The sequence below is a fragment of the Magnolia sinica genome, chromosome 14, assembly GCF_029962835.1.
Source record: "Magnolia sinica isolate HGM2019 chromosome 14, MsV1, whole genome shotgun sequence".
Lineage (NCBI taxonomy): Eukaryota > Viridiplantae > Streptophyta > Magnoliopsida > Magnoliales > Magnoliaceae > Magnolia > Magnolia sinica.
Window position 1 is genome coordinate 13,148,147 of NC_080586.1, and position 72,089 is coordinate 13,220,235.

A 72,089-nucleotide genomic window follows, 5' to 3' on the forward strand; every position below is an offset into this window, starting at 1 on the left:
CCACGTCAGCGTAGAGTATTGTGTACGGCCATGTGTACAAGAGAGATATACTCCCGCGTGCATCAGCTAAAGTTCTCATATCATAAACTCCTACATTAGAAAATTGTTGTAGTTCTTACGTCACTTGGATTTGGCATCCATAAAGAGTTGTTTTTATCAGGATTCTAATTTTTAATGCTAGACAGAGATATACATTAATAGAATTTTGACATTTAATGTTAAGAGAGAGACTTTCTTTAATAAGACTTATTTTCATAGAGAGTACTTTTAATAGAACTTTAACATTTAATGCTCTCTTACGTGCATATGTCTAACTCCTCTTTTTGAAGTCATCTATACCACATAGTTAAAATTTATTAGTAACATAATAAAGAAAAGCAAGTCACATCCATTATAATTTATTATTAATCACATAATTCTAAAACTTTGTGACCCTGGTTCGACTTCAGACTTGGCCAAGTCAACGCAACTAAACAAGATTTTCGAGCTAGGTTCTTTATCATAATAAAACAAAGGTAGCAGAGCATGGGAATTGAACCTCTAACTAGCATTAGAGATTCAAATACTTTACCAACAGGCTATGCACTTGGTTCATGGCCATTTTTAAAGTCAATTTTTATATTCGTATTTTATTAAATGACTATTGGATTTTACTAACATCCCCACCTTCATGTTGTCCACATAAATATTCCCAAACCTTTTTAAATGGCACATGGGGTGATCTCTTGTTGATTGGAACCATTTATAAATTTATAAAACTAGAAGCAAGCCATGGTGGAAAAATCATGCCAATCAGGGAATCCTAAGTTTCCAATCAATCGTATGAAAATGAACCATCAAGATCAACCAAAAAAACAAAATAGGTTCAATTCATCAACTTGGAACATCTAGTAAATAGATCCCACTTTGTATTTCGCATCATGCTAAAAGTAGCATTGATTCTAACGGTGGATTTATAGCTCATAAATAACTTTATGGGCGATTATAACAAAATGGCCCCATTCAAAAAGGGTAGGATCATCCAATCAGCGTCGTTCTTGCACCATAACTTGCTCTTAATTGTATGAATAAATGAATTGTTCAAATCATCGAGAAATCATCTTTTGTGACATTTAAAAGGATTGGGGACAATGCTAATGTCCCGTGAAAATGAAAATGTTATCAAAATCTATTATTATGACTTAAATATTCTTATTAATTTAATAATTGAATATTGAGTCTAGTGGAGTCTTTGAGTCGACGTGACCTAAATGGACTTCAAACTGCATTTTTGGGTTTGTAAGGGTTAAGAGTTCTGGTTTGGGATTTGGGAAGAGGATAATATTATCATTTTTAAAAAAGATTTTACTAACCTAATCATGGTTAGTTTTTCTGTTCACAAAAATTAACGGCAGGTGGTTGTTTATCATGTTTAGAAAATAGGAGGTGTTGTTTAAGAAAAAAAAATAGAAAATAGGGGGTGTTGTTTACGGAAAAAAAAAAAAAAAGCATAAAGGAGGGTATTATTCATCTTGGGTCTTGCTCTCCTGAGCGCGCACACGCGTTATGGGCCTAAAATCCGAACGGTCCGTGTGATGCAGCACCCAATAAAACCCCTAAGGCCCAACTTTCAACCTTATCCAAAACTCTAGTCGTCAATAACAAAGAGAGAGGCAAATCAAAGGTATGAAACTGTTTCTTTTCGCTATGGCCCACCAAAGTTTTAGATCATAGGAAAAGTTGGGCACTGGGGGTGTTGTTGGGTGTTGCATCACGTGGACCGTTCAGATTTTGGGTTCATATCAGGTGAGATGAGTTCTCAAGGAGTTCTCATGAGAACTGTTCCGCAGGTGAGCCTTTTTCTATTTATCTTTACCTTTTCACTTTGGGCCCATTATGCCAGGCCCAGGCCTCAATCCATCCTTTCACCAGGTGCAAAACTTCGGTTTTGGCATTGATCCTCAAGATCAGGAAGATCCAAGACTCGGGTGTGCCCCGCCACTTGGAATAGTGTAAAATAATGACTTAAAACCGTAAACTCACGTTCTATGGCCCACCTGATTCTTTAGTTAGCACGAATTTTAATGGATTCCTTCCTCTTGACGAGATTCATCGGATGAATGGTTTGGATTTCATATAAAGACCCCGGTGAGCCCACACATAGCTAACAGTGATTGTCTCCATCCCAACTTTTTCCCGATGGTTTGGCCTACCTGAAATGTGGAACTACCTGATGTTCTGGATCTACGGTGAGTATGAGGCAGCAGACATGATGGACAGTGAGGATCTAATGTTTTTCCCACCTGGCGCTATGTAAGCAGTAGGTAAGCACTATGTGGGCCACAAAGATGCCCTCGAGAAATTCACACCGTCTGTTAGTTTCTCAACCTCACAGGAGGACATGACTCCAAACCTCAGGCAGATTCAAAACTTATGTGGGCCACACGGAGAAAGAGCGTGGATTGAACGCCTACCGTTGGAAACTTTGTGGGGCCACAGAAGTTTTGAATCAGGATATATTTGTGGATATGGTTTATCCCAGTACTAGTAACACTATGAATGGTTTGGATGGCATACAAGCATCATGATGAGCTCCAAAAAGTTTTGGACAGTTGGCATTTCCATTTTCCGATCACGTGGTCCACATGAATCTTGAATCTGCTTTATTTTTTTATTCCTGTAATAATTGTGAGGCGGAGAAACTAATAGATGGAGTGGATCTCTCACACATCCCTGTGGGCTCCACATAGCTTCTGACCACGCGAACTTCTTATCCCCGGGCCACAGGCAACCCGACTTCGCAGCGACACTGAAACCCACTGTATTGGCGGTACCCTGAGTAGAGGTGTACACGAACCGAGCTAGCTCGGTTAGCTCGCTGGACTCGACTCAAAAAAGCTCGATTCAACTCAGTTTGAAGTTGAGTACGAGTCAAGTCGAGCTGATTTTTTGAGCTTGAAAATGAGTTCAAGTTGAGTTCGAGCTAGCCCCGGTTTGACTCGACTCAGATCGAACCCAGCTCGAATCAAACTCGGATCGAACCAGTTCGGTGACTTAGTTACTTTGATATTGATGTTGGTCACTAAATGTTTGATAAAATGACTCAAAGAAGTGTAGCTAGTGGCAAGGAAGGTATGTATATGAAACTAACACCCTCTTTTTTCTTGATTTTTATGTTGCTTAGAAAGTGTTTGATTAAATACCTGTAAAACCATTGCTATTGTCTCAAATACAATGAGATTTTAAAGGTGCGGTCCAGGTGTTTGTGAAAACGCTGCAATGGCGAACTCAGCTTGATCTTGGCTCGAACTCGGCTCGAACTGGCCCAAGCTGCTGACTGAACTAAGTCGAGCTGGCCAGTTAGGCTCGAGGACCGAGCCGAGTCGAGTTCGAGCTGAAGTCAGATAGTGGCCGAGGTTCAACTCGATGTACATCCCTAACCTTGACCATAAGGCCCACCTCGATGTAGTCATTGTATAACAAGGCCATCTATTTTTTTTCCAAGCTTATTTTAGTGAATGATCCAAAAAAAAAAAAAAGTAAATACAAATTTCAAAAAGACCACACTGCATGAAACAATGGTTATTAAAAGGTTTATAATGGTCGATAATCATTGTTTCTCATGGTGTGATCTACTTGAAATTTTTATCTACTTCATTTTTAGAACTATGTTGTTGATTGATTGCCTTTAATCTGATGTTAAAACAAGGGTTTTTTTATGGGATTGAATAGATTGTTGATCGATCAAGAAAATTTAAAAATATAAATTTACTCTTTGGACATTTTTTAGCACGTTCAATTAATCGAACATGGGATGTCAATCGATCAAAGATCATCGATCGGAATCAATTTATCAATGGTTCACATAACTTATGTATAAGTACATAGTTTTGTTTCTAATTCTTTGTGGGTTATATAAACCAGGTTTGTATAGGATTATAGTTATCTTAGAGAATGCTATACGTGAGAAGTTAAGATCAAAATGGTTTGGAAAAGAGAAAATTAGGGTTTTTGAATATATAAGTTGATTATATTTCTTTTAACTTTCTGTTTATAGTGAATTGTTTGTTGCTGGATGTTGTGATTTTTTCTTATAAGGGTTTTTCACATAAATGCTTAATATTCTCTGTGATTGCTCAAATTTCTCGTTTTTCTATTGTGGGTTTGATTTGTTTCAATATTGCTTTTGCACCTAACATGTGGTGACCATGCACAACACAAGTTCTAAAATAAATTGAAAAAATAAGTAAACGAACAACATGAACATATAATGCATTCATCGAAGTGGGTCCCACCCATATCATTGGAGCCAAGTCACACTGGGCACGGGGACATGGATTTCCAGCGAAAGCCTTCCGCAGGAGCTACTGTGACTAGAATTTAGGTAGGGCACTTCATAATATTAGTGAGAAATCCACCTCGTCTATTCATTTTCCTATGTTATATTAAGATATAAGAGCATCCATTGGTGGCATCCATTGGTGGTGAAATCCCACTGTAGCATGAATGTGTGGGGGTGTGTGTGCGTGTGTTAATTATATATATATATATATATATATATATATATATATATATATATATATATATATAATTTAAAATAATAATAATAATAATAACCATCCAAAACTCAAGTTTACCACACTATAGAAAAAAGTGGGCAGAAAAATTCCTAAGGTTGAAACATCCCTCGATGATGCTTATATTCCATCCATACATTTTATAACTTCATTCCTATTGGGTTGAACCAAAACACAAATATTAGCCGATCAAAAACTTCCTAGGCCCACAAATATTTCAACTGTGGACGTTCAATTCTTACTTTTTGCGGCTTACTTGAGCTTTGGATCTACCTCATTTTCTGTCTCATGTCTTAATATGACCGGGAAAAATGAATGAACCGTGTGGATCTCTCAATAACATCATGTGGCCCCACCTAAATTCCTAAACTGATATTGCAAAATGAACGGAAACCCATGCATCACGGTGGGCCCTCAGATCCCCCCTGTTCCGAGCAGGGACAGTCAGGATGGTATCCGCGTCCTCGATCGTATTCCTCGCCTTTGGAGATTTCCCACTTGTCGCTCGCTCATTGGTAGAGTAGAAAAGCGGAGCACCATATTCTGGGGAACGGATTGGCTATTCCCCCTAACACCAGCCAATGGCTGGTGGTCGGTGCTCTGTGGGCCCCACCATGATGTATATTTTTCATCCATGTTGTTCATATATTTTTAAAGATCATTTTACAATATGAGACGAAAAATGAGGTATATCCCAATCTTAAGTGGACCACATTACAGGAAACAGTGTTGAACGAGCGTCAACCATTAAAAACATTTTGCGGACCATAAAAGCTTTGGATCAAGCTGATTTTTGTTGTTTCCAATCATCTGGGCCTGTATGACCTAATAAACAGATTGGATATCAAATAAACAGTACAGTGGGCCTTAGGTGGATTTTAATGGTGGATATCCAATCACTATTGTTTTCATGTGGTGTGGACCACCTGAGATTTATATACCACTAATTTTTGGGATCGAGTTCTAAAATGATCTTTAAAATTGGATGAACGGAATGGATGAAACACATACATCATGGTAGGGCCTACAGAGTACCGACCACCAGCCACGGGGCTGGTGGCAGGGGGAGTAGCCAATCCGTTTACCATATTCTGTGGGAATCCCATCCCAATCGAACGTGACTTAACTGCGGCCCTTGAACCACCGATTTGGGTGGTACTCTGACCTTGGGGCCTGCCTCGATGTATGCATTGCATATCCACGCTGTCCATCCGTTTTTCCAACTCATTTTATATAATAAGTGAAAAAAGAAGTATAGAAAAGTCTCAGCTGGGCCACACTAAAGGAAATATTAGTCATTGAATGCTCACCATTAAAATATCTCTAGGGCATTCTGTAATGTTTATTTTCCATCCAACCCGTTGATAAGGTCACACAGATCTGGAAAATGAGAAATACAAAAATATCAGCTTGATCCAAAACTTTCGTGGCCCACAAAAGTCTTTTAATAGTCATTCACTATAGTTTACATTTACCTATGGTGTGGCCTAGCTGAAAATTTCGTCTAATTTTATTTTGGGCTAATGCCATAAAATGAGTTGGAAAAACGGATGGACGGTGTAGATATACAACATATACAACGAGGTGGGCGCCACGGTCAGGGTACCACCCATGTCGATGGTTCTGGGGTGGGAGCTAAGCCGCACCCGTCGCAATCACATCGTCGAGGCTTTTAGGCTCTACGCGTGTCCAAGATTCCGAAAAACCAACCGCACAAATCTTTTACAGAGGATCATGAGAGAGTATCCATCTCTTTTACCGACTCTGCGAAACGGTGTCCAATCCGCGAGACACCCGAAATTATACTCATGTAAGGTCCTGGTGATGTTCCATGCCTTCATGCGCACTACCAACCTCGTCCCCTCCTTTTGAAAAGAGAAAGATGAGAACCGTTAAATTGAGCTAGCTAATTCCACTCGCGCGTAGAGCCGTACATATCCACACGCCGGTATAGCTTGCAAATATGAAAAACGGTTTGAGATCTGTTCTTTCCATATGGTTGTAAATAATTCTTAAATCTCCTACCTAAAAAAATAAGAAATTCCACTTCTCAGTGGGCCACAACGAGGAAAATAAATTGACAGTTAAAAATACTTTTCCTAGCCATTCATATGTTTTGATAAGGTATGAAATTTCCTGATTTTTACACACAAAGATCTAAATAACTTATCTCATCCGATTGAAAGTCCAGATTTCGCATGTATATCACATTGGGACACATACACCAGCACGTGATTGTGTACGGCTCCCACACGCCTGCTGTATTAGCAAAGCTCCGAAAATGATGAAAATGGGCCATTCATGCTATATAAAGGGCTTGAGCAGCAAAGGAGCTCGTGTGCCCCAAAACAATACATTTTGAGCAGCTTTTGTTTAGAGCATCACCGTTTCAAATGGCATCTCACGCAAGGCTCGAGGAAATAGGAAGAGAAGCATTTGAAACCGTAGATGAATGCATGTCACACCAGGCGAAAGTGGGAAAACAAGCGTTTGAAATCTTGGAGCATCTAGGCCACAAGGAAGCATGGCCCACTCAAGCCCATCAAGAAGTCCCACGAGTGGCCCCACATGCATACTCCCAAAATGAAGCGATGCACTTCCAGCAGCTAGGCGAGATGCCTGGAGTAGCCTCTCATATACATCCTGGGAATGCTACTCAACACGCCTTTTGAGCCTCCATATCCATCTCATATGAAATAAAAGCTCATATAAATATTGTATTAGCATGGAAGAAGATGTGGCTTCTCTAAATATAAATAAATCTCATATCCCATCTTACTACTGATTTATCTCATATCCCATATTACTACTGATTTAAGCTAAGCTGCTAAGTTGCTTACATTGGTTATTATCATCCTTGTGTTTTCTTTTTAGTTTTGATTTAAAATAAAAAATAAAAAATTGAACATCACAGGGCCCACCCAAGCGGACCCCTGCACACTGGACAAGTCTGTCATGCATATTTTATAGAGCATGCAAAACACTCATCTAATTTTTAAATAGGTTAAAATACAAAAAGTTGGGATGAGTCGCTCACGGTTGAAACAATCGTGGTGGTCTTCCTTTCTTGCATGCACCATGTGTAGCTGTACTCTTCTTCTCTACATCTCCTTTTGGATTTGTCTATAATAATCATTCTATGGAGTATTTAAAACACCTAAGTTCGTTAGAGCCCACCATATTTATATGTGAAACGCAATCCCAATGGATGGGCCACTCCAGCTTGAGTGATTTAAAATTGCTCATAAATCTTTTTTAAGTGCATATGTCGGGGCCCTCAATCTTAGATCAGGCTGCATGTCTTTTGTACATTCCTTTCAACTTGGTGTGTCACTTGATTAATAGAATTGATGAAAGATATGTACAATGGTCTTGCCTCTTGCAAACCTGTGGTCAGCATCCCATCCCCATTGTTCACTGCAGTGTGGCCCACTTGAACTATATATCTGGCTGATTTTTGTCTATGGCATCGAGGAGCCTACTTAATGGACCCAATGGCTTTCACATATAAATGTGTGCCCAAAAGGCCTGGGTGGTTCACAAAGAACTCAAACTAGAAGAGCTTCATGACCCCACCATGATGGTGTGAGCTTGTCTTTAATGTATGAGATAAAAAATGAGGCAAATCCAAAGCTCAAGTAGACAACACCACATGGGATAATGATGCCCACTGTTATGGAAAAATTTAGAGCACATTTTGACTTGGAGCGGTCTCCGATTAGCGAGGCTTGGAGTGGTCTCCGAGTAGCAAGACCTGAGAGGAATGTCCAAGAGACGAGGGTTGACGAGATAATACACTGTTCGGCATCAATTTCGAGGTGTGACCAATTCCGAGGTGTGACGTCGTCATCGTCTCTTGAGTTTAGCTGGAAGAGTAGAGGCAACTAACACCACGTCCCAATATCACATGATCTCTGTGATAACTGCACAACCGCCAACATCCGCACGTTCACCAGACGTGGTTAGTGGCTAAGATTGCGCTAAGAAATATGGACACACGTCTATCCCGGTTAAAAGGTATAAATAGCTATCTAATGAAGAGAGACGGGTACGTTAGATCTAGTACTCTCACCCTACTTTACACTACTTAAACCCAGTTTTATAGCCTGACTTTGACATCGGAGGGTCCCCTGCTCTAGTCAGGGTCTCCTTTGTCCTTCTCGTGTGCAGGCACACAGGACTCGGCTCAAGTGTTCGGAGCTTGACGAAGGGTAGACCAAATTTTTACATCAATATTTTGACACCGTATGTGGGAACACAAAAGAAAAAGTCGAGGAAGCTTTACTAGAAATGACGAGAGGAAAGAAGAAAGCGCTCCCAGCAACGACTATAGAGCCTGAGCCGAGCAGGCAACCCCACTCATCTTCGCTACTACATATCGAGTTGGCTCCGACAGGGCTGTCTCAGCGGACCCGAAGCCGATGAGGTAAATACAGGGCCTTGCAGAGTGAAGTGCAGATGTTAAGGGTCAAGATCAACCAGATGAAAGGACAGCAGGGACAACAACCGCCTCTCAATCCAGAAGAAATGGCCTCGGTGGCTAAGGAAGAGCCGCCGCATGTGAGTTCCCGTGCCAGGGCATCCCAGAACTTGTCTGCTCGAGCCCTTAATCCTACGCGACATGTAGAGCCGACCTACATATCTGCAACCTCGGCGCTAGCCCCGACTGACCTCCGCTATGAGCTGGAGAGGAGAAGAAGGGGGCAAAACACCTGAGGTTGTTCCTCAGGAGTCCATGGCGAAAAATCGGAACCCATGGGAAGCTCAGCTTGATGAGCTCCGAAATCATATCAAAACCCTACAGCAGAATTAACAGACCTCGGCTTCGACTGCAGTGGAAGCAATGATTGAAGAAACTAAACCTCCATTCACCAATAACATTATGAGCACAGAAATGCCTCCGAGGTTCAGGATGCCCCTCATTGCACAGTACTCAGGGTCTGGTGACCCCACAGAGCACGTGGAATCCTACCACTCGTGGATGCAGATCCAATCCGCCTCTGAGGCGATGATGTGTCGAGCATTCTCGATAACTCTTACGGGGCCACAAGGAATTGGTATCGGCGGCTCAAGCCGAGGTCGATCAGCACCTTTGCCGAGCTCAGTAGGTCGTTCCTGACTCAGTTCATCGTCAGCAAGAAGAGTCGGAAGCCATCAACTCACTTTTTTACCCTCAAGTAAAAGAGCGAGGAGTCATTAAAAGACTACATCTCCCGTTTTACTGAGGAGGTCCTGCAAGTAGACGACTACTCTGACAAGATGGCACTATCCACAATGATCAACGGACTTAAGGAAGGGAGATTCCTGTTTTTGATAAGGAAGAACCCACCTTCAACCCTTAGTGAACTTATCAGCCGCACACAAAAATATACGAATGCTAAGGAATTCTTCAGCTCATGCAAGAGCAACCAAACCTCTGAGCCCTCATCTAAAGGGAAAAGAGGGAGGGACGAAGTGCCATAACACGCGGACAAAAGGAGGTCGGATGACAATGCCTCCCGGGACAGGAGGCCCGAGAGCAAGTTCAGCTGTACACTCCTCTCAACATGTCTTAGGAGTAGATCTTGCTGGACATCCGAGATCAGAGGCTACTGTATTGGCCGAGTTGCATGAAGACAGAGGCAAGCCAGCTGCACAAACGCAAGTACTGCCGTTTCCATTGCGACCACGGTCGCAACACTAGCGACTGCGTCGACTTGAAGGAAGATATCGAGAACCTCATTCACAAGGGTCATCTACACCAGTACGTGAAGGAAGAGAGGCCGACCCTGAAGGATGACTAGCCTCGCAAAGCTGCAAATGAGGCCACAGAGATCCGAACGATCTATGGTGGCCCATCCGGTGGTGGAGATTCGAATCGGGCTCATAAAGCCCACTCCAGGAGCACCAACCCAAAGCACTATGTCTACTTGGCCGAAAGGCCTAGGAAAGAGCTCTAAGTAAGTCCTTACAGCCTCACGTTTACAGAGGATGACGCACGGGGAATTCAGCATCCCCATGATGATGCTTTAGTGGTGGGGATGACAATAGTCAACCATAAGGTCTACCACATCCTGGTTGACATCGGGAGCTCAGCGGACATTCTTTACTCAGAAGCGTTTGATAAGATGGAGATAGACAGATCACGTCTACGACCAGTGAAGACACCGCTACATGGCTTCGCGGGTGATGAAGTGATCTCCGAGGGCACGATTTCCCTCCCAATCACGGTAGGGGAAGGACAATCAAGTCACCCTGCTAGTCGATTTCTTGGTAGTAAATGTACCATCCTCCCACAATGCCATCATCGAACGGTCGTCCCTTAACGTCATGAGGGTGGTCGTGTCCACATATCACCTGATGATGAAGTTTCCCGCCGAGGGAGGAGTCAGATACGTCCAAGGGGACCAGAGAGAAGCCCAAAGGTGCTATTCAGTAGCGGTCAGGAAGGGCTCGACAAAGCAAGCCCTCACGATAAATGTACTCGACCCCTGGGAAGAAACGTCTGCCAATAGTTCACCCACCGAAGACCTGGTAATAGCTTCGCTCGATGACTCCGACACGAGTAAAACAGTTCAACTCGGATCATCATTGAATTTCAAGCAACGAAGTCAGATGATGTCCTTCATGTAGCAGCAAGGGACGTCTTCGCATGGTCTCACCAAGACATGCCAGGTATCTCTTCAGAAGTTATGGCCATAAGCTGAATGTGTACCCAGAATACAAGCTGGTGAAGCAAAAAAGAAGGGCTTTTAAGCCCGAGAGATACGTAGCGATAGTCGAGGAGGTCTCCAACCTCCTAAACACCGATTTCATCGAGAAAGTCCATTATCCAGACTGGATCGTAAATGTGGTCCTTATGAAGAAGGCCAATGGGAAATGACGAGTTTATGTAGACTACTCGGACCTTAACAGGGCGTGCCCCAAGGATAGCTTCCCTCTGCCTCGGATTGACCAATGGTCGACAGCATAGCCGGGCACGAGCTCCTTATGTTCATAGACGCATACACTGGTTACAACTAGATAGCGATGTATCCTCCAGACAGGCAGAAGATGACCTTTGTCACCGACAAATGGCTCTACTATTACCGTGTCATGCCCTTCGGCCTGAAGAACACTGGAGCAACGTATTAGAGGTTGGTCAACCAAATGTTTACGTGGCAGATCGGTCAGACCATGGAGGTCTACGTCGATGACATGCTTGTCAAGAGCGTCAGGGCATCCGACCACATTGCAGACCTCGGAGACGCTTTCTCGATTCTGCAGGAGTACCAAATGAAGTTGAATCCAGTCAAGTGTGCCTTTAGTGTGGGGTCAGGTAAATTTCTTGGTTTCTAAGTTAGTCTGAGGGAAATCAAAGAAAATCCTGACAAGATCAGAGCTCTGCTCGACATGAGCTCGCCTCGAATGATGAAGGAGATCCAGTGCCTCACTGGAAGAGTTGCCACACTCAGCCGGTTCATATCCAAAGCCATAGATAGATGTCTTCCCTTCTTCCAGCAGTTGAAGGGCCATAAAAAAACAGAGTGGACCTTGGACTGCGAGCTGAATTTTCAGTAGCTGAAGCGATACCTGGGGTCACCGTCGTTGTTGTCCAAGCCCGAAGAGGGGGAGCCCTTATTTTTCTATTTGGCGGTTTTTGATTCAACTGTTAGCTCTGCCCTTACCCGAGAAGTTGAGGGCAGACATCGCCCCGTTTACTACACCAGCAAGGCTATGGTCCCAGCCGAAAACAAATACCCGAGCATGGAGAAGCTGGCCCTGAGCCTAGTCATCTCTGCTCGGAGGTTGCGTTCGTACTTTCAAGCACATTCCACATTGTCCTCAAAGATTCACCCCTCCGACAAGTACTCCAGAAACTTGAGGTGTCCAGATGATTAACCAAATGGGTGGTGGAACTCGGAGAGTTCAATATTCAATGTCGACCAAGGACTGCGATTAAAGTTTAAGCTGTGGCCGACTTCATAGCTGAGTTCAATGCTCCGAGTCATGGGATTGGAGACACCAGCCTAGAGGCATCGACAAGTTTGACAGCAGCCTTTGTCATTCCCCCACCCATTCCTCTCCTCAAGGACATCAGAGCAGAAGCAGCGAATGATAGATGAATCCTGTTCGTGGACGGTTCATCTAATTCTAAATAAGGAGTAGCAGGGATCGTACTGGTCGCGCCCGACACGACCACCATTCAGTACGCGATCAAGCTCGACTTCAAACCATCTGACAACGAAGTAGAGTATGAAGCTCTATTGGCCAGACTCAGAGTAGCAACTAGTCTGGGAGTCCAACTCCTTAACGTGTGGTGCAATTTACAGCTCGTTGTGAACCAAGTATCAGCCGAGTATAAGGCCAAGGAAGCAAGGTTGATAGCTTACTTGGTAAAAGTTCTCAAGTTAGCTGAGAAATTTAAGGAGTGTGTCATCAGCCAAATACCGAGAGCTAAGAACTCTTGGGCTGATGCCCTCGCAAAGCTAGCCTCGGCAACTGAGAAGAAGATCTCGAGGGTCGTTGCGGTAGAGTTCCTCAAAAACCCGAGCATCGACCAGACCAAACTAGAGATGATCAACCCCGTGCAGACAACCGCAAATTGGATGGATACAATCATTAAATACCTCACCATAAGAGAAGTCTCTCATGACGGTCTGGAAGCTCAGCGTTTGAGGATTAGAGTGGCATAATACATGATCTTGGGTGACATGCTTTACGAGAAAGGGTACTCTCAAGCCTACCTGAGGTGTCTGCAACTGGATAAGGCCGAGTATGTGATTAGAGAAATCCATGAAGGAATCTGCGGAAATCACTCTGGGAGCAGTGCATTGGCTCAGAAGATACTTTTTCAGAGGTACTTCTGGCCAACAATCCGAGAAGATTACAAGAGCTTTGTCCAGAGGTGTGACAAATGCCAAAGATTTGCCACTATTCCGAGGCAGCTAGCGGAAGAGTTGACCCCCATGAGTGGACCATGGCCATTTGCCCAGTGGGGAATTAACATTATAGGGCCTCTGCCATGTGGGAATGGACAGACCAAGTTTGCAATTATAGTTGTAAACTACTTCACGAAATGGGCAGACGTTAAGCCTGTGGTGAGTATTACCGAGCAAAAGGTTATAGACTTCGTATGAAAAAACATCATATGTTGGTTCGAAGTCCCACACACCATCGTGTCTGACAATGGAAAGCAGTTCGACAGCGATAGATTCAGAGGCATGTGTTGGAGGCTCGGCATTTTTAGTGCATACTCATCGCCTCATCAGGACCACGACTCAGACTTCTACAGGGGAAACCCCCTTCTCTCTGTCCTATGGCTTGGAGGCAATTGTCCCAGTCAAAATAGGGCTCCCCACGGCTCAAGTGGGGAGCTACCAAGAAGAGCAGAATGAGGAGCAGGTTGCGGCGAACCTTGATCTACTCGAAGAAGCGCGAGACAGCACCAAACTCTGAGTTGCAGCTCGACATCAACAAGTCGCCCGCTTTTATAATTCCATAGTTTGAATAAGGCGGTTCCGACAAGGAGACCTAGTTCTTTGTCGTGTATTCCCGAACACTACAGAACTTGGCATAGGGTCCCTGGGCCCGAACTCGGAGAGACCTTATCGAGTAGTCGTCTCAGCAAAACCAGGATCATACCGCTTGGAAGACTTGGAGGGACGTCAGTTACCTCACCCTTGGAATGCCGAGCACTTGAAAATCTACTACCTCGAAAGGGAAAGCCATGTATGGGTTGGATCGACATTCCATTTCAACTGTTTTAATAAAAGAAGCATTTTTCTATAAAAAGTTGTCCAACTCTAAGCAATCTACATGGACCCCCATGAGGAAAAAGGTCCCCGGGAGGGTCAGCCATCTGATCAGATTGTCGGCTCATCTCCCGAGTATACTATGAGGGACCGCCTCTCATGTGTGAAGGCGAAGTCCTTTGGCAAGTAGACTCTTATAGAAGAGGTCAACTCGCCACTCAACAAGTATTCGACAGATCAACAATCATCAGTCATCATTCAACCATTGACATATAAAAGGACATCATCGTCTAAAAATATCCAATGAAGTTGACCATAAAAAGAAAAAGATTAAAGGCTACTCACAGGAGGGTTAGGGTCGAGAGGCTGAGGAGGAGGAACCTCAGAGTTGGGAGCCCAGCCAGGGGGACCTCCTTCAGCTAGCATCTCCTCAGTGTCTTCAGCGGTGAGGGCATCAAGACTGAGTTCCGGGTATAACTCAAGGACGGCGCCAATGCATGCATTGTAGCCACAGTAGTAAAACCTATTGGCCTCGGTGTTCCTTTCCGCTGAAGACTTAAACTCTTCGACGGCGGCGGCAATCATCGAGGCAACTATAACTCGAATTCAGCGTGTTAAGCCGCCTTTGCTTTCTTGACTGTAAGCCTCAATTCTTCCACAACATTGACTTTAACCTGCTTTAGCTCGGCCACCAGCCGAGCATTATCCTCCTCAACTGAACCAAGACGAGCTTTGGTCTCCATAAGCTCGGACGCAACATCATCGCAACGAGCTTGAAGCTCATTGATGTCCCCCTGGTACAACAACCCCCTCACCTTCTCCTTGCCTAGCAAGCCACGAAGCTCTTCTCGCTCCTCTCGGAGCGATCCGACCTCACCTTGGAGAGCTGCTATCTCCATGTCTTTTCTAGTTATCTCCCTCAATCTCTCTCGAGTTGATAGGAACATCGGCATTGCCTGAATCGAGATGAGAGTATGAGTCAGGAATAGTTCAAAAGTAAATGAGAAGAAAATCATCATGCGAGAGTTACCTTGTAGCAAACGGAGGCAATGCCATTTATAAAAGACTCATGTCACTTGGTGAGGAGGTCATTGATTTCTTCTTTGGGGGCATGTTTTGCCGCCCAGTTGACTAGACCAGAAATATGATAGCCTGGAGGAAATCTTGATCTCCCAGCCTCAGGAAGAGGAGCGGATCCTGTCGCCTCTCCAATACCACTTGTTGCCGAGGCCTGAGCCTTAGCCATTCTGGCGCCTCCATCCCCAGGAGGGGAGAGCATTCCGACAGCAGGTCGGATGGCCTCCTCGCGCTCAGAAGAAGATGAGATCAAGATGCAGGGTTGTTAGGAGGTTGGTGGGGGCATTTTAGAGGCTTGAGGGGTGGTGACAGGTCGTAGGGTCGGAGTTTAAGCAATCTCGGCCCCATACACGGCTGCAGTGCCGACTCTCGTGACATCGGCCGAAGCTATGGGAACAGAAATTGGAGTTGTAGCAATGGAAGCCCCGCCTCAAGGAGTCTCTTGCCTCCTCCGAGGAGTTATCTTCACTCAGGGTTCAGTTAGCAACATGTCTTTGAGGGGGGGGGGCTTCCTCTTCCTAGATCCAGAAGCTTCAGTCATACCTATACAAGCAGCAGAAGATTAGAAAGTTTCTGAGTTCAGGGGGCTTTAGTATAATAGGGATGTACTGACTTAGAGCAGAGGGGAGCGGCTTGAGTTTGCAAAGTCCGGATTGATGTAGATTGTCCAGAGTGATCACGTAGTGCCAGACGCGCTGCTCTTCCGTGCGCGGTCTTGCTTTGACAATCTGATTCTTGAGAAGAGAGGAGATTTTGGGGGCACCCTTTAGGTATTCTACAAAAAGGAGTAGAGATTGATCAGAATGGGTCAAGCTGAAAAGAAATGGTGGAAGAAATAAGCATCACTCGGGATCCGACCTGAAGTGACAAATCGAGTGGGAACTCGGATTCCTAGATTCCTGAGCTAAGTCGCGGGTGCTTCCCATTCACTTAGGCCCAAAACCACTTGTGCTCCCAATCTTTATTGGAAGAAGGAAGTCGGAGGATGAGGCCTGAACCTTGATTGGCCCAGGCTGTAAAGTAGTACCAACACGGTTCGTTACAATTGTGCTTGGCTTGATAAAGTGTCAGGAACTCATCGCGCGTCAACTCTTGCTTCCTAGCTTGGTGCCATATCATGTATGACGACATCAAAATTCTCCAAGCGTTGGGGATGAGCTGGCCCGGGGCTAATCTCAGGCGTGCATTCAAGGCACGGATAAAGGGATGCAACAGAAGCTGAAGCCTGCATTGCAGAGCACGAATGAAGATGACGACGTCACCCTCGGCAGGGTCCCCATGGGCGTTGTGGGGGGCAAGCGTGCGTATTTGGACAGAGTCGGGGATCTAGAATTCCTCTCGGACCCAGTCCATTTGGGACTCAATGAGCACTGAGCCCCCATAACGAGCTCCAAGCTCGGCCGCCTGAGGGTCTAGCAGTAGCCCTCCCCATCGGATCTCAAGGTATCCTTTTTGTGCCCTTTAGACAAGCATGAGACTTTGATTCTTTGCCCCTTCTGGGCGGAGGGTAGAGAGATACCACTTCTAAGGGACCCTCAGAAGCTTCTTGCCTGGAGTCCGAGCTCTCTCGCCTAGAGTCGCCCTCGTATGCATATCCTTTTTGGATCTCATCCGAGCTGTTTGACATTGCGGAGGATTGGAAATGAAAAGGAGAAAACCAAAGGCCGGGAGGAGGAGGAACTCACTGAAAATCACCTACTCAATTCACCGAAAATCACCTACTCAGGTGAACTTCTATAGCAAGTGCCTTCACAGAAAATGAAGAGTAAAGTTTGCCCTAGGGAAGGGTATGAGGGCTTATGTAGCCTAAAGATGTCTTCGGTAATCATGACGAACCGACACGCCCGCTGTCGAACCATCACAAGCCGACCCTACAAGACACGTGGTGGTGGGCTATTAGCTAAGGAATGTCGAGCCACGCGCTATAGGTATCAAGTAACTGTAGCAACGCGGTTCCATCCCTTGTAGTCCGCACTGCAGCTCTGCAATTATTCCAACGATTCAAATTGACAACCGTCGCCACGTATTTGTCCCATATAGGTTCGCAGCTGAAGAGTCTCGACGATACGCCTTCTCGACGATAGGGAGTTATAATTGCAGCCGTACACTTTAAATGAAATGACTCGTCATAGCTCAAGGGGTTGTGAATGTGATTGATTTTCCCCATGTTTTTACTCTCTGAGTCCGTATTTGCACTCGGAGAGTAGGAGGCTTCTATTATGGGAAAATCTGGAGCACGTTTTGACTGGAGTGGTCTCCGAGTAGCAAGGCTTGGAGTGGTCTCCGAGTAGCAAGACCTAAGAGGAATGTCCAAGAGACGAGTTGACGAAGTAATACACTGCTCGACATCAATTCCGAGGTGTGACCAATTCTGAGGTGTGACGTCGTCGTCATCCCTCGGGTTTAGTTGGAAGAGTAGATGCGACTAACACCACGTCCCAATATCACATGATATCTAGGATAATTGCACAACCGTCAACATCTGCACGTTCACTAAACGTGGTTAGTGGCTAAGATTGCACCGAGAAATATGGACATGTCTATCCTAGTTAAAAGGTATAAATAGGCATCTAATGAAGAGCGACAGGTACGCAAGATCTAGTACTATTACCCTACTCTACACTACTTAGACCCAGTTTCCTAGCCTGACTTTGGCATCGGAGGGTCCCCTGCTCTAGCCAGGGTCTCCTTTGTCCTTCTTGTGTGCAGGCACACAGGACTCGGCTCAAGTGCTCGGAGCTCGACGAAGGGTCGACTAGATTTTTGCATCAACACCTACCATTGAAACCTTCCCAAGGCCCGTCGAAATGTTTATTTGCCATCCAACCTATTCACAAAGTCACGTAAACCTATACGAAGGAAAAACATAAAAAAACAGCTTGATCCAAAACTTTTGTGGCCTATAAGAAGTTTTCAACAATAGGTATTCAATCCCCATTGTTTTCTGTGGTGCGGTCCACTTGAGCTTATGATCTCCTTAAAATTTGGGATAAAGTCCTAAAATTAGCTATTAAAATGGATGGATGGATGGCGTGGATAAAACACATGTATTATGATGGGGCCTCAGAGCTTCAACCAGTGTACAACTTGATACTGGATGGGTCACTATGCAATCCCAGTCTGTTCAGTATGTCATTTTAATAGGTATTGGAAAGGATCTAGGTATTACCTAACACTAACCCTTATTGTTACGCACCTATGGCTAACGCTAACCTGATGTTCATTGCTAGAACTTTCGTGAGATCCACCCCATCCATTAGGTACACTCCTCATTCATGTGATGTTTATATAAAATCCAATCCATTCATTTGATGTGCCTCATCAAGAGGACAGGAGTAGATTAGGTGAGGCCCACCTTGATGTATGTATTTTGTATCCACATTGTCTATTAATTTTTCTTGATCATTTTAGGGTATGATCCCAAAAATGAATAAGATCTAAATCTCAAGTGGACTATGCTCGAGGAAACAGTGGTAATTGACCATTAATGGGCCACAAAAGTTTTGGGCCAAGATGATATTTGTCTTCTTCTTTTTTTTCCCTTTCAACTAAGGCTTATATATGTGACCTTATCAATGGATTGGATGGCAAATAAGTACTAGGGAAACATCAAGTTGCACCCTAAGAAGTTTTTAATAGTGTGGTGTTCAATTATCATTGTTTACTAGCGATGATCACTTTGATTAGTCTTCATTTTTAGGATCATGCCCTAAAATGATATGAAAAACCTGAGGGATGATGTTGATACAAAATACATACATCAAGGTGGCCCCCCACAATTTGGGTCCTTACTCTTGCTCGGGTGGTAGACTCTCAGGAGTTTCAACTCCCGGTCAAGGGTTCGAGTACCCATAGGTGGTGAAATTCCACCAGCGTGAGTGTGTGTGCATGTGTAAAAAAAAAGGTGGGCCCCCACAATAAGGGCCACACCGTCTTGGGTGAGGGCATGTCTCACCTAATCCGCTCCCCAAGAGGACAGAATGGGAGTGGATTAGGTGAGGCCCCAACTCACTCGACATGGTGAGCCCTTGATCATAGGGCTCAAACTTGATGTATGCATTGTATATTCACGCCATCCGTCTACTTTTCTAGCTCATCTTGGGACATAAGCCCAAAAATAAAGTGGATCCAAATATTAGATGGACCACCTAGAAGAAATAGTGGTGATTGAACGCCTACCATTAAAAACTTCTTAGGACTCACCTTAATGTTTATTTTCCATCCAACTTGTTTATAAGTCCACGAAGACCTATATGAAAGGGAAACAAATAAATATCAGCTTGATCCAAAACTTTTGGGCCCATAAGAAGCATTTAATGGCCAATGGCTATTGTATCTTGTGGTGCGGTCCACCTGAGAATCGAACCTACTTCATTTGTTGGATCACACACTAAAAGTTGAAAATAATAAATATATCAAGGTGGGCCATATGGTCAGGGCCACGCCAAGTCGGGTGAGGCTAGGCTGCACCAAATCCGCTTTGAGAAAGAATTACCCAAAAAATCGGATGCGTGTAGCAAGGTGGCTACCAAAGACACAAGAGTGCTCTGTGACCCACCATGATATAACCATTATCCAAAAAATGAGACATCCAAATCTTAAGTGGACCACACCAGTGGTAATTGAATGCTTACTATTTAAAACTTCTTGGCCATAAAGTTTCGGATGAAGCTGATATTTGTGCTTTCCTTCATTTAGGTTGTGTGACTAGAGTTGTACACAAAATGAGTTAACTTGATTAACTCGCTCGACTCAACTCAAAATTGGGTTTGGGCAATGTTGAGCTAATTTTTGAGAGCTTAAAAAAATTCGAGCCGAGTCTAAACTGGACCGAGCTTGACTCGACTCGACTCGACTCAGTCCTTAGCTCGAACCCATCTCGGTTCAACTCGTTTGACCATGTATAAATACCCGATCGGTCATCCAAAATCCTAAATTTAAAAAATAACCCTTTCCTTCTGGCCATTTCTCCTCTTTGTTCATCACCCGTCTAAAACCCACCCCCTTTCTCTTCTCACTCTTTAGCGCCCAACCGACAGTCAAACCTAACCCTAAAACCCTAACCCACCGCCCCACTCATTTCTCTCTCCCTCTCTTTGTCCGAAGTTCTGGCCAATCCCTTCGATCCAGCAAGAACCGAGCCTGAGCCCTCCTCCGGTACTCTCTCTCTCTCTCTAATTGCTCCCTCCCCTTGCTCGACTAGCCACTATCCATGGTAGCACCGTCGGCCACTGTCCATGGCCATTTAGCTTACACAAACTTGAACTCGATTGGCTCAAAAGCTCGAGCTCAAACTTGTCTTGAGCTACCCCAAGCTGCTAACCAAACATGATTGAGATGGATAGTTAGGCTCGAGGACCGAGCCAAGCCGAGTTCGAGTTGAGGTTGGCCATTGGTTTAACTTGCGTACAACTCTATGTGACAAAATCAACATGTTAGATGGAAAATAAACAATACCGGGCCTTAGGGAATTTTGAATGGTGGGCATTCAATCACCACTGTTTTCTTGGGTGTGGTCTACTTTAGATTTGGATCAGCATCATTTTTGGGCTCATTCCCTAAAATGATATAGAAAAATTAATGGATGGCTAGTGTGGGTAAAACACTTACATCATGATGGGCCTACGGGATCATCGCACTTGTACCTAGCTGCCACTACTGACAACGGTAGTAGGCAATCTGCCTCATGCAATTCCAAACCCATTTTAAACCGGGGGCAAGCAAGGATGGACACAGATTGCGTCCTACCCGTCTCCGGCCACGAATGAACATATCTGAGTGGGGGCACCGCTGATTATCCATGTTGTTTATCCTTTTCTCAAATCATCTTAGAGTATGAGCCGCCTAAAAGTATGAGCTCAAAAATGGGTAGATCCAATGCTCAAGCGGACCACACCAAATAGTAAGCTTGAGTTGCATTAAATGCACACAATATTAAATTAAGGAGTTATATGTGGGGTGATTCACTTGAGCATTGGATATGCCCTTAATTTGGGCACATTCCTTAAATTGATCTAAGAAAAGGAATTGATGGCATGGATAAATCCATATATCACGAGAGGAATGACCAACCACCATTGAAACATTCTAATGACTACTAAAGATTTGTATCAGGATGACCTTATAAACATTCCAGTGGGAATGACCTTATAAGCAGTTTGGATGACACATAGCCTAAAAAGATGGGCGGAGTGGTTCAAAATCTAGGCAGAGATCAACCTTGGGCTTGGCACGTTGACAACACTACTCGTGTGGCTTCTTTGGGTTTTGGATCTACCTGACTTTTTCGTCCAATGTCTTAAAATGAGCTCACAAAATGGATGGACGGAGTGGATTTCTCAAAACCATCATGGCGCCCCTAACTTTCCAGTTCTGTAATTTCTAGGAAGAGGATTGCGTACGAGTAACTCCGTACCTAGCGTACTGAGTTAGCTCTAGGGGCTCAACTATCATTCACTAATTTTATCCACTCCGTCCATCTCTTTTAAAGGATAATTTTAAGGCTTTATCCGAAAAATTGAGTGTATCCAATCCTCAAGTATAGCACACCACCGGAAACAGTGTAAATTGAACATCCACGGTTGAAAATTTATTGGGGCCCAGAGAAGTTTTAGATCAAGCTAATATTTGTGTTTTCCCTTCATCCATATTTGTTTGATCTTATGAACAGGTTGGATGATAAATAAACATCAAGGGATGCCTTAGAAAGTTCTTAACGGTGGAAATCAATACTTCTACTTTTTTTCCAGTGGTATGATCTACTTGAGATTAGGATATGCATCAATTTTAGGTTCAACCCCTAAAATGATCTAGAAAAATGAATGGACAGTGTGGATAAACCACATGCATTCACGGTGGGCCCAACGGTAACAGTGTACTAAGTAACTCAGTAAGCAATCCAATTTGCGTCCACTTGAAGCGGATTGGCTGGTGTACCACACACCACCAACCTAGCTATTGTGGGTACGTGTTGAGCGAAGATAGGCTTTACCCTTGCCCGGAGGAAACAGATTAGCTACTCCCTGCCACCAGCCCAGTGGCTAGTGGTCGGTGCTTTGTCAGTCCCACCATGATGTATGTGTTCCATCCATGCCGTTCATCCATTTTTACAGATCATTTTATGGCTTCATCTCAAAAATTATAGGGATATAAATCTCAGGTGGATCACACCACAGGAAAACAATAATGATTGGATATCTACCATTAAAATCCTCCTAAGGCACACTGTACTGTTTATTTGACATCCAATCTATTGATTAGGTCACACTGACATAGATGATGGGAATAAACAAAGATCAACTTGATCCAAAACTTTTATGGCCCCTAAAAAGTTTTTAATGGTCAATGCTCACTCAAGAAACCCACTTGATATTAGGATATACCTCGTTTTTTGTCTCATAGCGTAAAATGATCTAGAAAAATAAATAGACGGCATGGATGAAACACATACATCTGGTGGGGCCCACAGATCACCGACCACCAGCCAAGTAGCCAATCCGTTTCCCCGCTCAGAATGTAATCCGTCCAGGGCTCCATGGGGACTAGCTTGATGTTAGTGTTTTATCCATGCTGTTCATCGTTTTTCTAAGATCATTTTAATGGATGAGCCAAAAAGTAGGTAAGTTCAGGTCTTAAGTGGACCACAAAGTGGAGATTGAATGTAACGCCCTAGAAATTAAGGGTCGTGCATACACTTGACTCCCAAGTTTCCGGGTATTACTTATGCTGATTTTTACTAATTTGTGTTTAATCAGACTTAAATGCGTAACATGGAATTTCTTGGAACATGAAACACAATCACAACTAATCTACTGAAATGAAAGATGTCAAATATATATATATATATATATATATATATATATATATATATATATATATATATATATATATATATACAAGTCAAAAAAAATGTAAATGGGTCGCTCAAGGCGCTGCCCAACAAAATCACAAAAGAATGACAAGTCCAAAAGAATAGCTGAGTCCACTACTCAGCGACTCAAGTCCACCTGCGAAATGTACGACGAACCGCCCATCAACTGGAAATAGGACAGCTCGTCCTCCTCATCCAGGCTCGCGCCGAAAGGCTCCTCGTACTCAGCGTCACCTGCAACTACTGAAGAGTCTGGTTGGTGTTTTAAAACACCGTCCCAGAGTGGGAGTGAGTGATCAACTCAGTGGGTGCTATTAGTCTTAAGTTGTAACAAACATCAATTATATTATGAATTTAATGAAAGACAATACATTCATAAATTCCTAACTAGTCTTGTTAATGCATGTGCATGTATTATGATATGATGCATGACCTCGCTATAATACTCTCTCGAGCGACTCCGTCTAACAATCGCACATGACTAGCACTCCCTCATTGTGACCTCAACTACCGAGTCGCCAAATCCTAACTAATGTAATGCATGAATAATGTTAACCAAGTATTTAGTTAATTCCGTTCATCAAACAGATTGGAGAATCTGGTACACCCCACGATATTAATGCCCTTAATTAGTTGCGAGACCAAGGTCCCTCAATGCGCGAGGCTAAGATCTCGCGATCCTTGATCCCATCGGGTTCCCCATCCCCGATTTCAAGCACATGGGGAGTGTTGGGAAAGGGATCGCTCGCGGTCACTACGGGGAGGCTCGTCACCCCAGCGTAGGCCGACAGCTCGGACACAGTGTCTCATTCCACCATGCCCGGCTCTCGAGACAGTGGATCAGTTTCCAACGGTTATCAATGGGCTTCAGTGGGCGAAGGGTGTCCCAGGTTCCATTCAGGCGTGAGCAGACATGGTTAACAAACATGGTTGGTCAGTAAGTAGACTAGACCACACGAGTTTAGGTGAGTACATGATAGACTGCATCAGATACAAGCAACCCATGTAGTCTAACTACTGTCGCCCATACACACCTGACCAAATTCACAGGTTTAGCCTCAGGGTAGTTCTACCAATGGGATCACCATCTCTCTCCTCAGATTCCTGACCAACCAAAGGATTTTGATGGTAATCCATGACACTTCAACAATCAGGGTTATCAACTAACATAAGTAATATCATGCATTCATATTTTCCAACATAAAATTCAGATTTTTCTACGACGCAAATGCTAACATTTTTGTGAAATAAAAGTGCATATGTGATGTGTGGGTTAGTGAGGAAACCAAGCATTTCATATATTTTCTAATACCAAAAATATACACAAGGGTTAATATATCAAACATGTTATAGGGAATCATCATATAAGAATGGATCAAGGATTATACAAGCAATCATCAATTTCATACCCAATCATATTGAGAAACATCAAACATTCCATCATCATTTTATATTGATTTGGGGGAGATCTAAAGTGTAATGGCTTGTTTAGGTTTTTCTATATTTTCCAAATACATCACCTAACAAGCAAAATCATTAGATTCATATTAAAATTGGTGCTAGGCCACCTAAGAACAATAGTCCGCACCTATGAATTGTTGAAAGCGCTAAGAAACGATTTAGGGTTGCCAAACTTGCGGTGGATTTGTAGAGATCGAGAGTCAAAGAAACTTTGCATGTTAGGATTACATGCAACATCTAGCTCAACACAAAGGATCTCAAGAAGATGAGTGTTTACCTCTCCAATCGGTTGGAATTCGAATTTAGAGTGGTGGGTGTGGGATCTCTTAAGAATGAAGGAAGGGGTTGCAAAGATCGACTTCTCTTGGGCCCCACCTTCAACTATAACCCACTTTCTCTCCCTTCTTCTCTTCTTCCTTTCTTCTTTCTCCCTTTTCTCTCCTCTCTTTCCTTTCTCTAAGGTAAATTCGTATGGAGAGAGGGGTGCCCAAAAGAAGCCCTTTTATAATGCTAGATTTGGTGTAAATGGCCCCAAGGGCTAAGTTTTTACTATACTAGACCTATGAGAGGGTCTTTCTAAGCTTTAAGGCCCACTATGAGGTGTACATATTGATATATACCATAGGATAGTTAGCCCTAATGATGATCTACGTATGTATTTGATCAGCTCGCCATTTGGATGTGCCGATCGACAGATATGATTAGAAGTCTATTCAACGGTCACCGATAGTCGATCGAGACCGCGACTATATGGATATGAGCAGGGAAATATCCTTACTCCACAGGTAAAGTTTAGTCATAAATCGACGGTCCGAAATTCTCAACTTTGCATAATGGACGACCCGAATCACTTAAGTTTCAACTTCTTCCTTTAGGGTATTTGCACTTCTCATGTACTCGTCCTTTGCCTCAAGTTGAGTGGTTCTGGAAAGTACCCAAGTCCGGCTCCTGCAATGGACGTCGAGCCCAATAAGACGGACATTATTCTATAGTTTTGGAACTAGTGACCCACCAACAATCGGTCTAAAACTTGTTCGGAAAATCGAGGCATTTTTGGAATGAATTAAGTATTGAGATTTCTCGGGGGCAATGATTAGGGTTTGGATTAACCATGTTCATAGTGTGACTTATTTATAACTAGTAAAAGTGGATGTTTGGTCATGATTACTCTAAACCGTTGGTTTTAGGCTACAAGAGTAACGGAGTTGATTTAGTATATTAGTCAAGATCCGGGCTTTATCTGACTCGGCTTTAGTTAGATCTTTAATTTAGTTATGATTGTCTTGATCACTTAGTGATGGGCCGGTTAGATTTGGGCCCTATATAAGAAAATCATGGGGCTAAACTTGATGTTCAAATAATCGGGTAGATTCATTGGCTTCTTACGGTTGATTAAACAAACTTGTGCGGTTCTTTACTAGTTCCACCAGTGTTTAAACTAACCTTGGGTGCTAATGGTCAGTAAGTGACATTTTAAGTTAATTACACAAATTTTTTTTAAAGGATTTTTGAAATTCCAAAACAGTAAAAATTCAGGATGTTACATTGAACTTCCACCATTAAAAACCTCTTAGGCTCTGAAGAAGTTTCGGATCAAGCTGATATTTGTATTTCCACTTGGATAGTAAAAAAAATCACAGTGGCCATTTAGAAAGGTTACAACTATGTGTGTCATTATCACTGTAGCTTCTTTGATGTGCCTCAATTTTTTTATCATACTTAAAATGATCCGAAAAAAACGATGAATGGAGTGGATAAAACACTTACATCAAGGTGGGCCCCACATATCCCCGCCCGGGGTAGGATGCAATCCGCGTCTAGCTAAGAGGCTCCGAGTCGTACGAACAGTTAAAAAAATGAAAGCCACGTAGGTTTCGATGTATTTTTATAACCACACTGTTTATCCGAGTCGACAAGTGTATGTAGGGCGCGGATTAGACACTGACATGGTCAGTAGCCAAATCGCTACTGAAGTGACGTCACCAAGCTCTGTGGACCCCACCATGATGCATGTGTTGTATCCGTACTGTCCAACCATTTGTAGAGATGATTTTATGGTACGAGAAAAAGAATGAGATAGATCAAAAGTTCAAGTGGACCCACCACAGAAAACTGTGGGATCAGTCACACCCACCGTTGAAACATTTATAGGCCCACTATGATGTATTTTTTAGATCCAACCTATTCATGAGTTAACATAGACATGGATGAAGTGAAAACAAAAATATAAGCTTGATCCATTTATAGGCCCACTATGATGTATTTTTTAGATCCAACCTATTCATGAGTTAACATAGACATGGATGAAGTGAAAACAAATATAGAAGCTTGATCGGAAACTTCTGTTGCCCCTGAGAAGTTTTGAACGGTCGATGTCACTGTCCACACTATATTCTGTGGTGGGTCCACTTGAACTTTCGATCTAGCTCATTCTTTTTCTCATACCATAAAACGATCTCATGCATCATGGTGGGGTCCACAGAGCTTGGTGACGTCACTTCAGCAGCGATTTGGCTACTGACGTTGTCAGTATCTAATCCGCGCCCGTGTATGGACGGTTTGGACATAACTCAGACCCACAGAACTTAACTCAGACCCACAGAACTTGGTGACGTGAACACATCTGCCACGTCGGTGGTGTGTGGTACACCAGCCCTCGTACAACTCATTCACTCTCGCAGCGTCTGCCGGATTTCCTCCTACCGCGACCACGCGGGCTTCGCGCTTCTCGAACGGTATGTATTTTCTTCACAAGATTTGCTTGAAAATGACTTGATTTTTGTTTTGGCAGAAGATTGGATAGAAATGATTCGATTTTTAGGGATTTTGTTGTTTTTTTTTTGGGGGTTTTTTTATTTGGTAGGATCTGGGATTTTGTTTTGGGTGGATTGGGGTATTGTTTTGCTTCGATTAAGTACTTCCATATTAGGGTTTTGATTTGGTTTGATGGGTCTCTGATTTAAGGCTTTGATTAAATTCGATTTGGGTTTTGATTAAGTTCGATTGAGGCTTTGAATTTAGGGAATTGATTAAGTTGAATTGTTACTATGCTTTCAGAGCTATGATTTTTAGTTTTCCTTTAATCGACAAGCCAACATATATTTTAGGGCACTTGATAATAATCTTCATCATCGATTACAGATCCTGATTTTATATAGAGTGTGGAAATTCGAATGGCTGATTGAATTGGCTTGGATGGTCTGCCCTTTATGGTGGTTGTTTTGTAATGTGACCCAGCCATTGTTCATTAGATGTCTACCAAAGTTAGGGCAGAATTTTAGTGTAGCTGTTGGTGTATGACCCATTTCAGGTGGGCCTTTCAATTTCCTTGCAAAAAATAAATAAATAAATAAATAAAATCCATGGCTTAATTCCATTAAGGGCTCGTTTTGGAGCTTGTATTTGGAATGTGTTGAAATCCAAATCACAAATCAAGGTGATTCCGAATCCTCAATTGTGTTTGGCGGCTTGCATTCGAAATGCACTGGAATCCAAAAATAAGAATGCATTGAAATTCTATAGTATATTTACAGGAATTTGAATTTGGTTACAAAATCAACTTTAACATCCCAAACTAGTGTACATATCTGATATTTGATAGAATGATTATAATAAGCCTATTAAAATATATATTTCAACAAAAAATGATGAAATTCTGACCTTTGGGTGGGCCACAAGCATAAGATAAAAAATGAGCTACTCGCCAATGTTTATTAATCATCAATTTACATGGCCGATGTTTGGACTATTTGGATCATTCTATTGATGTAATTTTAGTAATGCAACCGGTAATTTGATTGTTTTAGGATATCATCAACATGCCATGTGTACAATGGATTAGTAGCCCAGCAACACTTTTGTTAGAAGTGTGACTCTCCTGCCCGTAAAAAGGTGCCAAAAAAGGCATTTCATTCCGAATCACGATGAAAGGGAGAGATTTCAAAATACACAAAAACTGTGTATTTCAAACACCTCCAATTTCCTCGGCCACACTATCTAATAATTTAAATAAATATTCAACCAATGGAAATGGGCTGATGGATCTACAAATTTCAAGAACATTGTCCCAGTTGGAATTAATAAAAAAGTTAATTAATGTCTGACCTGATCTATCGGTCCATTCATTGGCTATTAAAGTACATTCATAGATTTTTCACGCCTCTTTGTATTCGACAATAAAACTTCTGGTAAAATCAACATATATTTTGAGACATGCTTCCCTCACTTCATGATATGAAGTTGGCTTAGTCTAGCTCCAAATTGACCTATTGCTTCAATAATTACCTTGAAACCTTTTAATTTAACGGTGTTGAAAGCAACACTGGCTTAGCATAACCACTTAATAGTATATCGAATTGTGATTTTTCTGTCTTTATTTTCATAGTAGTTTTATAGTGTCATTTGTGTGGGTCATTTACCCTTTGGTTAACCACATCCTCGGGATATGGTTTGCACTACCTATCTGATGGCCCATGCCCACAAGATCTTTTAGGTGCCGGACCTGGTGGTCTAGAGTTTTCGGTCGATGTAGGAGGGGTATCATTGATCTCAACAACATCAATATTCTCATAAGCTTCTTGTCCCATAAATTCTCCACATTATCATGTCTTTTTTCTAGCATGTTTGTCAATGTACTCCATATTTTCCTTTCGAATCTTTAGTGTGACATTCAGGGATGCTGTTGCATTGGATCCTGGCATATGTGCAAGGCATTGTTTGTGCTGTCCGATGCCACAATACTTAAAACCCACAAAGTTCACACGCTATTAAGGACCATTCATTAGCACTATGGTAGTGCCCATACTTTCAACCTGGGTCATTTGACTTGGGTCTCAAAGAAGAAGATGGAAGAAGAAGACATGATGAGAGAGTCCAGTTCTATTCATGATGAGAGAGTCTAGTTCTATTCTTGGAGAGAGATTCTTGCTTCTTTGCTCGATTCTTGATTTTGAAACTTGAAAGAGTAAGTCTTGAATCTTGATTGTTGAAACTTGGGGTAAGAGAATAAGTGTATATATATGAGGGAGACTAATAAGATTAAGATGCCGTTTGATATAACTTATTTTCAGCATTTACATGATTCAGATCATTTGGAAAATCCAGATTATTAAATGCTAAAGTTAATTTTCACTGAAAATATGGGTCTTTTCTTCAGCTCTCCTCCCTTCACTGAATGCTGAAAATGGTGGTGCATTCAAATTTCTTTTCACTTTTGCCTAAAATATGCCTAAAATTATTTCAAAATTACAATTCAGCACTTTTAAGTTTTCAACCCTTAATTTTCAGTGCTTCTTTTTCAGTTTATCAAACGGCACCTAAGAGAGATTAGAGTGAGAGAGAAAGGGCTTAGAGTAGAGATTTTTTTGGGGTATGCGATGGCATAATCACATCCTCATCACATACGCGGGAGCACAGTTTTCTGTGTGACTGCATAACCTCCAATTGCATTAACTATTTCCGCATATGCCAATATTGCATGATGGCATATGCAGTCCAACTGATTAAAATTGTATATGCGATCCCATATGACAAAACTACAGAAGATACTATCAACTAGGACCTATTTCACTTGGACATGTAACTTTGTTGTATTTCTCTTATTACCTAGGTGGTCCATGAAAATTTTGAAGCATAGCCCATCTACTGTGTGACGAAATAGACGAGTGGTCAAGATAACCGAAACGTGGGCAGTGTTTGTTAGAATTGCAAACGTGTATATTTTGCAAAAGATACAGGCCATGTCTCAATTCATGTATGGGAGTTGATATTGTAGAGCCAGAAGAACCATAATATGGGAGAGCCATATTGCTACATAATTTTCCATCTAGTGGGACATGATGGATGGGAATTGATTAAAGATTGGATGATCCTAGCCATCTAAACGGTTGCCTTCAAATTGACGGTGGTAAAGCAAAACAGTTATTGGTCAACATTATGTGATGGAAACATCATCCATCCATAATGAGGCCCACTAGGTGGACAGTTCACGTTGATGGAACTGCAGTGTTTTAAATAGCGTCTCTGCATAGCATAGTCTACATGCTACATAGCGTGAGTAAATAGCATATTTCTCATGTTGTGTACGTGCAGTAGCGTACACTACAAGGCATGTAGCTTGCATAGCTTACGCTACAGCATTACCACCTGTTTTATTTAAACCTCCTTTTATGTTAGTTTAGCTGCTGATGTAAAATGGTGGTGACCAATCTTTCTTACACATGGCAATGATTTAGAAGTATGGAAATCATCCAAATAGTGGGACCTGTTGTTGGTGAAGAATATCTGTACATGTACCCACATCAGATAGTTTTAGCCATCTGTTCAAGGGTCTACACATGTACGGTTGAAGATTTATGAGTTTTCTAAATGGCGTGAAACTCACATAGTCATACTTAAATGTTTTAAAAGAAAAATGGGTTTCGAAAAAGGGTTTCAAAAGCCCTAATACTCTCAAGGGCAAGCTCTCTTTCCACCAAACTTCCGTCTATTCTCTCAATCCAAGGAACTGTTAGAGACGAAACTTTAGGGCATTGATCGGTCTTGTGGGAAGGTCCTATAGCTGAAGTTTCATGGGCATTAGAGCCCAAACAAAGGAGAATTTCGAGATTCCCCATTTGAAGTGCATCCAGCTGTGGAGCTGAAGATGTGCATTTTTTGATTGATTTATACAGGCATTTCTTATAGTCTTTATCTCAGTTAATAACTTTTATTTTATTGTGATTGATTTAATATTGATTTAGAGTGTCTTTTGATTTTATTTTTCCATTTTTGGGGGTTGTTACTGTGCATTATTGTAGAATAAGCTTGTTCTACATCAATTTGTGTAGTGTGTAGTGGTTGTTCTGTGTAGTGTAGTGTGCAGTGTCCACTTGATGGTGGTGGTGGTGGTCCTGTTTTCTATGTTATGGCTGCCTCTTGTTTTCTTTGGTTGATTGAACCATCATGTGGGCAACCACAAAACAGTTGGTTTGAATATAAATAGATTGGCTTTTGATAAGTGATAATTAATGACTTGTTTTGAACATGCTTTTATATGAAAAAATGAAGCATTTTATGCATTAAAAAAACTTTTTTGTTGTTTATATATATATGTTGTTTATATATATATATATATATATTTATTCGTACTAATTATCGTTTATTCTTATTATTTTAATTTTAAAAAAAAGGTATTGTGTAGCTACACGCTATAGAGGGTTGATCGCTATGCACTATTGAAAACACTGGATGGAAGTATTATACCACCATAATGGACAATTCAAACTTCAAACATTGCACACCAGTAGATCCAATCTGGTCATTAAGTGGGCAATACATGTATGAGAAAATGGATAGATATAAAAATGGCGACTTACATTCTTATTCAATGTACGCATGTGGCCCTCTTGATGACTGAACCTACTTGACGTTTTGGGCCAGGCATGTGCAAAGTGGCCCCACCTGATGAGTGGCACCCTGTATCCCACACAGTACGCCATGAATCCTCTTTTAAGTCTCTCCTCACATAAGTCCCACCATTCATCATTTCAAGTTGTGGGAGTATTAGGATGGTTGATTTGTTGCAAGAAATAATTGTTGCATGCTTCTTTCTTTGCTCTATTTCTTCTTATAATTGTTTTCAGATTGCTCTGGGTTTCTTGGATCAATGGACCTTTGTGTATGTTGTAGGAATTTTTATTGATTTCTATAATTTGTTCGTGTTTGCTCAATGGCGTTATGCTTGGCTAGTGAGGTGGTGGGTCCAGATCATCCATCTAGCTGGTGTTGGATGGCCAGCAGCTAAGTAACACATTTGTTGGATGATTGCAGTCATCACTTTTCCCCGTTGAATGTTGAGCATAAACCATTTTTCATTTCTGTCGGTTTGAAAGCCACTGAGTTGGTTGGGATTGTACAAGTGGTGTACTTTCAACCATGTACCATCCTCATATAGGAGGCTCTAGATGGACAGTATGGGTCTATCTCCCACCCGCCACATGTGGGGTACTGGGTGCGATTGAGGCAAGACGAGTTCTTTTAGAAAAATGGAGGGGCTTAGACTACCTTTTCAGATATTTAATATTCCGACCATAGAATGCAATGCAGGTTTATTTCGGATGGTTATGGTTACTTTGGGAATTTAGGGTGTTTTTTGTAATGTATTTTCTGTGATTGTCTGTGATAGATTGGGCAATCATGTCGTATAAAAAAATTTAAAAATTTGTATGCATATACAATGCTTAAAATTTTCAAATAATCTCTATGGCTCTCAGACCAATGGACCTTTGTTTCTGTTAATGCGAACAATAGGTGATTAGATAAGTGTAGTTTTGGAAATTAAGAATATATTTCATACAAAGTGATATCCATTAATATCTAGATGCTTCACAAATCAATCAAGCGTTGTGCTATTATTGATTGCTTGGAACTGAAAATGGGTTTATTTTACTCAATCTATTCTTCTGCTTGTACAAAGTCATCATTGATTTTGAAGCAACAACCAACACACTCTTTGGTTGGAGCCTTCTCAGCTTTCCTTCTGCGGTTGTTTTGGGCTTTTTATAACTCATGATATAGTTTAGGAAGAAAAACTTCCAACCCATACTTAACCCTCTGGACTGCTACCCTTGTACCTCCAAACCAGCTCGGCAGCTCCTGTTCGCCCCCTTTTACCTCCAAACCAGCTCCTGCTCACTAGTTTAATGGCTGCATAGTGTTTGCCTTATGTTGTAAATGAATGAAACCCAAGTCATCAATATTTCCTTAAGATCCCTCCTAGAGATGTCAATACACCAGATCTTCTCAAAACCTACTTGTTTGGTATGGATGAACAATGTGTAGAGATTAACCCATTTGATTCTCGGTCCTTTCCAACTCCTAAAACATTCCAGTCAGGTTGTTCTTCTTTCAAAACCCTGAATTCCATCTTCTCTCACCATACCACCAACGCATGTCTCATGTATCAGAAGTTTTTATTTTTATTTTTTTAATTTTTTTAATGGTAGATTGCATTATATCCCTAGAGCAATGTGCGTTTGCTCGAGGTAGACAAATTCCCAATATCACACTATTTGCGCATGGATGCAATAGAGTGGAGTCAGTGGCATGCAAGATCAACAGGGAGAAGGCCTCAGAATCAGTTTGCAACATCCTAGAGAATTTCTATGTGGCAACAAGTTGTATAGAGTGTCCTAAACATCCAAACACTGAAAACAAGATGTTCTTTGAATGTTAAGTGCAATTTCGTTCCATTTTTCTGCAACCCGTACAATAAGGGTTAGTTCAGTAGCAAGACACAGTATATCATGGTAGGAGCAACTTGCTGGAAACAAGTTTGTCTTTGAATATTATGTGCAATTCCATTCCATGTTTCTCCGACCTGTACAAAAGAGCTAGTTTGGTAGCAAGAGAAAAAATATATTGTAGTGGGAGCACTTGCTGGAAAGGTGTACTCACTTTGCAATCATTAAATTTGTCTTTAGCACTTGAGAGGAAATTGCACAAACCGTAACATTTTAAAATATCACAGCGGGGGTTGCTCAAAGACAAAAGTGAAAGAAAAGGTGTAGTAACCATGCCTCTGCAACAAATGTTCCTACCGTTACTTTTTGTCTTGCTGCCATAGTAGCTCTGAGATTAATTTAAAACTATTACTCTTTGGATTGAATCGTAAATCGTATGATTCTAACAAGAATGGCCTGTTGAGAAGGATACATTATATCCGTTTGACATTGAAACCGCAACAAGCAAAAGAGAGTGTTACCTAAGTCTAGTACAAACTTCTTGCTTATGTTGGAAATGTTGAGCCATGTTATCTTAATTGTATAGTTTGGTATGACCCACATATTTAGGTAAGTCAAGGTGACATTGGAGATCAGATCATACATAATACAGCTGTAATAGCTAGTGTTCTGAATCATACAATCTACAATTTTGATCATATCATCTCCCTGAAATATTATTGATGATGTGAATCATTGTTGGCATGGTTCATACGATTCATGATTTAAACTGGATGATTCACGATTGGTTGTTCGATTAAAACAGAGAGAGTGGGGACACTGACATTAAAGCTTTGATTTTGGTAGATATTGTTGCTTATCATTTGTAATCAAACGATTTTGTATTCCTTGGACTCTAAAATTAACCTCTATTTCAACCATTAGAAATCAGAGATGAATCTAAAGAACTTTTTTTTTTTTCCCTCGAACTCCTATACCATAGGTGAACAAAATCCATTCCGCTCTTTCAATACCCCGGCTCTTGCAATGGTTCAAATCTTATCTCTCTTTTGATTTGGGATGTCACTGGTGTGGCCTTGCTTGATTGGGTGTTACCTCTGGTCAACACTCAAATGAGAAGACTGCAGATAAAATGGCTGTGGAGAGCCGTAAAAGCTGTCCATGGCCTTGGGTCCTCTGGAATTTTTCCACAGTAACAAATGGGACAGGAGCAAGAGGGTCTTTGCCGACCTGCAGATGGTTCTCCATGGAGATCTCATTTGATGGTTGAATGTGCCTAACTCTGCTCTAAATTCAGTGAGTCCTGAGATTGCTATGGCAATCAGATTTCATTCTAACTTCTCCACTGAGATTTTATTTCAGAGAAACAAACCTAAATCTCTTTCTTATCCTCTTAGCATCAGATTTACTAAGGGATTAGGCCATGTGATTGATAGTCAATCATTAGCTGCTGAGCTAAGGTCTTTGATGGTTCCTCTATATCCAAAGAAACGTTCTATTGGTGGGGTCCTCGGGAGTGATACAGGGGCTCTTGGGCCATTTGTTGTAGGGAGAGGTGAGCAAAGCAGAAGCGAATGCTTTAAGGGGAGCATTAAGACTTTTCTCCCAAATTTCGTAGTCTACTTTTGGTTGAAAGGTGATATTGCCAATGTATTGGCAAAAGAAGTGCTGGTCATGAGGCACTTTGTATTTTTTTGGAATTCCCTTGTTGATTCTCTCTCTCTCTCTCTCTCTCTCTCTCTCTCTCCCCAGTAAAACTCTTTTTTCAAGCAAAAGTCATTAATCTCAAACAATAAAAAATACACTCCAGATCTCTCTGTGGAAGTTTTCATATTAGGAAGGTAACACATGAAATTCACTATTTTCTTGTAGAAATTCTTAAGACAGTTTTTTATATTGTATTTTTTCTACTGTAATTATATATTGGGAAGAACAACAATGCTAACATGGGGATTCATGATTCTTGATGCTCGCTCATCCAGGTTCTTCTACTCTGATTTGAATTCTCTATTATCATTTTCTAAAACATATGATGGTGTTCATCATAATTGTTTTTTTTTTTTTGAAAGATAACGAAGATTCATTAAAAAGAAAGGAAAAGATATAGAAACCAAAACAGCAGCCGAGACTGCTGAGATAGCAGCCAAAGGCTAAAAACCAAGAAACAGGAGATCGCAATCCTTCATGGATTCAACATGGGTGGCCCATTCAAAAATTAACGCTTTAGCTCTAGAAAGCACCCAATCAGAGCGATTGGAAGAATCACGAAAACATCTACTGTTTCTTTACTCCCATACGCTCCACCATGTAGCAAGAAGGGCCATTCTCCACAAAATGGATCGGTTCTTGCCAAGCTTTACCCCATTCCAATCCGAAAAGAGAGAAGAGACACAAACAGGGGGGCACCAATTGACTTCAAAACGAAGACGAAAATCAGCCCGGATAGGAGAGATGAAAGGGCAATGAAGCAGCAAATGATCCACCGACTCCTCCGCCTTCATACAACATAAATAAATGTTTACCAGACACATGCCTCTCTTTCTAAGATTATCCACTGTCAGAATTTTTTTCAAAATGACCAGCCAACCGAACACGATAAACTTGTGTGGGGGGCCGGGAATTTCCAAATCGGAGAGCAGAGATGTTCAGCGGAGTTGGGAGAGTGGTCCAACTGAACATAGAGAGAACGGACTATGAATCTGCTAGACTTATCCATTGTCCAGAGCAACGCATCATCGATTTGAGAATTTGGATGAGCCCTATGGATGCACTCACGGAGGTCCACAAACTATTGAACCTCCCAATCTTGAAGGTTTCTTCTACAACCCACTGACCACACCAACTTCCCAGCAATAACAGAATAACAATCGGCGACCATGATATCTGGATTAGGAGCAAGGGAGAAAATTAAGGGGAATTTGTCTCTAAGCGGAATTTTCTCCACCCAACAATCTTTCCAAAACCGTATTTTGAAGCTCTTCCGAGCTGAAATTCCACTCCTTTTAGGACCTGATCTTTAGTGGAGATGATTTCTCTCCAAACCGCTGACGCCTTTTACCAAGAAGAGACATTAGACCACCAACCACCAACTGATTGTCCGTATTTGCCTTTAATAACTTTGTTCCACAGACTACAGTCTTCAGTTCCTAACCACCAAATCCATTTGCCTAGCAGTGGCCTGTTCATGAGCTTCAAACTTTTTTATACTTGTCCCACCTCAATTGTAATGCTTGCACACGATTTTCCAATCCACCAGATGAAATTTATTCTTCTCTCCCTTGTTGTGCCAAAGAAAGTCTCTTCTTTTGTGTTCAATACACTTTAGAACTGAAGGCGGGCATTTGAATAGAGACATAAAGTAGGTGGGAAGGTTGGAGAGAGCCCGCCTTTATAAGGGTAATGTGCCCGCCAAAAGAGAGGAACCGGCATTTCCATTTTGCCAGGAAAGAATCAAATCTAGCAATAACCTTGTCCTAAGTTGATTTAGGAGGGATGCCGATACATAATGGGAGACCCACAAAAGTGGAAGGGAGAGAGATCGCAGAACAACTGAAAAGATCCGCCCATCTGAAGATTTCCTCTTCACCCAAATTTATGCCAAAGATCTTGGATTTAGCGAGATTAACAGATAAACTCGAAACCGCCTCAAAACAGAGGATGGAAGTGCGGAGATTGTTGATTTTATCCAGAGAAGCCTCGCTGAAAATCAAGGAGTCATCAGCAAATTGAATGTGAGAAATGGGGGCAGGGAGGCCCTGAATGGGAATGCCACTAGAATCCCAGCTTCCTGCCCTTGATGGAGCATTCTGGAGAAAGCCTCACCAATGATTAGGAAGAGAAAAGGGGAGAGGTCCCCTTGGCGCAGACCACGACTACTATTGAAGAACCCAAAAGGAGATCCGTTTAGAATAACAGAGAAGCGAGCGGAAGAAATACATTCCTTAATCCATCTTCTCCAATGAATCCCAAAGCCCATTCTACCAAGCAAGAGGAACAGAAAATCCCAATCCACATGATCATAAGCTTTTTCGATATCTAATTTGCACCCAATGAATTTGCGACCCGATCTGTGAGCAGCATCAATACATTCATTTGCTATGAGCGCACCATCTGTGATCTACCTTCTAGGGATGAATGCACATTGATTACCAGAGATAATTTTGCTGATGAACTTTGACAAACGGGTAGATAGGACCTTAGCCAGAATCTTGTATGGACCACCCAACAGGTTGATCGGATGGAAGTCCTTGAAAGATGTCACGCCTTGAAACTTGGGGATGAGAGCGATGAAAGTGGCTCCAAGATTAGCCGATAATCTAGCCCTATCGTGAAATTCGTTAAAGAAGTCCATCACATCAGATTGGATAATCTCCCAAAAGGATTGAAAAAATAGAATAGGAAATCCATCAGGACCAGGAGCCTTATCTCCCCCGAGAGAGTCGATGGCCAACTTAACTTTTTCCGAAGAGGAAGGAACTTCAAGGGAGGAGGCATCATCAGATGAGATGGAGTTGAGGTGAAGATTATCGATCCCAGGGCGTCTGTGATGAGCCGAGCTGAGGAGAGAGCTGAAATGGGAAATTGTTGCATTAACGATCTCATCTTTTTCTTCTACCCGTCTGCCGTCGATCACGATACTACCGATCTTGTTAAATCTGGCGTGCATACTAGCCAAGTTATGGAAGTATTTCGAATTTCTATCTCCCTTTTTAATCCACCTCGCCCGAGCTTTTTGTTTCCATGATATTTCGTCTTCAAGGGATCTAGCTGACAAGGCCTGAATGAGAGATTCTTCTGGCCAGGATTTCAAGAGATGACTTGCCATCTTCAATGTCCGCATCAATCTGCTGTAGGGAGGACAAGAGGTTAGTAGTTTCATTTTGTCTTAAGGAGAGAAAATGAATCTTCCACTGGTTTATTTTAGCTTTCAACATCTTAAACTTAGAACATAGTTTGAATCTAGCAAAGCCTTCGACCCTGAAATCGCGCCACCAATCTGCAATCAATTTTCGGAAACGAACAATTTTCAGCCAGGAGACGTCGAAGCGGAAGGGTTTCGGACCCCAATTGATGTCCTCAGCAGAAAGAAGAATCGGGCAGTGATCTGAAGTTGTTCTTGGGAGGGCCGATTGGGTGACAGGGGAAGAAATCCAACCATTCAGGGGATATAAGAAATCTGTCAAGCCTAGATAGCGTCAGACTCGCACGACCGTTGGACCAAGTGAAACGAGAGCCGAGGAGGGGAAGATCCACAAGTTCTTCATCGTCAATCCAGGAGGAAAAAGATTTCATGGTCGGTGAAGTCCAATAGTCGTGAGATTTTTCTTCGGGCGATTTGATCATGTTGAAGTCTCCAGCGAAACAGGAGGGCCCTGAGAAGAGCGATCTATAGTTGCTAAGCTCTTCCCAGAAATCGATTCTTGAGTTGTCAGAAGTTGGACCATAGACTGAGGATATAAGGCATTGAAACTTGGAAGCTTTGTTTTTTAAAATTATTGACACTGAAAAAGAATCACAACAAGATGAAATGAGGTCCCATTGGACAGAATTCCACCCTACCAAGATTCCGCTAGCACTCCCAGTCGCATCCAGAGACACCCATTTGGTGTCCTTAGATTTCCAGATAGATCCCATGAGACGGTCACTAAAAGAGGAAGTCTTGGTCTCTTGTAAATAGATAACATCAGGCTGATACTTCAAACACGTAAATTTAATAAGTCTCCGCTTTTGCTTCGACAATCGACCCTAAACCCCTAATGTTCCACGAAACAACCTTCATAAGTTAACCATGCTGCCCCGATTGCCCTGATTATCTGTTTCACTGATGGAACCTGGAATATTTCGAGAGACCTCTTCATTAGAATCGAGATCCTTGTTGCCGATGGAATTTGAGGGATGCCTTTTAGACGATCTTGAAGCTGGAAGGGGCCTGCCGCGAGCTTCCACACACTGAAAGAGAGCAACGAAGTCTTCTGGACGGTCACCAAACGAAAGTCCTACAGCTCTTCCGATGTGCCCGATTGCGTCCTGAACCCATTTCTTGTTCGGAATTTTCTTCCTCAACCGAGATCTATATAGGATTTCTTTCTGAACTTGGTCGCCTTCCTCCCTCTGATCTGTTGAGAGACCCATCCGCACTTGGAGGGGTTCAGCATCGATGACCCCATTCACTGAGTCATCCTGGAACAAGCAGGCTAACATATTCTCAGGCAAGGATTGGGGATACGAAAGAAGGGAGGAGGAAGGGGTGGAAGGATTTTCGGAGCACCAAGAGCTGTTGTCGAAGGCCGTAGCGTTGGAGATCCCAGGAAGATTCAGACAGCACGGGGTTTCGACAAGAGAAACAGGGGGGATTGGCATGATTTGAAGGTCAGAACGAGCTAAAGTGGGTAACAAAGGTAGGTTAGGGGAATCTGAGGGTCGGGAGAGAGGATTGAAAGAGGAGTTTATTTTGAAGCTAGGGCTAGGACCAGGTAAATGAGATTGAGCGAGATTCAAACGAGAGACATTCGAATCGTAGGAAACACGTGGGAGAGAGCGCTAGCGAATTCTTGACACAAGTGCTGGAGGAAGGGAGAGAGACTGCATTGATGACGTGATGACATCATATCTGTGCAGGATGGTGTCTCGAAAGCAGAGGGAGTCATCGGTAGACATGGAAGACCACCTGTTGTGATTCTGGGGAGAGCGTTTGCGGCTGCAAGCGCGGCTGTCGGCAGGACACGCGTCTCTACGGATTGGAGAGGGGCCATGTCCTCATTAAAATTCGCAGCAGGCGAGGTGGCGCGCTTGTGGCCCGAGAGCGACGAAGTGACGCGATGGAAGGATCGTGCAGGAGAAGTAGGGGTGCGTGTCGGTTGTTGAGCTTCAGGCAGGAGAGAGAGGCAGGCGCGTCGCCGAGTTCGGAGAGAGGACGCGTGTCGACCAAGGTGTCTCGTATTCGTTACAATACGGCCGTATTGGCCGATACGTAACGGTAATAGTTGACCTTCTTCCTTTTCTTCTTCTTCTCGGGCAGCTGCGGCTGCGTTCTTCTTGTTCTCTCTCTCTCTCTCTCTCTCTCTCTCTCTTCTTTCCCGCTTTTTTCTTTTCTCTCTTCTTTCCCTCTTTTTTCTTTTCGGTTTCCCTCTCGCTCCCTTTTTATTTTATTTTATTTTATTTGCAGGTGTACCATGCACCAGCTGTTGTAGGTACGTGTCACGCTAAGACGAACGCTGACACTCCTCGAGCTTAGAGTTGTACGAACGGTTCGAAGGAGATCAAAGTTACATGGGCTCCACAGTGATGTATTTATTATATCTACACCGTTCATCTATTTTCAGATATCATTTTAGAGCACTACCAAAAAATTGAATTATATCCAAAGATCATCTGGACCACACCAAAAATAGCAGCAGCCCATCGTAATGTTTATTTTCCATCCAATCTGATCAGACCTGAGTGGGCCCTACCATGATGTATATATTTTATCCATGTCGTCCATCCATTTTGCCACGTCATTTTAGGTTAGGATCCAAAAAATTAGTAATATCCAAATCTCAGGTGGACCACACCATAGGAAACAATGGTTATAGAATGCTCACCATTAAAAATTTCTTAAGGTCCACTGTGATGTTTATTTTCAATCTAACCTATTAATTGGGTCACACTGACGTGGATGAAGGGAAAACACACATGTCAGCTTGATCTAAAACTTTTGTAGCCCCCAATAAATTTTTAATGGTGAACGTTTAATTATTATTGTTTCTTATGGTGCAGTCCACCTGAGCTTTGGATGTGCCTCATTTTTGGGCTCATGTCCTAAAATTATTTGGCAAAATGGATGGACGGTGTGGATATAGCACATTCATCACGGGTGGGGCCCAAAAGACTTTAACACGTGCACAATCCAAGTCCCTCCTAATTCGGGCCTTAAAAAATTGTACACGAGACATATATTAACTTAAAATTTAGCAATTAAATTATGGACTGCAATTGCTAATTCACAATGCCAAAATCAAATTGTTTGAATAGTTTTAATTGTTAATTTGTGGACATTTATTTTTTAAAATAGGGCCTTTTGATTTTTTTCATGATTCACTATCCAATAAATGTCCACCAATTCATAAGTATGATAATGGCAATAAATTGCATGAATTTGAGGTTGATTTGGAGCATAGATTGGTCCTCCAACTCAACCCCAAATTGGCAACGCCATCTACCTGAATTTAATTTCGTTTTTTTAAAAGAACTATTGGGAGAAATGATATCAAGTTGTTAAGTATATAAATTAGATATTTAGAAAATTAAATATATGAATTTTGTAGTCAAATTGAGGTTACTTGGTTCAAAAATTAATCAGACAGTCCGATACAACTTCTCACCAAAGAGTGGACCGTTACACCACCATAAATATGTTCCAATTTATAAATGAATGCATATTTGGAATGCTTAGAATATTCCGGATTTAATCTATATTTTTTCATATTCCCCCGTATCACCGTTATTCCCCCGTATCCGTATCGGTTTCGGAGGACACCGTTACGCCAACCGATACCGATACGGGACACCTTGGTGTCAACGAAGTCAGCCTCTCCTATGAGAGGACGCAACACAGGAGGACTCGTACGTGTCGCACGAGTCAGCAAAGGGGGCTCTTGATCAGAGCCACGTGTCGCGTCAGAGATTTGGATCGGATTTGGGTGATGATGAGTTTGAGCTGGCGGGGAGCGGAAATGGTTCCGTAGTTCACGGTTGCACTGAACGTGAACTCCTTCCATTGGCCGAACTGCTAAGTCTTCATGGGCTTTTTCCTTTGTACGCCAATAATCTCCCCACCTAGGATACGATATGCCATCCGATTCGTGTTGAATGGGGAGAACGATGGCCCTATCTTCCACCACAACCCTGATATGAGGTGGGAGAGGATCCCCTTTTCTTCTTCTAATGCCCATTTGAATCACCGCCATCTCGGCTCCAATCTGTCTTTGTGTCCAGCTCAATGAGAAATCCAAGAACGGAGGCGGCTTGAATGAAAAAATCATCATACCAGAACTCCAATGGAATTCCCCATATAAGAATCCACAAAGATTCCTTTCCGAACATTGAGTAATCTTCTCATTTTTGGACTTTTTTTACCGGCCCATCCGTATGAAGCACTCCAGCAATGAGGAGGGAGTCCAAATTAACCCCAGGGCTGACATTGATCCAAAGATAATCGTATCTTATGGGTCTAATGGAATATAAAGAGGGTTGTATTCCGCAGCACTCATCTATCCATCTGCGCACCTGAGGGATTGAGGCGTCATGCTTCGTGGAAATTACAATAGTATTTTGCAGTTCGGACTTTGAGCGTTCAAAACGATCGTGCGCTATGGTTATGTCGTACGAGAGCTGTTTCTCCACTGCAACAGATTTATTGCTTTTATCTGAATGATGAGCACCGTCGAGATCCCCAAAAATCTGATTCTGCGATTGGTGAGATGAGGAAGCTCCAGAGGAATTTGTAAGTACGTGTTTGAAAGATAAAACCTGTTTTTGGGGAAACCTTTCAGGGGCTTTGAAAGATGTAGAAGCAGGCCGCTTTAGAGTAGATGTTCCGGTGGAAACGGGCTGAGATTCTCCCCGATCAGGGCCGAACCGAGCCCGTTGCACCAGCATCTTCTTTCCGTTGTAACTTATGCCATGAAGTATATCAACCGCTCTGGCCAGCTCTTCTTCACAACTCATTCAAACAAGTGTGAAACCACGATATCAACCACTCTCTCTATCTCTGGGCATCACCACATCCATAACTGCCCCCGCCCTGCCAAAGATTCTCTCGAGGTTGAGAGGAAACCAACCATGAGGATAACCTCTAACGAAAATGGTTGGAAATGAATTGTACTTCCCTCTTCCATTGCCCTCTTGGGACCGTTTGCATATCCTGGAATGAATCTGTTTCCACTCCCTAGCTTCTTCTACAGTCGCATTATCTCTGGATTCGTCTCTTCTGTTCTGATCATTCTCGCCCTCTTTGATCTTGTCGTCACTAGGAGCGTCGTCGTTGCCATCCGTTGTTGCCGTTGCCGTTGCTGCCATTGCTTAAGTATTAGTACTATGGCCTTATTGTTGCGATACTCTAGGAGGTGATTTTGCATTTCCAGTTGCCTCCGATGAAGAACTTTCTTCCCATTTCAATACGAGGAATGAGTGAAAAGGAGATGTTCATCATAATTGTTGATTAATGATGAATGTGGATGGGGATGGCTGATTGCACAGTATCTTTCTTTTTAGTAATTTTCTTTTACAATTTTCTACATTTCTTCATAGCTTTGTATACATACATACATACATGTGTGTGTGCGCGCGTGTGTGATTGTAAAATCTATAAAGATATTACGGTTTACAATTCAACTTCTTTCGTGATTGATGCAATTCTGATTTTCAGAACGATGTTTAGGTGAGTTATTATCGAAGTCCTGTTGCTTTATAAGTATAAACTAATCAGGTTCTGTGCAATCTGATTTATTAAAAAAATATCAACATAGACTGCTGAGTATTCTTCATGTCAATGCTCTGTAATACTGCCCATAAGCTTAGTAGAATCTACTGGATGCGGTTCAACCATATCTAGTAGTGATGCAAAGAGGGTTTGTCTTCCAAATAAAGGCGTGGATTTCTTACCAGTAGCTGTAGTTTTCTTGCTTATGAAGGATTCTCTTTCTTTGCATGGTGTAGGCATATGGTCTTCGTGTCATTGTTATGAAGTCTCAGTGTGGAAAAATTCTCTTGTGAGGATTATGCAAATCTTATTGCCACTTGTGTTTCAAGATGATTTCTAACTGTAACTTTATCGATTAATTTCGCCACTCGGCTTTTTGTTTGGATTCCTTGCTACATTTGTCATACTTGTATTAGGGAAGTCGATTTGATTTGTGTAGGATTAGTTTTTCGTAAGAAGAGCTTGTGTTTGGAATTGGACTCTTTTTTATAAAGAGAGGTGCACTGCATCTCCTATGATGTAGTGGCTTTGTTTTATAAAATAGAAGTCAGTGCAAATGTGATGTAGTACCAAAAATGTAATAAAGAGAGAGAAGAACTTTATCGCTATAACTTGGACCAAGAGTACGAAGGCCAAATGAGAAGTAGAGGAGATAAATTGGGGATTCACTCACCCGAGGGGTTGGGGAATCACTCACCCAACAAGAGAGGAAACACTTATATATATATATATATATATATATATATATATATATAATATAAGTGTTTTAAATAGTGGTAGTGTTGTGTAGCGTTCATCCCTCTGTAGCGTAAGCTACGTGATACTTCTATTTTTTAATTTAAAAATAGAAAAATATGATAAATAGTAAGAAAAAAACAAAAATATATAAAAATGCCTAAAAGATGATTCATTTTTTCCTGTATAGGCATTGTTCAAACAAGTTATTAATCATCATTTGTCAAAAGTCAATTCACATACATAAACCAAATAAAATTATTATCACATCAGCAACTTTTTAAGCAAACTATAATTAATAATGTCTAATTAAAACCATAAGTCACAAGTACCAAAAGAAATTAAAATCTCATAGGTTGAGAGTATTAAGTACAAAATACAAAATATAATTACCTTAAAAAAATATAAAATATTATTACTATTTATTAAAAAAAAGGCGTAGCGTACGCTACATACGCTATGCATGCTATGACCCCTGTAGCGTATGCTACAGGGCATTAGCATTAGAGGGGTAATAAATGCACTTTGAAAGTTGTAGAGCTTTTCCCATGTGACCATTGGTGTCTTCAAAGCCCGCTTGAATGTGATATGGTGTTTCTCGGTGCACCAAGGGCTGCTTCAATCTCCTCCCCATAAAAAGACTCATCCTCGAGTTTGTCTTGGTAATTCTTTCCCACATTCTTCTGTCAAGATCTTGTAACTCCTCATCGTTGATCCAAGTATCTTTGAACCCTGGTTTGTTCTAATCAAATATTGGGTGTAGGTACCTTGCTTTGTGGTTGTTGATCATACATCAAGAATGTCAACAATTTCGGACAATCCAAGTGAAGGAGGAATCCCCAAATCATCAAGTTTTGGTAGGGAGTTGATTCGAGTCACCATGATATATATAATGATTAGCAATATTGAAATCAGGAATGATCCCCATTAGATTGGATAACTCAATTCGATATGCATTCAACCCGATCTTTTTGAGGATGTGGCATTGCCCAACCTTTTTGTTCTTTAACTTGCGATAGGTACCCTTTGGGGATCATTCCTTCCGTAAGTAAATCATAACCAAGTCATCTTCTTAAACTCGGCCTGGTGACGGTGTGCATCAACGGCTTCTTTGTAAGGGTCATTGGCTCGCTACAGATTGGCTTTAACTTGCTCTTGAACTTTTCGGATGTGGGTACAAGCAATGTTTTAAATATTGACGATATCCGCCAATATATCCCATGATATATCTTGTATCCCATTGTGCGATACGAAACGCATAGGTAGTGCCGATATATCTCACATGTTCTATCCGTTGAGCATTTTCAATTTCCAATCCTTTTTTTTTTTTTGAAATTACGTTAAATCGGTGTCAAATGGTTACAAATCCATTGGTTCTTCATGTTTTGTATGAAAAATCATGAAATTGGAGCTTTGATTTCTATATCTATTAGTTCTTCACGTTCTTCATTTTTTTTTTCTCGAAATTTTCCTTCAACCAGCTGTCAATTGAGACTAATTTCAAAGTATTTAGGAGTAATTGATAAAATAATCATCACATATACTCAAATTTCGAAATTTGAGTGTAGGTAGTCCAATTTGGGGAAATTCAAAAATTCCCAAATTCCTTCCAAATTGCTTGCAATGTTGCATTCCAAACATGAAATCAAGCATGTATGAGAGCTGATCCACTAATTTTGTAAGTCCTTGTCAATTTTTGGAAAATAAAAATTATTATTTAATTAAAAATTAATAAAAATTTATTAATATTATTATTATTTTAAATTTCCCTTCAACCAGTTGTCAATTGAAACTAATTTCGAAGTATTTATGAGTGTTTGATGAAATGATCGTCACATACACTCTAAATGTTATGCATTCAATTTGAATATAGTTGCACTAGTTCACTCAGACATTGCATAGCTTAAGACCCTATATAAAGGAAACCTATTATGTGCACTTTATTTTTAGATGTTATGATTTAAAAGTGTGTATTAATGTCTTTTTTAACTATCCTTGAAGTTTCATTAAAAAACTCAACCATTTTCCCAATGTTTCCCCATGTTTTCCAAAAAGTGTGATAAATTACTTGATACAAATGATATATCCCGTGCGATAACCGATATGTATCTGTATCCTGAGGATGCGATACGTAACGCGATACCGATATTTCGAACACTGGGTACAAGTTCTTCGACTTCAATGCTACTCTTTCCCGGATTAGGAATAGGTACCTGATCTAGAATGTGACCTGGATTCTTTCCATTTACCACTTCAAAAGGAGTCATTTGGGTATATCGGCACTTGGAGTTGTTATAGGCGAACTCGGTTTGAGACAACAAAATCCCATTGTGTGGATGATCACTTCCTAAGCATCAAAGCAGATTTACCAAGGGATCAATTCACCAAGCTGGTTTGGCCATAGGTTTGTGGATGATGGGTACTTGAAAATTGAATTTGGGTGCCCAGAAGTTTCCATGAAGTTTACTAAAAGTAACTTACAAACCGTGTATCTCGATCGGATGTGATGGTCTTCGGTACTCCATAGAGCTTGACAAGTTCTTTGAAGAAGATGTGAGCAATATGATGGGCATCAGTGGTATTCCTGCATGGCATAAAATGTACCATTTTAACGAACATGTCAACATTTTAGAGAACATGTCAACCGTCAAAAAGATAGAATCATAAACCTATTGGGTTCTTGGTAACCCAAGTACAAAGTCCATACCAATATCCTCCCATGGATGGGTTGGTATGGGTGAAGGTTGGTAAAGTCCATAATTTTGTTTTCCACCCTTGGCCCTTTGGTATGTCATGCATTGATGAATGGACCATTCTAAATTTCAGTTCAACTTAAGCCAAAAGTGACAGTCGCGGACCATAGCGATGGTCTTATCTCAACCAAAGTGACCTCCTAAGCCACCACCATGTAGCTCAGCTATGACTTGGTGTTGTACGGATCCTTTGGGAATGCACAAATGGTTACCCTTGAAAGGAGACCCATCCACAATGGATTGTGGAGTCCATTCAAGGTCCTCTTCACCATGGAATCACAGCCAAATAATTGAAATTACTCACATGTCAATTTTTGGTACTTAGCTTCAGCTTTAGGGCCATGGATTTCTTTTCCCTGTATTTGAATTCAGAAACTGAAGCTGACTGCAACAGTCATTGAAAAATTATGATGGCCATATTCATTCAAGGTTTTTTATTTATTTATTTTTATTTATTTTTATTTTTAAATCTGAGGAGTTGAATGATCGTTGACCTGAGGATTTATGCACATATACTCAAGTTTTCAGTTTGTAAAAGTGAGGCTCTCATTGATATGTTGGGGCCCACTGTAGATGGACCATGCCCTGAACATCTACTCGATAGCATAATCGTAACCTGTCAATTTGCAGCCTGCAAGTAGACCGTTAAGTAGAGACAAACGGATTAAGTAATGGTCCACATCCAGCTGAAAGGAAGTGCCAATTTCGGGGGCTAGGATCCTCCACTGCGAGACTTTTGAGACATGGTCTATCCATGTCAATGTCCAAATGATCAATGATCTGGATTAATGAATGATGGAGCCCACTTATACAAACTAGAAAACAACTGTACTATGCATACCCTCTATACTATGTGTAGCATATCCTCGGGTTGACATCATATAACTTTGCTTGATGTTTTTCTCCTTGTTTTCTGAACGGAGTTCATTTTTCATTCATTTTAAATAATACTCTTGGCAGAGAAGATGTCTGATTATGAAAATGTTGTCCGGGGGAAGCTGAAACTGAAAGGAAAAGCCTTGGATGTTAAGGCTGGTGGGATGAAGAAGAAAAAGAAACACAAGCAGTATTATGATCGAACAACTCAGATAGCAGGAAGTGAACTTTCAGCAGGTTTTTACTCTCCATGAAATCCTGAAGTTGTCTTGTTATTCTTCTTGATATGACTTCAACCTGATGCCCCATAAATTTTCCAACACGGGTGAATGCTAAATATCTAAAACATTCTGTTAACTGCTTTAAAAATTTCAAACGTGCCCTATTAGCCTCTTTTAATAACTACCCACATTCTTTCTTGAGAAGATATAGATTACAGATTGGAGTTCCAAACAACTCAAGGATTACCTGGGATCTGCCTGACATCACCTTTCATGTTTAATGCTTGGCCTGAAATACCTGTTCTTTCATTTGGGTCAGCATTCTGTACAATGGGGCCCACCTTTAAGTTTTCCAGGCTGTTCATCTGGTGGGCAAGCCTGTAGATGGGCAATATACTACATTAAACTTTTGTCGTCAGAGAATCCTAGCCATCTGCAGATTGCTCTTTAAGTGAGGCTGGAAAGAACATATCTCCAAAGGCCCATATGTGAGCAAAAGTCTGTTGGTCAAGTTGTTGAGATTGTTTGGTGGCTGAACCCAGCAGATGAATAATCTGGGGTCACTGAAAGATGGCCTCCACCTTCCAGAATACTGCTTATGCTGTTATTTCTGGCTGCGGATTGTATAGTACCTTTATGATTATTTATCTTCCTTATATTTGGACTGGCGCACTTGAAATCTTGGAAATGTCCAACCTATGACTGTTAGCGATATACTCCGAGTGCCTGACCTTTGGTACCCTGCCTTCAGTTTGCCTGCTCCTCTACAGGAAAGGGCCCCACAATTCAGATGTCTTATGGCGCCATGCTGAAGCAGAATGACGATTGAATTGCGGGTCCCCTGCCCTGCAAAATGAAAGGAAATTAAGGTTCTGGATCTTTATTTTCTTTTCCTATATGAACGGGCCCTTGACATGGTGCCATAATTTTTTATTGTTTATTAGGTGGAAGTACAGAACTCTCAACTGATCCTGATGAGGTTATTAATGAAGCCGACAAGCTGGGGAATGATGGACAGCCACCTGCATATGACGATCATCTCACACCAGCTGAGAGGCGATACATCGAAGAGAGGGAGAGGATCGATAACCAAAGACTGGCAAAAACCTCAAACAAATCACATAGGGACCGGATTCAGGATTTCAACCAATATCTGGCAAATCTCAGTGAGCACTACGACATTCCTAAAGTGGGCCCCGGGTGACCCATTGATCCCAGGCATGAAATATGTATTCTATCCCCTCGAAAATCATGCAATGCTCTTTCAGCGTGGATGTTCTGTTTGCTGTTTTGTGTTCAGAACTTTATCTACACTGCACCTTGTGCTTCAGAGAGACAACAGCACTGGTTTGGAACTTCGATTTCTGCATTTATATTGTTTTAGAAAATCAAACTTACTCATTTGATCGTGTTAAGATTCCATCCAATATGGGCTAGTGGCACCGATTGGACAGGTCCCAACCCTAATCTTTTTTTAGGGGGCCTGGTGGATGGTTGGGATTGTCTGATCGGTGCAATCGGTTTGTTGTAGCAGTGGTTATGAGTTTACCACCCGTTTAGTTTCACATTATTTCTTTTTGAGGTTAGATACACTACAAAGCTTTTTTCCTTCAACGCAATGCATGTGGCTCGCCAAGATGTGCATTACATCCTATCCATCCATTATGTGAAACCCACTCATGTTCTCCTTGGCACCCAAAAATCATGCCTATCCAAAGCTCAGGCGGGTCACACCATGTAATAATGCTGATCCAAAAACCTCTAAAATAACATGGTGTGGTCCATCTGAGTTTTGGAATGGCCTGATTTTGGGGTGTCCATTCATCCTGATGGAGCGCTTCTTCTGAATGGATTGGGATGTCACCCACAATTTTGAAGGTTATTAATGATGGGTATCCCATTCCAACTGTTCCCAGTGGTGAATCCCACTTGAGTATGATTATCTTTTGGGTCCTAAGGGTAAACTGAAGGGGCTCATGTGATGGAAGGATTGAATGTCATACCCACATGAGTGGGTCCCATACATCGTGTTGCAGGTTAAAGCCCTGTTGTAGATTCTGCCTGCACAGAAGTAGAATTATTTCATTAGAGTTGTTTGGCAGATGCCTAAAAATGAGTTCTCATCTTAGTTCGTTGTAATTATGTATCAGAGATCATGTTTCTATTTGGTGAGGATTAAAAATAATCTTGATAGCCACAAATGTCATGAAATTTCATGGTATTTGGTGCAACCGAATGCACAACTAAAATGAGAAAACTGATTTTTAGGCCTCTACCAAACAATCCCTAAATTTTATAAAAACCAAGGAACATTAGGAAATGTATCAACATAGAGAAGAGAGGCGGCTGATGTAGATAAATCTCAACCACCCAAATAGCTGTATATAAAAAATTGATAATAACATGTTAAGAGCAATAGGAAAGTGACCCAAATAAAACAGTGCAAATGGTTGTTGATAGAGAGCCAGGATTCCGGTGGTGGACCATTAGATAGGAGGGTTCCACCCTTGATTTCGCGTTGTGGTCGCCCCAATATCACTTCGATTGTCATTGCCACTATTCAAATGAGGGCCTGTGAGATGGATGGTAAAAGCATGTTTTACTCCTTTTTATTTTGCGTTCCCTTAATTTTCCATCTTTCTATCTTTTTGGATCATGAGCAATCAATCTACTGGATTCCTCACATCCGGTGGTCTTTGCAAATTCCCAAGTGGGGCCCAGATGGACACTGCTGAACTTCTTGTTCCTGTGTAAGAGATCATCCAGGCTGTTTATCTGATGGGTCCTACCGGGAAGCTAGGTGGGGCCCACCGTCCCGGTGAGTTTTGGGATGTGGTCCATCTATAGGTGAATTTTGGGATGTGGTCCATCTATAGCAGTTCATCTGGGGCCTTTTGTTAGCCCATTGTACCCTATACTTGGATCACTTGATGGCCCACTTTAGGGGCTATTTTGCACCGTCATTGGGGGTATTGGAGTGGATTTGGAATTCAGGGGAGGTTTGGCAACATCCATTGGGAGGTATTTGGAGTCCATTGGATTTGGAATGCTCAATTTTGCCGTGTTTTGCAACTTCTCCCTTTTGCTGAGATTGTTAATCCTCCGACCAGTAAAGATAGATTTACTGCAAAAGGCTATAATACGGAGTTCTTGCACAAGGAAGTTAGGTGGGGCCTACCGTCATGTTTTTTATAAATCCACCATGTCTATTTTGTCAGCTCATCTTAGGAGATGAGACCAAAAATCAGTAGGATCCAAGACTAAAAGAGGAGATATCGAAAGGAAAAAGTGGGGAAAGAAATGCCAACCATTACTTTCTTGGGTCCACCTTGATGTTTATATGACATCCAAACCATTTATAAGGTTCCCACGGGGATTAACTGAAAACACAAATAATAAGCCTGATACAAAACTTCTGTGCCCATTTGAATGTTTCAATGGTGGGTGTTGAATCCTCACCGTTTCTTCTCGCGTGGTCCACTTTTAGATCTACTTCATTTTTTTGTCTAAAGTCCTAAAATGAGCTGGCAAAATGAATAGAATGAGTGGATTTATCATAAATATCACAGTGGGGCCCAACCTATATTCTCAGCCTCCAATCCTCTCCGTCATTTCCTCAAGTTTTTAAGGGTAAGAGAATCACACTGGGCTACTAATCTATTGTATGTGTGGCCCACCGATAATATTCAAAAAAAATAAAATAATAATAAATCAAATTATCTACTGCATCACTAAAATTATACTAATAGAATAATTTGAGAAGTGCAAACATTGGCCATGTAAACCAATGGTTAAAAAATGATCCTATCCTTGTGGCCCATCCAAGGCTTGAAATTGCATTTTTTTTTTGCCAACATATGTATTTAATGAGCTTATTAGATTCCTTATGTCAAAGATATGTACACTAATTAGGGATATTAAAATTCATTTAGTAATCGAATTCAAACTCTTCTAAATATACTACATAAACTTAATGCGTTCCAATGTTTAGATTCGGATGCATTCCAATACATGCTGCCAAACACAACCGAAGGATTCAAAATCACCAATAAGTCAAAACCCCTTGATTCAAAGTTCAGATATTTGAAATAAAGTTCCCAAACGGGCACTTAACAAATCACAAAATACACTGTTAAAAATATGAACTTGGAGGGGATGAATAGCCTATCCGGTCATGGAGAAAATCTCACAAGTTTCAATCGTCTTTCAATGCTTATGCTTAACATCATGAAGTGCTATGTATAACAAACTACTGTTATTATGATGACATGATACTACTCAAAAGAGTTTTAACAAAAATAGCCTACATGCTAGATCCGGGGATGAAAATACATGTTAAAGAAGAATTTTAAAACAGTAACTGCAATAATAGTAAGATACCCGGTCACAAAAGGATTTTTTGAAAAATCCTATTTGTCTAGGATTTTCAACATCCCCTCTTACATTGAACTTATCAAAATAAGTATAAGTCATGCCCAATGTTTTCTTCAACTTATTGAAAGCGTCGGAAGACTTTGTAAAAATATTGGCAGTTTGGTCATCAGACTTGCAATATTTAAACTTGATGTCGATGAAGTGATAACGAATACTATGGGATCATCTTAAAGATGTCACATCTCCCCATGCATTCTTCTTAACCAAATGATTTGACTTGTACAAGGTGGCGCTGCAATGTACTCTGCTCTGGCAATTGAGAGCGAAACCACATGCTTCTTTAAAAATATCTAAATGCTTGGCTTATATAAGATTACGTAGCTCAACTTGCTCTTTCTATCATCTACGTCTCCAACCCAATCGCTATTTATGAACTAAAGAAGTTTAGATTCTTTAGTGTATGAATAAAATATACTGCCATCGAGTGTACTTTTTCAGGAGCACAAAATTCTTTTTTCTAACTGGAGATGAATTTGACTTAGAGAGTTTGTGTAGTGATTAAACAACCCTACACTATACATGATGTCCGGCTTTGTTGTAGTTAAGTATCGAAGACTTCAATCAAGCGTTTGGATTGTGTAGGATCTATTGATTGCTTTTCTTGTCCTAACTCAATTTCAAACTAATTTTCATGGGCATGTACATCGGCTTCAAATTCTTCGTCCATAATTTTTTTTAGAATTTCAGGCACATACTTTTTTTAACATATTAAAATCATATTTTCTGTATAATTTACCTTGATCATAAGAGGATATGCTATGAAACTCATGTCTTATTGGAATTTTAGAAATGTAGCGAAAAGTAAATTTTTTCAAAGGTTCTAATTATTAGATTAAGGCCTACATATCACTATTTCAATATTATCAACTTTTTACAATTAGCTACAAATAAAGATTTTTTTATCGAGCCATATCTTTTGATCTCAACTATCAAATACCATAGGATTATTGATGTCATACAGCCTACACTCAAAACCTTACATTGGGGCTAGGGCCGCAAATAGAAGGCGTGTGTATAGTCGGCTACACGTGCGGATGTGTGGACATATGCACGGAGGAGAGATGATTCTCTCTTCACTTTACACCTCTCTCTCTCTCTCTCTCTCTCTCTCTCTCTCTCTCTCTCTCAGGGGTGGCGCCTAAGCAGCCTTGGGCGTTTAAGGATTAACCTTGCATGCCATCTTCTCCTAGAATATGATGTTATTTATAAAGAAGAATTAGAGTTTCAAGGAGAGACATCAATATGGTGCTCTATTACTCTAAAAACTTTGATAATGCCCCATTAAATCTAAAGTTTGTGAATCTTACCTAACCATACACCCAAATTGACTCTATCTCTCCATTAAGCATGATCAACTACCCTCAATCCAATTTCCATGTAAATCAAGTGATGAACCACAAGATCCCAATAATCAGAATCATCATCAAGTGTAAAATGTTGATTGATGTCTTAAATCTGTAATTCAACATGCCTGTCGATGACAATTCGATGCCATTGAGCAGGCTTCGATGCCATCATAAAAATTCAGAATTTATCAAGTTGGTTGCTGGACACTTTAGGTGTCCTGTTTGATGGCATCGAAGGCTGTTTGATAACATCAAAGGCCTGCTTAATGCCATTGAAGGTTGTTCGATGACATCAAAGGCTTGCTTGATATCATTGGTAAAATTTGGAAAATTCACGTTCAGTCGTTGGAACATTTAATTGGTCTTTAGTTTGATGCAATCGAAGTAGGTTTGATGCCATCGAGGTCCCATTGAAGGTGTCATCTATTCCATTTATTCCAGCTCGAGATTATATTGGGCAACCAACATCAATATGAATTGATAGACACTTGCTTCACCACAGGCATGAAGATCTCAGTGAAGTCGACACATTCTCTCTGAGCATATCCCTTCGCCACCAACCTTACCTCGTACCTATCTTGTTTCTTGTTGAAAATCCAATTACTGCCGATGGAAAGCTTCATTAGCTCTCACGTCTTATTCTTTTAAAGAGAGTCCATCTCATCATGCATCGTCGCTTTTCACTTTTTGGTATCTACATTGTTAATAGCCTCCTAAAAAGTAGACGGATCCCCCTCATCTGTGATGAGAGCAAATGCAACATTTGAATCATCCCTGTATCTTGCCTATAACCTACGATCCCTTGGCGGATTCTTTCTCACAGGTGTTTGCTCCACCTACTCCTATACCTTTGTCTGCGTCTCAGTATCAGACCATGTCTCATCTTTGTTTATCTGAATGTCCATAACTGACTTTTTTTATTCCTTGTGTTTATCCTTACAGAACAAGGATCATTTGTCGATTTGCGTGACCCGATTATCTAGCCTGTAACCCTTCACCTCACCAGCGTAACCGATAAAGATACACTTTTTTTTTTTTAAATTATCAATTTGGCCTACCTTATTTTTTTCAATTGATTATACATGATAGTAATTATCGCAACCAAATACTCCTAGCCTCAAGTAATCTACTTGCTAACCAATCTACATTTCCTCTAAAATTTTACAATCAATATTCATAAAAGGGGACCGATTTACACATTTTCTTTCATAATCCAACATTACTCATCATGCATCGGGTCTTCTCTAAGAGAGTCTAATTCATTTTCTCAGCCATACTATTTTGCTCTAGTGTGTTGCACATTGTGTTGTGCTTCATAATTCTTTTATCTTTGCAAAACTGATTGAATTCTCCACCATTATTTGTTCTTAACATTTTCACATAAAAGACAACGTTAGCTGTTTACCACATACACACACACAGTGCTCGCATATAATAAAATCAATGCTTTTAAAAAATAGAATCAAACAATGGTCAGAAAGTACCTTCATGCCCCCTCGCTCATGTGGCCTAGGCGCACATGCTATATACGTGCAGACGTGGAATCCTCTACAAATGCTACAATTCCACCCGATGAAGTGCTTCCGATTTATCTGTAAAAGTTACCATTACTCTGTACTTTCATAAATACGAGTACACCCTTTGAAACCCTAAAGACACGATCAAACCTAGTGAATTTGCACCTAAGTGTCTCGAGTGCACCTAGAGATATCAGACTCTTTTTCAAATTGGGAACGTGCCTCACATCAGTCAAGATACGCTTAATGCCATCAAACATTTTGATGTATACCGATCCAACACCAACCATGTTACAAGTATCGTCATTTCCCATAAACACCTAGCCACCATCGCATTCATTATAACTGGTGAACCAACTCCTATGAGGAGTCATGTGATACAAAACCCCGTATCCAAAGTCTATTCATTGCTGAAATGTCTGGATTTTGATGCGGTCAATACGTCACTACCACTCGCCTCCTCACTGGATTCCACAATGTTGGTATTTCTAGAAGAACTATTTGATTTTTCCTTCAATGACTTAGGATTCTGACAATTATTTTTTATGTGCCCTGACATGCCACAATTTCATAACTTCAATTTTCCTTTACCCTCGCCCCTGGATTTAGATCTCGATCGCGAAAATTTACTATCCCGCTTAGAATCCCTTCCCATCGTAACCAGTGCATTTGTAGAAGCACCCACGTCACTACTTTTCTTTTTCATTTCCTTCGACTGAAGAGCTGAGATAATGGTCTCAACGCTAATGGTCGTCTTACCGGTGTACAAAGAGTCTTTAATCAACTTATGTGATTCTTGAAGAGAATTCAACAGAATACGTGCTTGATCTTCATCATTAGTCACCTCATCTACATCTAACAACTTACAGACAATCTTATTGAGGTTACTGATGTGGGTCTCAACATTAGTCCCCTCAGTCTTCTTCAGATGAAACAACTGTCTTTTAGATACAAACGATTATTCTCAAGAAACTTTTTCACATAAATGTTCTCTAACTTCGTCCATGTATCTATTGCAGTCTTCTCTCTCATAACAGTATAGAGAACCTCATCTATTTGACATCACTGGATTGAGATATTGGCCTTTTGATCTAACTTATTCCACTTTTATCCTTTCACAGTTTTTGGTCGCTTTTTAGGGAGTGCATCTTCCAATCCTTGCAGAACTAGAAGACCCTTCATCTTCATCTTCACCTTCTATAGCTCAAAGTTATTTTTCCCCGAATACTTCTCTACATCAAACTTCATGTCAGATGCCATATATACCTTTTACACAGATTCAATCTGCTTCCCAGCATTAGCTTTGATATCACTTGTTGGGACTTGTGGAAGCACACAGAAAAGAATCAAACAAGATAATCACAATTGCACAAACAAATCCAACAAGAAGGCAATCCGAATTTATGTGGAAAAATCCCAAAAACCCACATGGCACAAAGCGATAATGCACTATGAAAACGAAGTTATAAGAGATGAAAACCTTACCGATCAAATCCCCAAGAAGAAAAGCCCTAGCCTTTTCTCTTCAAAATCCCTCTCAAACCCTTAAGCACGTTTGAAGAACCTTTAATCCTTGTCTCAATCCCAATTACACCTGATATATATACTACCCAATTAGAATAAGAAACAAATCACGCACTTACGTAATTTTGTGTGCGCCTTCAATGAGTCCTTTGATGGCATCGACAGTCATAAAGAACCAGTCAATGACATCGAAGATCCTTCGATCATCGAGTAGCTACCTCTAAAATTGTTGAGCAACCAACAAAGATTTTTCGAATTTTCTCAATGGGATCGAGCTTCTATCGATGGCATCAATATCTGCTCAATGGAATCAAGTGGTTTGTTGTCGACGGACTTTGTTATAGACAAATTTAATACATTAGACAACAGGTCTTCAATCTAAATATTCCATTGCTACTTTGCCATACTCAATCCTTCATCTCCATCACAACTTCACACATAGCGATGTTTATTTGTCATCCAACCTTTTCATAAGATTAGACAGACATACACAAAGAGAAAACATAAATATTAGATTGATCCAAAACTTCCGTGGCCCTCAAGAATTTTTCACCGGCAGAGGTTTAATTCACACTGTTACGTGTGTGGTCCACTTAAGCTTTGTATATGCTTCATTTGTGTTATTAGGCTATAAAATTATCTCGTAAAAGGTACAAACGGAGCGGATAAAATACATAAATCACAGTGGACCCACAGAGTTTACTTAGTACGCAATCCGCTTCCACTTATAACCAGTGATCCAATACTTCCGTGGCCCAAAGAAGATTTCAATGGTAGGCATTCCCATCCCCACTCTTCCCAGTTGTGGCCTACATGAGTTTCGGATCAGCCTTACTTTTTGTGATCACGACCTAACACGAGCTCATTTGATGATGGACGGAGTGGATGTCACATATACATCACAGTGGGCACCACAGATTTTTTTTTTTTTTAAATAATTTATTGTAAGGTCTCCGGAAATTCCTTTCCATACCTTTTCTGGAATAAAACACCCACCAAGCATGGTAAATCAAGACAGACTAAACTTAGGAGAAGACCGAGTCGAAATCTAATCCCTGACTTTGGTTGTCGTTTTCTGGAAATGGTATGATACATCCAGCCAAGACTGACATCCATGCACCATACACGTGCGGGACAGTGAATTAGGACCATCCATCTATTGGGATATAACATCGATGACGATCAGTTAAAAAACAACATGGTCCACAAAACTCTTATCTCCCTTCTTACTTTTTACCACTGAATTTAGCAAATGAAGCAACATAGACATAGAAGCCACAAATTCAATGTGTAGAATCATTCAGTTGGTCTTAGATTTTAATCAATCCATCTATGGTATGACCATCCAGATGACCGTCCAAGATTATCTACTATCTCACCGACCACGTGTACGATGCAGACTGCTCGCTATAATATTAAAATGTAACCGTTTCTATCATACCAGTTCCCGTGATTTTCTCGAGGGTTTTCCCTCTCACCAGTAATAAAATGGAAAACCATGCAACGTTGGCTACGGCAATTACCAGACATTTTCCTACAACGAAGGAGGTCTGTTCTGTTGGTTTTTTAAGAAGGAAAGAAAACAAGGTATAAAATCATCACATGGACAACCATCTTCCCTTAGCTATTCATACCTTGAGGAATTCAGGTCGAGCTCCACCAAGAGAACCATCTACGCCATCCTCTCATCTCATCAGTTCCATGCTAGTTTGCAGCAATGGTATTCAATAAAGAGATTAGAACTGCTTACTTCTTTTGCTTTCTTCTCTGCGTAGCACAGGCCGATATCTTTAGCATTTTTGATCCAAAAAATTGGGAGAGCAAATCCTCAAGCACGTCAACCGCTCCAAAGGATAGCCTCGCAGCGGCAGGCTCGACACCTGCAACTCCAAATGCCGCACTGTCCACTCCAAAACCTAGCACTACACCTGGAGCTCCTATTACTGGCCCTGGAGCTTTTGACGTGACCAAGCATGGAGCGGTGGGAGATGGGAAGACGGAGAATAGCAAGGTGAGGTTTTTTTTTTTTTTTTTTTTTTTTTTTTTTTAATTTTATTTAAGAGACTGTATCTCATTAAGATGAATATGGACCATCCATTCAGTGGGACCTCCCATGGCCCAGAGTAGAGGTAGCACACTGATTGGTTGCTACCAGACGTCAAATTTCGCCATTAATGCTGGTTGTTGATAATCTATTTGAAGATCATATCACACATTATACAGATAATATCAAAGGTCATAATAATCTATTCTGTACATTGTCCCATTTGGGATGGTTACTAAAACATGGACGGTTCCGATCATCCAACCATATGTGTGTGGTGGCACGTATTGGTGATTCTGTGTTGCTATACGTGTAAAATAATTCCTGGATTAACGACTGTTATTGCACTGAAAATACAGATGTTTCCAACACACCATTTTGTTAGGTAACTGGACCATGAATGTGGTCGGTCCCACTACTACAATCCGTGGAGATTGTATGGGTCCTTTATCAGGTGGACCCCATCATTTCTAACTATTAGAGGAAGATAAACAGACCGTGAAAGTAGACCCACAAGAGCTTGATTGGACTGGGTGAAAACAAAATAATGGAAAGCAATATATAGTTGATGATATAAACAAGCCTAAGGTTGACAAAAACAGAGAGGAAAGGAAATACCTTCAACCTCTTTATTTTGCCAGAGAAGCTGTGAAGTACTTTCGTTCATACACACACTACTTGTAACTATCATACCTTTACCTTCTAGTTAGGGTTAACTATCATCATTATCATCACCACCACTGTAGTCTTATCTAGATTATTTGGGGTCAGCTCTACAGTTTCTTTTTTTTTTTTTTTTTTTTTTTTTTTACAAAAACAAAAATGTTATGATTTATTTAGTGTTTAAAGGTCTGTATATTTTGGAAGACAGGTAAAAAGTTTCTTTCTTTGGTAGACTGAATTAATCACGTTTTTTTTTTTTTTTTTGAAAAATATATCATGTTTGTAGAAAAAGCTTTGAAGGATGATTTAACAAAACGGAGATTGGTGGTCACTATCTATTGATGGAATTGAGTTGATATGGAAAACTTTAGTAGAGAAATCAATTCATATATACAATGGTTATTTGAAAATTGTTATTTCATAGGAGACTTTATTGTGGAAACTGTAATCAGTTTATTTTATTAAGAATACAAGAATATATAGAAGACATGGTACATATATAGAGGTCTGTAAGAGATCTTAATAGATATACATGAATCCTTTCATGTAGTTATCTATAGTATATATAACTGTATATGTACAGCTGTCGTACATATCCAATAATACTTCCTCTCAACTTAGAGCACAGATGTTAATCATTTACAGCTTAGAATATATACAGAGAAGACGATGAAAGGGTCAGATGCTTGCAAGTACTGATGGATACATGCTTTTGTGATGGAGGTGATAGTTGTAGGTGGTGATGGGAATAATTCTCATAAGGTCCAGCAAAGACAGATCCATAGAGTTGAGATAGTTTGAGATCAAGCAAGCAGGATCAGACTAATGATGCAGAGACCGCCAATAACGAACAGTAGAGCTGAACCCAACAGTCCATGATGGAAACCGTGAAGATGAGGGAACAAGGAGAAGTCTGCAATATGTTGTGAGATAGAGAACATCAAATCTTGGCAAAGGTCAAGATCCGGTTGATGCAGGCCAGGTTCAAGATGCAGGCAGCGAGCTTTGGCCGATCGGAAGAAGAGAAAGGTGACCGGATCAATTGGAGGGAATCACTGGACCTGGTGGGTGGGGCGATTCTACAATAAATGGTGTGGTTGGCAGATCTAGCAACTGTGACGGAGTTGCATTGAGCGGCAATAGTAGAGATCACCAAAATGGGCCCATGTGTGATGAAAGGTGGCGCTACGTGCGGTTGATGATGGTGCTATACCGGGCAACGATAAAGGTGGTGTTGGAGGGGGGCGAAAGATTGTAACAACAACAGATAATGAAATTGCAAGTTACAAAGATGGGTTCAAGTATGCCTAGTAGGGCGGCGGTTTGGGTTGTCATGGGTGCTGTGATGGTGTGAGGGGGGATCAAGAAGTGACTGAACGGTGATTAGATGGTGGTCAGAGAATGCAATGGTATGGTATATCAATACCATTGCTCTGATACCATGTTAAAATTGAAAGTCTACATGGTGAAATCCAATGTATATTTTCCATTGAGGAATTACGTGCAGCCACATGTGTGAGCACATGCACAGTTATATAACTACTTAAGGAAAAACTCAAATTAAATGTAAAGATATCCTAAGGTATCATCCTAAGATATCATTAAAGATATCCTAATCCTAACATATTCTAACAAAAAAAATAAAGGATTTGAGATAGACAAAGAGTGATATTAACCCATTATTTGATTACTATATGAATTATTCTTCATGTATGTAGAAATTCTAAAGGTATTATTAATGCTCTCCATTTTAGTCTTATTAATATATAATACATATATGTACATACATACGTGGGTAACTATTTCACGAGTACCCTTGCTTCCAAAGCAAATCTCTCTCTACTTATCACTCTCATCCATGGCTTCTTTTGTTTTCATGCAAAAGATTTTTGGTCTTTCTTGCTTGCTATTTTGGTTATGAACATGTGAGAGTATTACATGACATAGGTTGGTCATGGCCATGTCTTTGCAGGCTTTCTTAGCTGCATGGCAAGCTGCATGTTCCTACTCCGGAAAATCAACCTTTGTTGTTCCTGAAGGGGATTTCTTACTGGGGCCCATCGCGTTCATGGGCCCATGCGGTAATGGTTCTCCTGCGGTTGTGATTGCAGGGACGTTGAAGGCTGTCCCAGACCGCCAAGCATTCCCTGAAGATTACTGGATTTTATTTAGGGGCATGACGGGGTTGGATGTGAGTGGAGGTGGAACCCTCGACGGCCAGGGAGCTGAAACTTGGAAGGGCACTGATTGCCCCAAGAATAGAAAATGCAATATGCCCCCCTCTGTAAGTTTATGCATCCTTTGCCCTTTTCTAATGAATGATTGAGATGATACATTTGAATTTCAATCTTGTGTGGGTGGTGTGCAACAATTTCAATCAATATCCAAACAAGAATTCTTTTATTTTTATTTTTTCAAAAATCACACCAAATGACCATTTGGGAATCAAGTATTGAGAGCAATGTATCTGTTTGTGGCATTGATGCAGTCTCTTAAACTCGTAGTCATTGACTCGAAGATCCACGATATTAATTTGATAAATGCCAAGGGCTTCCACGTTAGCTTCTTGAAATCTCAAAACGTTCACATGTACAACATGCACATTACTGCCCCTGAAGACAGCCCTAACACAGACGGCATCCACCTCAGTAGATCCAACAGCATCAACATTACTGATTCCACCATAGGCGTAGGCGATGACTGTGTATCAATTGGAACTGGCAATGATGGCATTTACGTCTCCAACGTCTTCTGTGGACCGGGCCATGGAATTAGGTATGCATTGATGTTCATTGGCTATATATGTAAACATCTTACCCTTGTAATGAAATCTTGGTTGAGAAACTTGGGTGGTCTTTGCAGTGTGGGCAGCCTTGGCAAGCGTCCGAATGAGGAGAATGTGGCGAACATACATGTGAAGAACTGCACTCTTACAGGCACCGACAATGGTGTAAGGATCAAGACGTGGCCCGCATCACCCGTCCTCCAAGCTAAAAATTTCACATTCGAGGACATCACGATGAACAATGCTCGATTCCCTATCATCATAGATCAAAAGTACTGTCCAAGCAAACATTGCTCAGATGAGGTAATTCTTAACATTCCTCCTTAATCCTAATGGAAGAATCCATTAGTGTGACAAACAGTTGTTAGAGGGGGTCTGATTGTAATTGGGTGGCCTTGGTATCGCATGTGGGGTCGGCTCGTGTTGGGCCCACCAGCCTTGCTACATGTGATAGCCATCTGATAATGATTTACCCCGATCGTCCATCAATTGTATTATTTGCCAAACCATGAATCAATTGATCATATTAAGTGACTCAAATTGAACCGAATGATAACGCCTAGAGTGTGTTTGGATGATCAATTGAACTAAATTGCAATTCATTTTCATGGTATCATTTTAACTCAAGGTGACAACCAAAACCCACAATATTGCAATTGCAATTTGCTGAGTTTTGTGCGTGACTCAAAGTGACAAACATTGCAATCTTGATTAGCTCTATGATTGAAGTATTGCAATTTAATTGGATCGAACGTCCAAACATTTCACAAGATCTCAACTTATGCATTTTTGTTTCCACCATTTGAACCATTGATCAATGGTTGCAGCCCTCAAATGTAAAGGTCAGCAACATTATCTACAAGAACATCAGAGGGACTTCTACCACCAAGCTTGCAGTCAATCTGGATTGCAGTCAGAAAAACCCGTGTGAAAACATACAGCTTGACAATATCGATCTGACCTATCAAGACTCCTCCCAAGAGCTTGGATCGTTGTGTTATCATGCGAAAGTGGCTACTACGGGCGTGCAGAAGCCACTTCCCTGCATTCTCAAGCAATGAGAGTAGCCATGGAAGTTCATTTGCAATGATTTCTTATACCAGTTTCGGTCCGAACGACGTCTACTAACATCTACTCTCTATCATATGTGTGGTTTGCATTAGGATATTCTGTAATCGAATTCCATTGCTCCTGAATCAGCAGGGCAATGCAATGATGTCGTAATATCGGTCGATTATAGTTAGAGAATTTCATGTGTGACTGTTCACCTATGCATGCATTTATGTGATGGACAAGCCGACCGATGGTTGTGATTATTCATCCATTTTTTATATGTGAACTGCGTTGATACACGTGTAATAAAAAAACACATATCTGTAAAATGTGCTATTTATATATAGAGATGTTCTTCTTTAAAATTTCTTATCCTAGGAGTATATGGATAAGCACACTTCTGTATAAGTTGGTCAATTGGTCCAGTGATTGAGACCAATGGCCTGTGGGACCCTGGTGTGGTTGGACCATTCCAAAACAATCTCCCAGATTAGAAGATCCAAGCCATTGATCTTGGGCCTACTTTCACTTGAACGTGGAAGGGTTAGCGTATTACTCTTTTTAACTGTCTATTTTGGGCCTTGGATTGAAACGTTATTTTATCCATGATGGATCCCAACAGACTATACCATAGGCCTCACTTGTATAAAATTAATTCAAACTGAAAACCTGTGAAGAAAGAGATGAATGAAATGAGAGGATGTTTGGATACTTTGGGTCCTGAACAGTTCCTCTTGTGGACCCACTATAGATGGGCCACCATGAAAAACTTGCATTGATGGTGTTCACAAATCAATGAAAACACTCATGAAAAAGAGGGTTTTTCTTTGGAAAGGGCTAAAGATCCATGCTGGCTGTGCGAGGTAGGATGTCGAATAGAGAGAGCACTCAGGAGCATGGAATATAGCATGGTTTTGAGACCCAGACAAGTCCGACTCAAGACTCGTCCGGACGCCGTAGGAGCCAATCCGATTCGAGTTCACTCCTTACTAAGGTGAGTCCCATTTTGATTCGGTCCGAGTCGGGAAAAAAGTTCTCCTTTATATTACGGCCCACAAATACTAAAAATGTAATCCACGTTCCATGACCAACCGCTCATGAGAGAAGCTGTGCCGACATCCGACCGGGAGAGAACTCATCCAATGGGGCCTTAACATGGATCAGCTACGGTTAAACAACCATACACCTGTTAGCAATTGTCGTGGCAACACATCATGGGCCATCAGATCAATTGTTGGAATTGTTGAGGGATGAGAATCAAATAATAAGAGATTAAACAAACAAAGCACATAAAGAACACAAGGTTTTACGTGAAAAAATCGTCGTAGGAAAAAACCATGGCATAAAGCGACAATGAATCCATTATTATAACCATTGTTACAAGACATGGAAGAGTTTCCCGATCCGAGAATACACCTTGACAACTACAAAACACTATAGCTTTAAACTCCATTTGTTCACCAAATGCCTAGGGGTGCACACGGTTCGATTCCGTCCGGTTCTGGGGTGAAACCGGAACCGAACCATTCCTTACGGTTGTTCACTCCCCAAGTATAAGGTTGTGATGTAGTAATAAACTCGGTAAGACCGAGGTCGAATCCACAGGGACTGATACCTCTACGTTATCTGAAACCAAGTAGAACTAGAACTAGACTAAGATGTGATTTAAACCAAATAGAGTTTAAGGAATAATTGTGGAATAATTATCTAAAACTTTAAGGAATTCAGAAGAAGGAAACTAGGGATTCAGAGGATCCACTTGTAGAGATCAGGGAGAAATTATGCCTGCTTCAGAAATCATGGAATTTAACTAGACTTCCTTTGATATAGTTTTCAAGAGGTGAATGGTATATGAATTAGAATGGATTCCATCATCTAACCATGCCCAGGAGACAAAGCAAACAACAGGATTAAACTAATTACCAACCAATCAACAATGTATGAGGATCAGGAAGGGTACTGTCATCCTACCATGCCCATGGAGCAATGATGAACAACAGGGCTTCCTGACTTCATAAACATAAAAGGGGAAAGAAATATTCAGAGCCATTGCAAACCCATTGTAATTTCAGTCACAACAGACCATTAAAGACTAAGAAAAATATTCCTTATAATAATCACTAAATCAAATTCAGTTTATGAAATTTAAAGGCACAAAGTAGAATCTCCCATCTCGCTACAGGCTTCACCTCTTAGCCCTAGCTAAGAGGTTTAGCCTAGCATGATCATGCTAGCACCACAGAAAAACAATCAAAGGAATAAAAAGAAAAGAAAACAAGAAACAAAAAAAACCCGGATCGTCCAGCCGAATCCCTCTTGCTTCTTCTTTTCTTCTGTTCCTTCAAAGCCAAGCCCTGCCCATTTTGCTCACGTTCCAGCCGTGCCTCAACTGAGCTCCCTCTGAAAAAAATAAGCCAGGCTCCACACGATCTCAGCAACCCAAACTTTCTTCCCCAAAGAGTCTCCTTCACGTGTCTGCCTCCACAACTTCACGTTTCAGCCGCTGCTCCTGTCCCAAACTCTCCTCCTGTGTGTTCCACGTTCAGCCCTCCTGCTCTCCATCTGACGTCCCCTATTCAAGCATACCCTCTTCTCCACGTTTGGAACTCTTTTTATAGCTTTTGGAGTGGTGGAAATCGGATTTGGGAAGCTATCGCATGCGCAGCGAAAGCCTTTTCGCAGCCAAGTTCGGGGCTTCATAACTCTCGCGTTCCTTGCATTATTTCTGTAAAATCAGCGTCTCTTGGAAGTGTTTTGGCTGGCCTACACAATGGACGGTTCAGATCTGCCATATGATCAAAGATGGTGGGCCACAACTGCTTGGAAAGTCCGATTTCACGGACGTGCGTAGTCTTTCGCACGTCCGGCGCTGACGTGATTGGTGGACCCCACAGAGGTATTTTCTGAGAAATCCACCCCGTCCATTGGATTCAGGATGAAATTTCGGTCAAGAATGGGTGATTTTGAACGTCCATTGATGCGGAATCAGAGAAGAAATCACCCAAACATCAATTTGAACGTTGCAGGGTAGTCCACTTATGGCCTCTGTATCGTGCACGTGTGCTTGCATGGGTCCAAAAGTTTAGCATGGGTTTGAAGAACTCATGGCCCTCTACAATATGGACGGCTTGGATCATTCACTAGGACAATGTGTGGGGCCCACTGGCGTCCGTAAAAACGGACAACGTCCGTCCGTTACACGGCTTAAAACGGCAACTTCCGTGTTTGGGAAGAAGACGCGTCCGTGAAGAGCTTTTGTTAATTCGGTGCGGCTCGTGTCCGTGAACACGTTGTGCACATACGCCGTACATATGGGGCTGTTATGATCTTCAATCAAAATCCAATCCATTCATTCAATTAGCCCCCCTATTTAAGGCATTGAGACCAGATTTTAGGCAGCTCCAGATATCAGGCGGGCCTAGAATCAACGGTTTATGGGCTGACCTGTCAGTTGGGGCACTTCCATAGTGATCCGAGGGCTGAAATTTGATATGTACGGTTAATTTATGGCCCTCAGGCCATATATGAAGTTTTGAGCCAATCAGATGGTGAGAACTATGTGATCTTGCATTTTTCACCAATTTCGGGCCTCTTTAACGTGAATGGCTTGATTTCCTCGGATCCCTGGTATGTAATTCCATCGATCTTGGTCCCCTGGAGTCCGTCCCTTGCCTTGGGTGTCATCATAGCGTCAAATCCATGGTTTAAGCACCCTTTTTCAGTTCATGTTTGTAAATACACTCTGCACCACAAACACGATTAAATCAGGCTATTAAACGGTATCATGCTTGTAAATCCATGCAATAAATGGGTCTGATATGCAATATTTGACCCTCAACAACGGTTCTAGGATTTTCGGAACTGAAACCGGACCGTTAGCACCCTAGAACCGAACCTAAATCGAACAGTGAAAACCGGTTCAGCTCCGGATCGGTTCCATGGTTCCGGGCTTTTTATAATCCAACCCAATTGCTTGTTCTATTTTATAATTTAACCCATGTCCATTCATGTTGTGATCCATTTGATGAATGGTTTAGATATTGTATATAGCGTAAAAAAATACATTTATGAAAACAATCAAAGGGTGCTTTGTAAACCATAAATCATGAGTCAAATATACAACTAAAATATCTTGTAAATTCATGGTTCCAAGTTCGGTTCCACGGTTCGGTTCCAAGTTCAGTTCCACAGTTCGGTTCCAAGTTCGGTTCCATGGTTCAGTTCGGTTCTACATACCCTCAAACCAGAACCGAACCAAATTAAATGGTTCTTTAGTTTTTGGAACCGAAACCGGAACCGGTGCACTCTTCTACGGTTCTACCGGTTCGATGTACACCCCTACAAATGCCCTAAGCACGATTCCAATACCTTAATCCCCGATTACAAACCTTTAAAAATGATTAAAAATAAAATAGAAAATAAAGTTGGCAATTTCGCAAAACTGCACAAGTTGGTTGATAGGAGCTTCGATCATATCGAGTGCACTCGACGACTCATTAATGGGATCGAAGCCACCTTTTGATTTGGACCAAAAAACTATCTAGTGGGCAAAGGTTAAAAAAAATAGAGATTTTCTTGATGGGATCGACAACTGCTTGATGGGATCGAGTACTCTATCGATGTTATTGACAAACCTAGCTACAGATAAATTTAAGACATCTAAAAACAATCTCCACCATATCTTCAATTATTTAAACCATAGCTTCTAGCTCAATCTTTAATTGTCTCCATTATAACTCCACCATCCTCATCGCTTCTCGTGTACTGATCTGCCTTCGTTAAACCCAGATAAGTCGGACAAAACTTAAACTTCTCTGTAGGAACTACATTCGTAAGCATGTCCACCGAATTCGTGCTTGTATGGATCTTTTCAAGAGTTACTCCGCCTTCCTTAAGCACCTGCCTGATAAAATGATGACGAACATTAATATGTTTAGTATGTGAGTAGTACATCAAATTCTTTGGCAAATTGATCGTGCTTTTATTATCACAATTTACTGGCACAGCTTTCTTTTAAAGCCCAAGTTGATTTATCATCCCTCTCAACTAAACACCTTCATTAAATGCTTCCGTCACTACCATGTACTTTGCTTCAATTATGGAAAGAGCCACCAAAGACCGAAGCTTTGACATCTAACTAATTGCTCCACCCACTAGACAAACAAGTAGCCGGAAGTCGATGTCCTCTTATTGACATTTCCTGTGTAATCGACATTCACATAGCCTACCAAATTGTCCTTAGACTTTTTAAATGTTAAGATGTAGTATAGTACTATACCTCGAATATATTAAAGTAACCATTTCACTGTCTTCCAGTGTTGCTTCTTGGAGTTAGCCACGTATCTGCTCACAACACTTACTGCATGTGAAATATCAGGTCTCGTAGAGACCATGACATCTATTGAACTGACAACAACACTTGAGTAGAGTACACGAAACATCACTTGTTTTTTTTCATCTATAGTAGGACATTATTCAGAAGAAAGCCTAAAGTGAGTAACATGGGATGTGTTAACCGGTTCAACATTGTCCATATTAAACTTAACTAATATTTTCTTAAGGTATTCTATATTTGATAACCGTAGCGTACTCCTCTGTCTGTATCTATGAATATCTATGTCGTCAATATCTCATAATAGATACAATGATCATATTCTCTTATGGTAAATCACTCACCCATCATGAAAGTATTAAACCTTTTGTATTACTGGCTAGGTGAATATTTCAAGCCATATAATGACCTACTTAACATGCAAATTTTATTCTCAGACCCTTTCACTTCGAACCCTTCTGGTTACTTCATGTAAATTTACTCCTCTAACTCCCCACGAAGGAAAGTAGTCTTCAAATATATCTGTTCTAATTCTAAGTTGTATTGGGCAACCAACGTTAATAAAAATATGATAGACACCTTTTTCACTGCAGGTGCAAAAATCTTGCTGAAGTCGACACCCTCCTTTTGCGTATACCCCTTTGCGACTAATCTTGCCTGGTATTTCTCATTCTTATATAGGGAATCCATCTACATGGCCACTATCCACTTCTCAGCATCATAACCATCTAATGCTTTTTGAAATGTAAATGAATCCCCCTTATCTGTATTGAGGGTGAATGCAATATTCGAGTCGTCGCTGTATCTAACTGACAATTCGTGATCTCTTGGCGGATTTCTTCTAAGAGGTGGTTGCTTCACCTGCTCCTGTACCTTTGCTTGCGTCTCAAGCTTTGCATGTGTATCTTATTTTTGAATCTCAATATTAATAGCTAATGATTTCTCTAGTTGAAACAATGAATCTTCATCAAACACGACATTTCGACTAATTATGGTCTTCCATGTGACTTAGTCGTACAACGTATACCCCTTCACACTATCACCATAACACACAAAAATACATTTCTTAGCTATTTGGTCTAGCTTATATTTCTTAACTGACGATACATGAGAGTAAACATCATAACCAAATATACACGAGTGTAAGTAGTTTACCTCGTGACCACCCTACACTTCTTTAGGAATCTTGTAATCTATTGGCATAGACGTGGACAGATTCACCAAGTAACAAGCCGTGTTAATGGTATTCATTCATAATTCATTGTCAATTTAACATTACTTAACATGCTTTGGGCTGTCTCTAAGAGAGTCTGATTCATTTGTTCTGTCACTCTATTTTGCTCAAGTGTGTGCTTCATTATATTGTGCCTTATAATCCCCATATTTTTATAAAACTGATTGAATTCCTTTTGAAGTGATTTTACCTCTGTTATTAGTCCTTAATACATCCAATTTCTGTCATGTCTGCCTTTCAACCATCACCTTCTATACTTTAAATGTGATGAAAACATCGATGAATGAGACAAAATACGATGACCCCCTAGCAGAAACTACATGCGACGGGCCCCATACATATGAATGCACATACTCAAGAACACATTTACAAACATGTTTTCCAGTTTTAAAAGTTAGATTTGACTGTTTACCACATATACAATGCTCGCATATACTAAGTTCAATACTTTTAAAAACAAGAATCAGGTAATGATCAGAAAGTATCTTCATGTCGCGATCGCTCATGTGGCCTAGGCGTACATGCCACAATCGTGGCGACGTGGATTCCACTACAAATGTTATAGCTCCACCCATTTTAGTATTTCTGATTAACTTGTATAAATTATAGTTCCATTGCACTCTCATTATAATAAGTGACCCTTTCGAAACTTTAAGGACACTGTCATAACCAGTGAACTTACAACCAAGTACCTCAAAAGCCCCTAAAGATATCAAATTTTACCTGAGGTTTGGAATGTGTTAAACACCTGTCAGAATATGCTCCACCCCATCGAATATTCTGATGCGCACTGAACTGGTTCTAACAACTTTGCATACAATGTCATTGCCCAGAAAAACCTATCCACTGTTGTACTCGATGTATGTGGTGAACCAATCTCTGTTTGAATTTATATGGTATGATGCCTCCAGATCCAAAATTCAGTCATTATTAAGGTAACCCTATTTGGATGTGGTCAAGACATCACCACCATCCACATCTTCAAATAATTGTGTTGTGTTAGCCTCTTTTAGCATATTTTCTGATTTTCTCCCTTTTAAGCCTTAGGGTTCCTATAATCCTTTGCCATATGCCCTTTCATCCCACAATTCTAATACTTCATGTTGTCATTCCCTTTCAATTTAGATTGTAATAGAGAATTGTCATTCTCCCTTTCAATATTCATTCCTCTGACAACTAACGCAGATGTATAGGTTCATTTGTTACTATATT

At 41.0% G+C, this 72,089-nt stretch overlaps 2 protein-coding genes across 2 annotated transcripts; both read left to right on the top strand.

Moving 5' to 3' along the window:
* The first annotated feature begins 27,336 nt into the window (after nt 1-27,336).
* Nucleotides 27,337-50,342, top strand: LOC131225141 (uncharacterized). The gene is made up of 3 exons (XM_058220587.1): nt 27,337-27,412; nt 48,809-48,961; nt 49,890-50,342. Exons 2-3 carry the CDS (start codon nt 48,814-48,816, stop codon nt 50,147-50,149), a joined length of 408 nt encoding a protein of 135 aa, XP_058076570.1. The 5' UTR covers nt 27,337-27,412; nt 48,809-48,813; the 3' UTR covers nt 50,150-50,342.
* Nucleotides 50,343-58,912: 8,570 nt separating this feature from the next.
* On the top strand, nt 58,913-64,585 carry LOC131225436 (exopolygalacturonase-like). The gene is made up of 5 exons (XM_058220969.1): nt 58,913-59,777; nt 62,446-62,757; nt 62,962-63,248; nt 63,336-63,561; nt 64,086-64,585. Exons 1-5 carry the CDS (start codon nt 59,484-59,486, stop codon nt 64,317-64,319), a joined length of 1,353 nt encoding a protein of 450 aa, XP_058076952.1. The 5' UTR covers nt 58,913-59,483; the 3' UTR covers nt 64,320-64,585.
* Nucleotides 64,586-72,089: the final 7,504 nt, after the last annotated feature.

Bases quoted from the DNA above. Each gene is read 5' to 3' on its own strand.
- LOC131225141 (XM_058220587.1), top strand. From the start codon at position 48,814: ATGTCTGATTATGAAAATGTTGTCCGGGGGAAGCTGAAACTGAAAGGA. The intron at 48,962-49,889 runs GTTTTTACTCTC...ATTGTTTATTAG, and splicing joins AGGAAGTGAACTTTCAGCAG to GTGGAAGTACAGAACTCTCA.
- LOC131225436 (XM_058220969.1), top strand. From the start codon at position 59,484: ATGGTATTCAATAAAGAGATTAGAACTGCTTACTTCTTTTGCTTTCTT. The intron at 63,249-63,335 runs GTATGCATTGAT...TGGTCTTTGCAG, and splicing joins GGACCGGGCCATGGAATTAG to TGTGGGCAGCCTTGGCAAGC. The intron at 63,562-64,085 runs GTAATTCTTAAC...CAATGGTTGCAG, and splicing joins GCAAACATTGCTCAGATGAG to CCCTCAAATGTAAAGGTCAG.